Here is a 71,785-nt window from a genome sequence, read left to right as displayed (position 1 = left end):
AGGAATTGAGCTCCGATTCTTCGAAGGAAAAAGACAGGACTAGTTACTTTTGACCACAAAATATTCAGTCATTCCAAGTCAAGCCATTTGTAGGTAAGAGGAGGGATTGTTTGGAACATGTTAACTCCTTCACCCCCTGAAGAGGACAGAGCCGTGTGGTCCCAGCAGGGTCAGCCTGGCACTTGGGAACATGCGCTCACTGGATATGACACCCAACCTGAACTGCCTGTTGAGGAGGGCACAGTGGAACTCAGCCAACCCAGCTGTTTTCATTTGGACAACATCATCTCATCACAAAGAGAGTGAAAACCAGCCCAGAGAGCTTCGCCCTCCTCCTCCTCCTCCAAAACGGAGCCAAGGCTGCACTTCACATTTACACTTCTGGAGGAAACCTTTCTCCATTCAGATTAAGAGTGAAGCCACCGCAAGATATTCGTGTAGCCAGAAATGCTCCCATAAGCTTTTCAGTGTCATAGGTTGAGAATGTATATGCAAATATCAATGCTGGCGTTGGGAAGAGACAGAAAAGGGCCGGAGTATATGGTTTGGATCTCTGAAAGGGAAATGATGGTGTGTTGCTTATAAATAAATGCTCCCTTCCTAAATGCATTTTCTCTGAAAAATGTCCCATTGATTTTGATGGAGTCAACTTTGACGCGAGCATGTTTGGGATGGCAGCTTAATTTTAACTTCCAGTTTATGATTCAGTCATCATTGACATATTTATTTATTCATTAAACTTATATACTGCCCCATAGCTGAAGCTCTCTGGGCGGTGCACAAGTCTATCGAAAGGGCTCAAGCAATCGGGGTGGTGGGTGGGTGAGTGAGATATTTGTCAGAGAGAGTGTTTCTCCCCCCAACCCCTACTCCCCATAATCCATCTCTGGTACCAACTATGCAAATGCTGAATTAGACAAAATATGCAAACACACATAAAGTGAAGGTCTAAGTCATGGTATGATTCTGAAAAATATATGTAGAAATGAATGATGGAAAATATATTCTATGGCTGAGTATGCAATAATGCCCAATTTCTAATGCACATGCAATTTACCGCACAGAGTGTGATGTGAACTGCTAGCTCTGTAGACAAGATGTACATACACTCCCAATGACAACACAGCAATAAATGGCAGAGGTGTGCTAATACAGAAATATAAAATGCAAGGATAAAATGCACAACACATCTCAAACAATTTGCCAAACGCGTTTCGACTTGAAGCAAGTCTTCTTCAGTGGCATCTATTTGGAGAGCTTCTCCAGAGAATCTTCCTCAACCGAAATGCACAACAATATGCGGAATGCAGCAACATTCTTGAAGGAACTGCACTAGGGCTGTCATGAGAACTGGCAAGGACTTCAACTCCAACACATGAGGGCAGGATCCAGGCAGACACCATTCCTGCTCACAGACTGGTGCAAGCAGAGGTGCCCACCTTGATTCTGCAAGCTGCCAGCTTCACCTCTTCCGAGGCCCCAAAGGCAAACACTGGGCAGAGGGAGGGAGGGAGGGAGGGAGGGAGAGGGAGAGAGGACTCTCCCAAGCTCCAACAGAGCAGCAATTCCCACTGTGGAGTTTGGACTACAGCTCCCAGAATTCCTAGTGAGAAACTGACTTTCCACTCCACGCATCATTGGCGCAAATGCCCTTCAACATCTATCAGTTAAGAAAACGTGTCTCCTTACTGAAAGAGGCTCCAATCTCATAATTCTCCTCCATGGCTTCCCTGTGCGGAGTGCTGTGGCCCGGATCCAGCAGACCCACTCCTCCTCCGTGAAATGGACAGCTGCTACCGCCTCCTCCTCCTCCTCAAAGGTCACCGAACCCTGGAAGAAGAAAATGCCCTCTGCTCAAGAGATGGCCTCTTCCGCACAGACTGTTGCATCCAACTGGAAAGGGGAAGGGGCAACAGGGTGTGCTTGAATCATTCACAGCATTCAAAGCACTCCTCCCACGTGTCAAAGTTGGATCCTGAGGTGAGGGTCCAGTAAAGATCTGGCCCGCAGAGCCAGAAAGGGTTCCCACGGCTGGTTTTGAAACTGGAGGGCTGCGAACGCCGTAAGCAGAAAGGGCAATTACCTTGAGCCATTCCCCAAATGAGCAAAACTTTAGGATCAAATCCAGAACTTCTCAACACAGTCATTTAGGTGAAGGATATCTGCCTTGCATGCAAAAAGTCCCGGGTTCAATTCTCAGCAGCATCTCCAAGAAGGGCAAGGAAAGGCTCCCTGCTTGAAACCCAGGACAGCAGCTGCCAGTCAGTGCAGACAATACTGAGCTAGGTGGACCAAGTCAATATAAGGCACCTTCCTATGTTTCCACGAAGCTCACAAAAACACAGCCAATTTTCTATAATATCATCCCTGGCCCCTCTTCCCAATTCCTCAAGTAAATGACTTCCTGATCATTAATTTATAATGAAATGAAAGTGGCCTCTTCTCTAAAGTGAGCAGCTGGGGTGCAAAGTGGGAGGCTGACACCACTCTTGCCCACCTTGTAGGGCTGCAGTTTGGACGACTGAGTTGAGCTTATTTGCTGGCCACACATGTTTATTCAGACCTTCCTCCAAGGGCCCCAGAGTGGGAAATGTAGGTTGATCTCTCCCTCTCCAACCTTCAGCAGCAGCGACGAGGTTGTAAGGTCGGGAAGGCAAGGAGATGATTGTCTGTGTCCGTGTCCGTCCGTGTGTGTGTGTGTGTGAGAGAGAGAGAGAGAGAGAGAGAGAGAGAGAGAGAGAGAATCTACAATGGGGAGGGAGAGGATTGAGGAGATCCCAACAAGAGGCAAAGTGCATTTGGGGGAGAGGGTAAGTACTGAGCTGAGGGTTCGACTGATTGGTCTTACAGGCCCCTTCCAACTCTATGATTCTACAAAAAGTGTGTTTCCTCCCAGGAACTACCACAGTGCAGAAATGGGCTCACAGAAACACACTGTGGACAGAATGAACAATAAAACAGCCCCCGTTTGTATGTGGGGAAAATATTGATTACTTATTCGCTTGCTTACTCTTTTTTTTTTGGTCTGCTTTCTTGTCCAAGGCTTTTAGGGAGGCTCACACAGCAGCCCAGTGAGGTAGGCCGGCTTTCTTAGCCCTGACACCCGGGGGTCTCCTCTGCACCAGGGCGTCTGTTCCCACTCTCACTCCTGGGGGAGAGGGCGATTCAAAGAGGATCGTGCAATGGAAGCGCTGCAGCTGTTCGGCCCCCAATGTTGCCCCTAGGTTGCATGCATGCCACTCCCCCCTCCATGAATTCCCGGGGGAGATGTGGGGGGAGGATCTCCCACTCTTTCCAGCCCCCAAATGCAAACTCCTGACCCTTTCTCACCCTTTTCTTTGTCTTGGATCCTCGCCACGATCCAGCCTCCTTCCTCCTCCTCCTTGGCAATCAATCAAGCCTGTTTGCTTTCCTGCTTCACTATTGTCTCCCTCCCTCCCATTGTCATGACAACATCCTGCCTCTCTAGGAAACAGAGCTCAGTTCCTTCCACCGCTGGAGGACTGAATGCCAGCTGCGCTCTGGGCAAACCTCTTGCAGGCTCTGCCCCTTGTGCAAATCCAGGGCGCAGGCGCGGAGGTTCCTACTGCGCGCTGTCGCCAAAGCGCTTTTTGCAAACAGCGTTTCCATGGTTTCTCCCCTGCATGCATCCTTCGATGTGACCGTAGCAGGGAGAGGCGACTGAAGCTCTTTCCACACTTGAAACAGGATTACTTATATCTGTAAAACACACACACACACACACACACAAATAGGGAAGGTGCCCTCCAACTGTTAAAGTACCTGCGGAGGGTAAATGAACATCTTGCAATAATATACAGTGAAGTGAACGCTGTAAGTCTTTTAAGACAATTTATATTTATTTTTTCTTGATTTTTATTATGCACTTTTATCACTTTCCAACTTTCACATCCATGCATAGAGATTGGGAATACCATGGTCTGAATGATTCCGACTTGGTGTTCAGTGATACATCTTTGCATTTGAGGACCTTTTCTAGTTCTCTCACAGCTGCCCTCCCCAGTCCTTGCCTTCTTCTGATTTCTTGACTATTGTCTCCATTTTGGTTAATGACTGTGCCGAGGTAATTACAATCCTTGACAACTTCAATGTCCTCATTGTCAATTCTAAAGTTGCATAAATCTTCTGTTGTCATTACTTCAGTCTTTTTGACCTTCAGCTGTAGTCCTGCTTTTGTGCTTTCCTCTATAACTTCCATCAGCATTCGTTTCAAATCATTACTGGTTTCTGCTAAGAGTATGGTATCATCTGCATATCTTAAATTATTGATATTTCTCCCTCCAATTTTCACACCTCCTTCACCTTGGTCCAATCCACCTTTCCGTATGATATGTTCTGCGTATAGATTAAATAAATAGGGTGATAAAATACACTCCGGTCTCACACCCATTCTGATAGGGAACCAATCGGTTTCTCCATATTCTGTCCTTACAGTAGCCTCTTCTGAAGAGTATAGGTTGTTCATCAGGAAAATCAGATGCTGTGGCATCCCCATTACTTTTAAAGCATTCCATAGTTTTTCATGATCTACACAATCAAAGGCTTTGCTGTAATCTATAAAGCACAGAGTGATTTCCTTCTGAAATTCCTTTGTCCATTCCATTATCCAACACATTTTTGCAATATGATCTGTGGTACTTCTTCTCTTCCTAAAACCAGCTTGGACATCTGGCATTTCTCTCTCAGTAGAGGGCCAACTTATCCATTAGGCACAGGAGGCACAGTGCCTACAACCCATGATAATTTTAGGGGCCCACGAAAATGTTTTAATTTCTTTTAAAATCACAAGAAAAAAAACTTTTAGGGTCAAAGAAAATGTTTTACTTTTTTTCTCACATCCAAAAAAAATGAAACTTTTAGGGCCCACGAAAATCTATTAAATTTTGCCTAAAACAGAAAAAATAAAATGTTGAAGTATTTAAAGTTATATAAAAATAATTTTTAATATTGATATTATTATGGTGGGAGGGGCCCACGAAAGGAAAAGAGCGTAGTGCTCACGAAAGTCATAATGCGGCCCTGGCTCCATATATGGTAAGAGCCTTTGTTGTAGAATCTTGAGCATTACTTTACTTGCATGGGATATTAAGGCAATAGTTTGATAATTACTGCATTCCCTGGGATCCCCTTTCTTTGGAATTGGGATATATATTGGACACTTCCAATCTGTGGGCCATTGTTTTCTTTTCCATATTTGTTGACAGATTTTTGTCAAAATGTGGACAGATTCAGTCTGCTTGCTTGTAGCAACTCTATTGGCATGCCATCTGCTCCAGGTGATTTGTTTATTCCCAGTATTTTAAGAGCAGCTTTCATCTCACATTCTAAAATTTCTATGCACAGTTTCTGTAGGAAAACATGCATGCATGGGTCACGTGACATGGTTGCTTAAAATACTAACAGGACATGGTCTCAGGGCAGCGGATTCAGCTGCCATGCTGGTGTTTAGCAAGCAATATAGGAAACTACCTTACTCAGTGCTGGCTACACCAGGGGTGTCTAGCCTGTGGCCCTTAGGCTGATGCGGCTGAGCTATGGCATCCATCATCCCTGACCATTGGTCAAGCTGACTGGAACTGGAGTCCTTTAACATCTGCAGGAACACAGGTTTGCCATTCCCTGGTCTGTACTGACCAGTAGTAACTTTCCAGGATTTCAGGAAGGGTCCAGCTTGGGACTTCATGGTCTCCATGACAACCCTGGGGATGTCTCAGTACCCATTTGGATCCATTGAGATGGTCTGCCCTTATGGAATCTGATGGATTCCTCAATACCCTGGGCGATTTCCTGGCTGACATGGCAGGTGCTTCTCTCCAAGCTTTTCTCTCACTGTGGAACAGTGAGATGCATTGAGCCATTGACACGATCGCTTGTGAGTGCCCTCACCATCACTGTGGAGCAGATAGGTTATCTTGGTACTCCAATAACCTGTGTGTGATGAAACAGGAGGGTTGGCGGCTGGAGCTCAGGTGGCATAAATCTTGGTCTGAACCTGACTGAACACGATTAAGGTTGCACCATCATGCCTACCACATGGTAGGTAATTCTAGATGTAAGTGAGGAAACATGGATGCTAAAATAACTCTTTTTCTCAGATGCAGACCATTGCATAAAATGTCTGGAAGACCAGCATCCAAGCAAGGACAGAGATCAATGTGTCCCCAAGATTATCACTCCCCTGTCCTATGAGGAATGTTTGCTGGATCGTCACCTTGCAGTAGTGAGTGGGCTTGCATGTTCCAATGAACCCTGTGAGTGATGCTGTCGGGAGTCATGTACTCCCAGCAAGGTCACCCATGGTGGTAAGGTCAAGGGAGAGCAACCAGACAAAAAATGATCCAAGAAAGTCCTCAATGGCAGAACAGGCAGAGGATAACAAGAGATATTGAATATTATACATGAGAGTCATCTTGGTGTTGAATTATGTAAAAAGGGGGCACGAGAAGCTGTATATTGGCCAGGTATGTGTGCCCAAATTGAAGAATTGGTACTGTCATGTACCACATGTCACACCTTCAGAAATAAAAACCAAAAAGAACCAATGTTACCTCATGAAATTCCAAGAAGACCTTGGCAGAAGCTAGGAATGGACTTGTTTGAATTTCAAAGAAAGGACTATCTACTTTTGGTTGGTTATTATTCAAAATATGTGGAAATATGTTTGCTTGAAGACACTACAAGTAGATCAGTAATTTTACACTGCAAATCTATATTTGCAAGACATGGTATACCTGAAGAGGTTGTCAGTGATAATGGCCCTCAGTTTTGCTCTAGAGACTTTAAAATGTTTCCCAAAGATTGGGACTTTGTTCACACAACATCCAGTCCACAATTTCCTCAATCAAATGGAATGGCAGAAAGAGCGATCCAAACAGTAAAGAGCATTCTTAAGAAATCTAGTCTGAATAACACAGATCTTTATCTTAGTTTATTGGATTACAGAAATACGCCTACAGTAGATACAGCCTCACCTGCACAACGTTTAATGGGGAGACATTTAAGAACCAGGTTGCCTACCTCAGCACCATCGTTACTACCTCAGCAGGTAAAAGGTGACATACAGACACATCTGAAGAGAAGACAAGAAAAACAGAAGCTTCCCTTTGACAAAGGTTCAAAGCCTTTACCACCTTTGCAGGTTGGTGATTCTGTTAATGTTTGGCAAGATGGAGTGTGGAAACCAGTGAGAGTGACTGGACAAAACATGACTCCAAGATCATATTCGGTTCAGACTGATGATTTAGCTGTCTACAGACGGAACAGAAGAGATCTTCAAAGCACTCCAAGTTGTGAACCAAAAATGGATGAGACTACTGAGACTGCAACTGCAGAAGAGGTAGACCTATCAGTGTCTCAAGACAACAAAAGTGGGAACAGCTGTAGCACAAAGTGCCAGAGATATACCAGAAAAGATTTTGGACTCTGAGTTACCTGTAACTACATCAAGAGGCAGAGTGATCAGAAAACCAATTCGATATAGACAGTAGTTTCTATCTTTTTTCTTTAAAAAAGAGAGAGAGAGAGATGTAATGTGAGTAGGAACTCAAGTGAATTAGATACAGTTGTATGGGGGAATCAGTTGGGGATGGGACCAGTTGGAAAATGAAACTAGAGCTCTTGGTTCTGAGCAACAGACTGTTCAATAAAGTTTGTTCCTTCTAAACACTGTTTGGAGTTCATTTCAACTCTTACAAATATTACAAAAGCTGCTCTTAAAATTCTTGGAAGAAACAAATCACCAGGAATAGATGGCATATCAATAGAGTTGCTACAAGCTACTGAGACTGAATCTGTCCAAATTTTGACAAACATCTGTCAAGAAATATGGAAAACTAAACAATGGTCCACAGACTGGAAGCGTTCTATATACATCCCAATTCCAAAGAAAGGGGATCCCAGGGAACGCTGTAATTATCAAACTACAGGCATACCCGGCTTTAATGTACGCAATGGGACCAGAGCATGTATATTAAGTGAAAATGTACTTAACGTGAAGCAATGTACTTAAAGTGTACTGCACTGCAATAGCCACTAGATAGCAGCAGCATCATGCCATGAAAGTGTCCGTTATTGTGAAGTGTGTACGTTAAAGTGGGGTATGGTGGAGTACGGAGCATGTACTTTATAGCAAGGCGACTTTAAGTGAAGCGACTTTAAGGGGGTTATGCCTGTATTGCTTTAATATGCCATGAAAGTAAAGTAATGCTCAAGATTCTACAACAAAGGCTCTTACCATATATGGAGCAACAAATGCCAGACATCCAAGCTGGATTTAGAAACAGAAGAGGCACCAGAGATCATATCACAAACATACGTTGGATAATGGAACGGAGCAAGGAATTTCAGAAGAAAATCACCCTGTTCTTTATAGACTACAGCAAAGCCTTTGACTGTGTAGATTATGAAAAACTATGGAATGCTTTAAAAGAAATGGGGGTGCCACAGCATCTGATTGTCCTGATACACAACCTATACTCCGCAGAAGAGGCTACTGTAAGGACAGAATATGGAGAAACCGATTGGTTCCCCATCGGAAAGGGTGTGAGACAGGGATGTATTTTATCACCCTATTTATTTAATCTATACGCAGAACATATCATATGGAAAGGTGGATTGGACCAATATGAAGGAGGTGTGAAAATTGGAGGGAGAAATATCAATAATATAAGATATGCAGACGATACCATACTACTAGAAGAAACCAGTAATGATTTGAAACAAATGCTGATGAAAGTGAAAGAGGAAAGCACAAAAGCAGGACTACAGCTGAACATCAAAAAGGCTAAAGTAATGACAACAGAAGATTTATGCAACTTTAAAATGCGAGGGGAGGCAGGAAGCCCCTTTCTGGCCGGTGACCCTTTTCCACATTAAAAATAAACATACCATGCACATTTTTAAAGAAAGGTTTTGAGGGAACAGCTTAGGTGAGCCTAAATCCTGTTTCCTTTACCTGTTAGATTTCTCTTTTAATTTCTCTCTTGTAAATGCATATTTTAAATTGTTCTTTGTGAACCACTTAGAGGCTTTCTGTCAAGTAAGCAGTATATAGATTTTGTTAAATAAATAAATAAATACAGGTTGCATACAGAAGCGCAGGGTATATTAATGATAGTGACAGCCACCCTCCTGCCTGTTTTTGCTGCTGGGTTGAGAATGAGATGCTTTTTAACACCTTCTCCAACGACAGACATTCCTAGGAGTCAGTAAGCATGAAACAGGACAATGTTAGCTGCTTAGAAGAGTCTTCTCATTGGCAGAATTAACTCCTTTCACCTTGGCTCCAACAGCAGGAAAGCACAGGGGGCATCAAGACTGCTACGGAGGTGAGAAACTTTACCTTCAAAGTGCCTTGCAAACAATTCACAGTGGGCCTCCAAACGGTCTAAGACTCGAATTCCTGGGGTTGATGTTGGACGGCTGCCCCTTCTGGCTCTGTTGCCTCTTGTGGCTCAGACTCCTCACCTCCCTCTGCAGGTGTATCATTGTTATACCTTCTGTGGTGGAAGAATAACTCAGCTGCTCCTTTCATTTCGCTGTCATCTCTTTGGTGTGGCGCCCCTTCTGGTCGGTGTGCGCACTTTCCTTCCTCAAAGTGGAGAGCTCTGTATACTCCAACTTCACCAGTTTTGAGATCTATTACTCTGTATCCCTTTTGTGTTGAAGAATATCCAATGAATATTACTTCCCTGGCAGTGTTGTCAAGTTTTGACCTCTTTTGTTTCGGGATGTGCACAAAGACCTTACACCTAAATACACAAAGGTGAGACACGCTTGGTGTCCTATCACACCATAGTTCAAATGGTGTTTTGTTGGTTGCAGATACAGGAAGTCGGTTCTGCAGGTAGGTAGCACTAACCGCAGCTTCTCCCCAGTACATCTTTGGTAACTGTGCATCTTCCAACAAGGAATGAATCATTTGTCCAAGGGTCCTGTTCATTCTATCCACAACCCCATTCTGCTCTGGCTTGTAGTCAACTGTAGTCTGGTGCTCTATGCCTTCCTCCCGGAGAAAGTCTTGCATAGCCCTAGACACATATTCCCCTGCATTGTCAGATCTTATGATCTGCGGCTTTCTGCCAAATTTGTTGGACACAATTCTGACATAGTCCTTCAATTTTTGAAGTACTTGAGTTTTGTCCTTTATCAGGTACATTGTAGTATACCTGGAGTAGTTATCTATAAAAGTTTGCATGTATAAATTTCCACCCTGGGATGGCACTTTCATTGGCCCACAAAGATCAGTGTGAATTGTAGAGGCTTTTTGGTTTTCCTCTCACTTTCCTTAGGAAATTTTGGTTTCACACTCTTTGTCTTAATACAGCATTCTGTTACAGTCACCATGACTTGCATTTTATTGTGATCCCTATAGATGGCAGGTTGTACAGGGAAGGAAAGACTTAACAGCAATAGTTAACAAGGCGCCGGTTGCATCAGTTTCACAGCTGCAGGAATTCAGAGTAATTGAGATAAGGCCCATAAAAGAAAGAGGGTGGCTGCAGCAAAGTGTGGGGGATGAAGGAGTCATGTAAGGAAGGTGCTATCGTGTTTGTTTATGATCCTGTGTATCCTGAGAACTTTATTCGTGCATCGCAAGTAAAGCTTCTCCTTAACCAAAGCTGTGGCAGTCTATCTGGTGTCTTATTGCTTCATATTACTGGGTACTGGGCTACTTAAGCTTCCAACAATGGGTTATGGGCCCAGATTCTAAGCATGAAAGCCCAGATTCTAAGCATGAAAGCCCAGGTTCTAAGCGTGAAAGCCCAGATTCCAAGTGTGAAAGCCCAGCTTCTAAGCCTAAAGTGCAGCCAGTCCTGGAGAGCTGCAAGATAAGGCAAGCACTGCAACTCCTTCAAAGTAAGAGGCGAGGATGGCTATGCCAATGTCCTATACATCCGGAATGCCACTTGAGCGTCTCAGTGACTCTAACTATCTTAGTTGGAAAGTAAAGATGCAGATGCTCCTGATCCGTGAGGATTTATGGCATGTTATTGAGGATGAAACGCCGGATGACCCCACAGAGGAATGGCATCGCCAAGATCAAAAGGCAAGAGCCACGATTATACTTGATTATACTTAGCCATACACACGATTATACACGATTATACTTAGCCATTGATAGCCCTGTCCTCCATGAATTTGTCTAATCTTCTTTTAAAGCCATCCAAGCTGGTGGCCATTACTGCGTCTTGTGGGAGCAAATTCCATAGTTGAACTATGTGCTGAGTAAAGAAGTACTTCCTTTTGTCTGTCCTGAATCTTCCAACATTCAGTTTCTTTGAATGTCCACGAGTTAGCAATAGTAATAATAGTAATAATAATAAAGGTTTTAAAAATGTTTCTTAAAGATATCTTTAAAATCTTTTTAAAGATGTTGTTTTAATATATTTTAAAGTATGATTTCATCTGCATATCTTTAATTATTGATATTTCTCCCTCCAGTTTTCATACCTTCATCTTGGTTCTGCATACAGATTAAACAAATAGGGTGATAAAATACACCCCGGTCTCTCACCCTTTCTGATAGGGAATCAGTCGGTTTCTCCATATTCTATCCATGCAGTAGCCTCTTGTCCAGAGTATAGATCGTGTATCAGGACAATCAGATGCTGTGGCATCCCCATTTCTTTTAAAGCATTCCATAGTTTTTCATGATCTACACAGTCAAAGGCTTTGCTGTAATCTATAAAGCACAGGGTGATTTCCCTCTGAAATTCCTTGCTCCATTCCATTATCCAACGTGTGTTTGCGATATGATCTGTGGTACCTCTTCCCTTTCTAAAACCAGCTTGGACTTTAGTGTTCAGTGATACATGTTTACATTTGAGGACCTTTTCTAGTTCTCTCACAGTTGCCCTCCCCAGTCCTAGCCTTCTTCTGATTTCTTGACTATTGTCTCCATTTTGGTTAATGACTGTGCAGAGGTATTGATAATCCTTGACAAGTTCAATGTCCTCATTGTCAACTGTAAAGTTACATAAATCTCCTGTTGTCATTACTTTAGTCTTTTTGACATTCAGCTGTAGTCCTGCTTTTGTGCTTTCCTCTTTAATTTTCATCAGCATTCATTTCAAATCATTACTTGTTTCTGCTAGTAGTATAGTATTGTCTGCATATCTAAAAGTACAGCAATGTCAGCTGGTGGGCCAAGAGTTGCAGGAGTAATTTGGACAGATTCAGTCTCAGTAGCTTGTAGCAACTCTATTGGTATGCCATCTGTTCCTGGTGATTGTTTCTTCCAAGTATTTTAAGGACCAACTTCCACCTCACATTCTAAAATTGCTGGTTCTTCATCCTATGGTTCCCCCATGAATGAATTTGTCAGCCTTGCATCTCTTTTACAGAGTTCATAGAATCATAGAATAGTAGAGATGAAGGAGTCTATAAGGCCATCAAGTCCGACCCCCTGCTCAATGCAGGAATCCAAATCAAAGCATTCCTGACAGATGGCTGTCCAGCTGCCTCTTGAATGCCTCCAGTGTCAGAGAGCCCAAGACCTCTCTAGGCAATTGGTTCCATTGTCGTATGGCTCTAGCAGTTACGAAGTTTTTCCTGATGTCCAGTCAAAACCTGGCTTCCTGCAACTTGAGCCCATTATTCTGTGTCCTGCACTCTGGGACGATCGAGAAGAGATCTTGGCCCTCCTCTATGTGACAACCCTTCATGTGCTTGAAGAGTGCTATCATATCTCCCCTCAGTCTTCTCTTCTCCAGGCTAAACATGCCCAGTTCTTTCAGTCTCTCCTCGTAGGGCGTTCTTTCTGTCCTCTGATCATCCTTGTTGCCCTCCTCTGAACCTGTTCCAGTTTGTCTGCACCCTTCTTACAGTGCGGATAACAGAACTGGGTGCAGTATTCAGATGAGACCTAACCAGTGCTGAATACAGGGGAACTAGTACTTCACGTGATTTGGAAACTATATTCTGTTAATGTAGCCTAATATAGCATTTGCCTTTTTTGCAGCCACATCGCACTTTTGGCTCATATTCAGCTTGTGATCAATGACAATTTCAAGATCCTTATTGCATGTCGTATTGCTGAGCCAAGTATCCCCCATCTTGTAACTGTGCACTTGGTTTCTTTTTCTTAAGTGTAGAACTTTGCATTTATCTCTGTTGAATTTCATTCTGTTGTTTTCAGCCCAATGCTCCAGCCTATCAAGGTCCCTTTGAATTTTCTTTCTGTCTTCCACAGTTCTTCAGTGTATTGCTTCCAACTTCCTTTTAATTTAAATCGGTCAGTCAGGGTGTTCCCCTGTTGATTATTCAACATCCCTACCCTTGTTCTAAATTTCCCTTTAATTTCTTCATGTACTTCTGCATAAAATCTCTCAATTTTCTCTTCTTTTGTGTTTGCCGTTGGAGCATAGATTGAGATGATGGTTATGTTAATAGGTTTCCCGTTTAATCTCATTGATGTCACTCACTCAGACTTGGCATTATAGCTCCTAATTGCTTTTGCTACATCACTTCTCACTATTAGCGCAAGCCCGTTTCTTCTTAATTTCTCATTTCCTGCATAAAATATTATGTAGTTGCCTGAAAATGTCACATTCCCATCCATTTTAATTCACTCATGCCCAGTTTTGTAATGTTGATGCATTCCATTTCCTGCTTCACAATTTCTAACTTTCCCTGGTTCATGCTTCTCACATTCCATGTTCCTTTTGTGTATGTCGCACAACTCCAGACTCTCCTTTCACATCTCTGCGCATCAGCCTCTGGGCTTCCTTTCAGCTTTGACCGAGCTGCGTCATTAGTCACAGCGCTACTCGTACTTGTCCGTTGTTCTTCCCCAGTAGCTCGGTGAATGTCATCTGTCGTGGGGGTCTCATCTTCCAGCAGGTAACAGGGGCTAACATTTTGGGAGGGAGGGAGGGAGGGAGGGCATGGGAGCTGCCCTCTGGGCAGTGGAAAGAGTCATGTTCCTGTTAGACAGGTTGCATCCTAGGTTTGTAAAATCCAGATGTGCGTAAGTACTGCGCTGTCCACGTTCAATGGAGGAACAAGAGAGATTTTTGTTACAATTGTCTTTCTCTGTGTCTCTTTTCACAACCTGTGACCAAGCACCTACTGCTAAAATAACTCCGTACAGGGCCTCAAGCTTTGACAGTTAAACTCTGATATCTGCAGAGCTCCCAGGAATATGTTTTCAAAGTACAAATCATAATATATTCACAGGATTTCTGCACAGCATTTTATCTCCGTTCTTTTTCATTCCATCAGGATACATCTTGGGGGTCAAGTCTGAGGGAGAACCATCTGAAGTATCACTGGAAAAAGCTGAGGAGCAGGTGCAGGAGCAGAAACTGAGGAGTCAAGATGGAGCAGAGACAAGAGGAGAGACAAACTCACACAGGGGACAGGCCACTGTGAGAACAGGATGCTGGACTAGATGGGCCACTGGCCTGATCCAGCAGGCTCTTCTTATGTTCTTATGTTCTTAAGAGGAGAGAGAGACTCACACAGGAGACAAACAAACGCCTGGAGTGTGGAAAGAGCTTCAGTCGGAGTAGCAGCCTTATTTCGCATCAGAAAACTCACACATGAGACAAACCTTATCAATGCTTGGAGTGTGAAAAGAGCTTCAGCCAGAGTAGCAGCCTTATTTCACATCACAGAACTCACACAGGGGACAAACCTTATAAATGCTTTGAGTGTGGAAAAAGCTTCAGGTGGAGTAGCAACCTTATTTCACATCACAGAACTCACACAGGGGACAAACCTTATGAATGCTTCGATTGTGGGAAGAGCTTCAGTGAGAGGAGCACCCTTACTAAACATGAAAGTACTCACACAGGGGAAAAACCTTATCAATGCTTGGAGTGTGGAAAGAGCTTCAGTCATAGTAGCACCCTTACTTCACATCACAGAACTCACACGGCACAAACCTTATAAATGCTTGGAGTGTGGAAAGAGCTTCAGTCGGAGTTGCAAACTTTCTTCGCATCAAAGAACTCACACAGGAGACAAACCTTATAAATGCTTGGAGTGTGGAAAGAGCTTCAGTCAGAGTGGCAACCTTACTTTGCATCACAGAACTCACACAGGGGACAAACCTTATAAATGCTTGGAGTGTGGAAAGGTCTTCAGTCAGAGTAGCCACCTTACTTCGCATCATAGAAGTCACACAGGGGACATACCTTATCAATGCTTGGAGTGTGGAATGAGCTTCAGTCAGAGTGTCCACCTTACTTCGCATCACAAAACTTATACAGGGGACAAACCTTATAAATGCTTGGAGTGTGGAAAGGTCTTCAGTCGGAGTGGAAACCTTACTTTGCATCACAGAACTCACACAGCGGACAAACCTTATAAATGCTTGGAGTGTGGAAAGGTGTTCAGTCGGAGTAGCCACCTTACTTCGCATCAAAGAAGTCACACGGGACAGACCTTATAAATGCTTGGAGTGTGGAAAGAGCTTCAGTGACAATAGCAACCTTACTTCGCATCAAAGAACTCACACAGGGGACAAACCTTATCAATGCTTCGAGTGTGGAAAGAGTTTCAGTCACAGTAGCACCCTTGCTTTGCATCAAAGAAGTCACAGAGGAGACAAATGCTTCGAGTGTGGAAAGAGCTTCAGTCAGAGTAGCACCCTTCGCATCACAGAATGCATACAGGAGACAAACCTTATAAATAAGGAGTGTTGAAAGACCTTTGATCAGAATGGCTACTTTCAGGCACATCCAAGGATCTGTTCAAGGGAAGAGATGTATAAATGCTTTGAGTGTGGAAAAAACGTTAAGCAGAGTTCAACTGTTTCTGTGCATCAAAGGATTCATACATGGAAGCCGGGCTACCAACAGGATTTCTGTGGGGAGTTTCAGACCCCCGACAATGTTGTTCTGTTAGCTTAACCACAGACTCTTTCACTTCCCTTCACCTGCTATTTTGGTGGCCTGTCAGTTTTTCCTGTGCAGAGGGTTTTAATTTCCCAGAGATGGGTGAGCATCCAAGATGGATGCTGAGGCCAAGGTGGCTGCAGAGGCAAAAATAGCTCTCTGTTGCCCAGTTTTCCCCCATGATATCCCCCTCCCTGGCAGTTTGTAGCTACAAAATTCAATATTCAATTAATGACATTTCATCTACTTCCTGTAGATCCTCCCCCTCTGTCATTGCTACCTCCATGTGCATCATTCGAACTTCAGTTTTTGTGATAGACTTAGTCATCTTTGTCACACAGCGTCTAATGCAACATAACACCAACTGGACTACTACATATATGAGCACCAGCAAGCATAATCCCATTGTAACATATTTTAGCAGATTTTTTACTAGGCCTCCTAGCCATCCACCTGGATCCGGTAGCCATCCCCACCAACCACATCGCTACTCCGGTCAACATAAGCTACTTCTGCTATTTTCTCAGCATAAGATATTATGGAGTTGGCATAGGATTCAATCTCTCCAGCTGAACTGTTTGTCAGGGGTCTCCCTCCCTGCCGCTTAGGCCAGGGGCTCCCAATCCCCCCACACACAGACCACTTGAGAATGACTGATGGTCTTGGCAGAGCACTTCGTGATCCCTCAGCCTGTTGTAGCAAGTGTAATGCCCTTATTTGTATGACTTCTTTCATTTCCATAGAATTCAACATGTAATACGATAAAATATAATGAAAAGTCAGTATGAATGTTCAATGTGAACATGCCACAGACTACCTGAATGAAGCTCATGGACCACTGCTGGTCCACAGACCACCGCTTGGGAACCCCTGGCTTAGACCCACTGGGAGATGCTCCCATGCGGAAGATGGGAAAGAGGCTGGTAGCCCTTCTACTCCCAAGTAGACCACTGTAAGGCAGTTTGGGCCCCTGACCCAGGTGGCAAGTAAGCAGGTGGGGACCGGAAGAGAGTGAGGTGACGGTGCACTCACCATCAGCCCCCCCAACGCACCGGGGTGGCACTGAGCCAGGGTGGCACTGGGCACAAGGGACAGGGCTACAACAAGAGAAGTCTGGAGGGAACTTAACAATACAAGGCAAAAGAAATCAAGATTTTTGTAATATGTCACTACATTTAAGCATGTCAGATACAGACCACAGTCAGAGGATTTCTGCAGTTGCTGATTTACATCCTAACTCTGCCAACAACTCTTGCGTGCAACTAATTTTAGGAATTTTCCTCTTATCTTTTATTTCTGTGCAGCCCAATATTTCTCTCACTCACTTTACTCTTTAATCGTTCAATAAATATCTCAAATGAAAAAACATGAGGTTGGATAATGACGTTTGACTTGGGAGGAACTGACCTTTGCTGTCCTAAGGGTTAGTTAACTAACTTGGGTCTATCACTTTCCTCTTTAAAATACAAGAAATTTACCCAGCTTCAGACTGGAAGGTATTAGAATTGGGATGGTGGGGGCACTATTTGTAGGCAAACTATACAAAATCTCCCTGCTTGTAAGGGATATTTCTGTTTGTATACCCTGTGCCAGTCCATTATTTCAGCAAGCAAGTAAAGGCCTATAGCAAGATATTATAGCCTTATGTTCAGCATAGATTCAGTATTTATTTGCTAGTGAGCCTGAAGGCTTGTATTCCCCTTTCAGGCCCCAGCATCCTATAATCATCTGAAAACCTAAGCTAGGAAAGGGCATGATGACCTGCCCAGTATAATGTTGGGGATGTACCTTGTTAGTTAGAGAGGCATCAAAGGAGCCCCAATTAAGCATATAATCTATTATCAGCAAGGTGTTTCATAGTTTGGCTTCAGCCTAAGATATCCCAAAAGGATGGTTAATGAGCAGTTGCTTCCAAGTGGACGAGTCAAAGGACGGTCATGAGAAGGATAGTATAGCACCTGCTTGTTAGTAAAGATAGAAGTGAAGATATAGTAGGCATAGCGTGGCAAGGAAAGGTGCCAGGGTATTTCCATATAGTTTTCTAGCAATTAGTTTGTTTTTGAAGATGTCCGGTGAGAAGGTCAAATAACCAATTATCGGTGTTATGCTGTAATGTTTTAATGCATGAAACATGTCATTTGTGTATGTAACCTTGCCAAATATTGTATGTAATCATGCCAATGCCACATGCTAGCTTCAATACTATAAAAATGTTTCTTGTGCCCAGCATGGGTGTTCAGTCCGACCCAGCTACTGCAGAGCTGTGGACTGTTCCACTTTTATTGGGCTACTTGGCTGTATGCTTGTATGTTACTCAATAAATTTTAACTCTTTGTAAGCAAATCTCTTGTCTGCATCTCATCTCTGGTAACCCAAAACAACCTGAAGTGTTACACTGTTATGTAAATTTGTATATATGCAGAGATTGTTAACGGTGTAAGCTGCATGTGTGCCAGCGTGTGTGTTGGCCTAAGAAAGCAGCCTTTTACCCTGCATTGAGATCACTGAGACTTCAGACTTAGTAAAATAAGAACAGCTTCTTTATTTATAGAAATACTTAGTAGATAGGAAAGGCATACCTACTTCTATCTAACTAAGTTGGAGGCGCAACACCCAGGCTTGGGAGTTGCCCTCCTGGCTCAGGAGAGAGAGCAAAGACAAAGATGTCTCCTCTCTCTTGGACAGTCAGAGAAGAGAAGAGAGGAAAGGCAGAAGGAGGAGAGGCAGGTCAGCTTCCCTGAGCATATCAGTTTACAATGGAAGGAAGTCATGTAGAGAACAGCACAGGTAAAGGTGGGCCAGCCTAGCCAGAACGCTTCCAAATCGCATTTGCTGGGATCTGCAGAAGGAGAGCGTCCTCTTTGCGGTCACGTCCAGCTTGCAGACTCCCCATTGGGGCACCTGGTTGGCCACTGTGAGAACAGGACGCTGGACTACATGAGCCACTGGCCAGATCTGGCAGGACCATCCGGGGGCTCTCACCACTTGCCCAACGGAGCTAATCCCTAAGAATTGACCTGCTCTGGCATCTTTTGGGGACTGGCCTTTGCCTTTTTGGCATGAACAACAAAGTATTTGGCTTCTAGTCTTTCGTGAAATGTGAAGATTGTGTTGTCTTAATTTTTTGTAATTTCATTTTCTGGGGAAGGAATATAGCTCAGTGACAGGACATCTGCGCTTGGCATGCAGACAGTCCCATGTTCAGTGACCAATGGCATCTCTAGGGACTCCCATCTGATATCTGAAAATCTCTGCCAGTCAGTGCAGACAGTATTGAGCTACATTCACCAAGGGTCTGACTCAGCATACGGCTGTGTTCCACGGTTGCTATCCTTTGTGAACTGCTTTGGGGACCTTTTTTGGCACAGAAACAAACACCAGCAGTGGCCTTATGTTCTCTAGGCAGCAGAGCTCTGGGTCCAAATGGAGCCTCTTCATCTGGGACCCCCCCCCGATTTGAATATTGGGAGGTGGTTGATACCGCTAGTTATAAGGAGGAGTTTTTTATAACTCTGAGAGGCCCAGGCTGGATGCTTGTTTAAGGTGGGTGTGTGGGGGGCTTCCCTCACATGGGATTCTTCGTCAGTGCTATTTCTTCCTGCTCAAATGTGCGTTCAGGATGATGGAATCCCCTCCATGGGTGATGCATGGACCAGTTCAGCACCACCCACAAAAGAGCAAACCAAAAAAAGTCTGGGTAAAATGCTCTTTTAAAGAAAGGGTTCCCAGTTCCCCAAAGCAGATGACGACATTCCTACAAAGTGCGAGAAGCAAGGTGTGAGGCGTATATTTCTAGACTGGGGACAATTTACCCCCTTAAATGTTCCAAAGTGCAATGCCATCTCCCTCCGGGACACTGGGCCCTCTCTCTCGCAGTGGGGCCCTCAGAGGGTCTGCTGGGGAGTGGAGGAGAGTCTTTGGGCATGTCCAATTCCCATCCTCCCCCAGCCCTGTCCTCATCACCTTTCTTGTTCTTCATGCAGAGGAAGAGTCCGGGCGCCACAAAGGCCAGCACCAGCCCCACAATCCCTGTCCACATCTTGTTCTGGGCAGAGTCTGACTGCACCTCTGAAGAAAGAAAATGACACAGGAAAGGCCTAGTGGGAGAACAGGCAGGCTTGGGATCAGCCCCTCGCAGTCCCAGGATGCTCCACTCTTCCAGCAGGAGTCTGCCTCCATGCCAGGGCACTGGGAAGATGGATCAGGGCTGGGGAGGTGTGGGAGGAACCCAAATCTCGTACCCCAATGCACGGTGGCGGGGCCCTCGAAGCTGGCGTGCTCCACCTGGCAGGTGTAGACATCTCCACGCTTTGGCTGCGCTTCCAGCATCACCTCAATCTGGAAGGTCCTGTCCCCGTTCCGGGTGGTGTCTGTGGTCCACACTCTGCTCTCCTCCTTCCCGTTCCTGAACCACTTGATCTCAATCTTTGAGGGGTAAAAAGTGGCCACATTGCAAATCAGCAAAGCGTTGAGGGTCACAGAGTCATTCTGTGGGGGTGATCACCACCTTGGGATGGACTGCAAGGGGGACAGAAAAGATTGTGGAGGGGGTCAGAAGGGGAGAGGAGTGGAAGGAAAGTCTTCCAATGAAGGAGGGAGAGAGAGACCCCTAAAACTCCTGCCCGATCCCCACCACCACCACAACAACTAGGTCCTTTTCTGAACCCCCCCATCTCTCTCAAAGGGCCCCCTCACAGAAATCTGTCAACAAATACGGAAAAGAAAACAATGGCCCACAGACTGGAAGCGTTCAATATACATCCCAATTCCACAGAAAGGAGATCCCAGGGAATGCAGTAATTATCAAACTATTGCCTTAATATCCCATGCAAGTAAAGTAATGCTCAAGATTCTACAACAAAGGCTCTTACCATATATGGAACCAGGGCCGCATTATGACTTTCGTGGGCCCCTCCCACCATAACAATATCAATATTAAATATTATTTTTATAAAACTGTAAATACTTGCAACATTTTATTTTCTGTTTTAGGCAAAAATTAATAGATTTTTGTGGGCCCTAAAAGTTTCATTTTTTTCTGATGTGAGAAAAATAGTAAAACATTTTCTTCGACCCTAAAAGTTTATTTTTTTCTTCTGATTTTAAAAGAAATTAAAACATTATTATGGGCCCCTAAATGTATCATGGGCGCTAGGCACTGTGCCTACTGTGCCTAATGGATAAGTTGGCCCTATATGGAGAGAGAAATGCCAGATGTCCAAGCTGGATTTAGAAAGGGAAGAGGTACCACAGATCATATTGCAAACATGTGTTGGATAATGGAACAGACCATTGAACATCAGAAGAAGATCACCCTGTGCTTTATAGATTACAGCAAAGCCTTAGATTGTGTAGATCATGAAAAACGATGGGATGCTTTAAAAGAAATGGGGGTGCCACAGCATCTGATTGTCCTGATGCGCAACCTATACTCTGCACAAGAGGCTACTGTAAGGACAGAATATGGAGAAACCGATTGATTCCCTATCAGAATAATAATAAGAAGAATAAAATTTAATTTTTGTGTCACCTATCTGGCCGAAGCCACTCTAGGCGACGTACAAACTAAAATTCAGTAAAATACAATACAATACAGATAAAATACAATGAAGTCATTAATCACAGCAGCATGAGATCAGTTAGGGCAATCGATAGATAATAAGTATCCCAAAAAAGTTAGCCCTCCCCGGAAATCCTAAAGGCCTGTCCAAAGAGCCAAGTTTTTAAGGCCCGGCGGAATGTATCCAGGGAAGGGGCATGGCGAAGATCGAATGGGAGGGAGTTCCAGAGAGTGGGGGCCACCACTGAAAATGCCCTCTCTCTAGTCCCCACCAACCTAGTTGTTTTCGTTGGTGGGACTGAGAGAAGGCCCTGTGTGGCTGATCTGGTTGGGCGGCTTAATTTGTGGTACTGGAGGCGATCCTTCAGGTAAACTGGGCCGAGACCGTATAGGGATTTAAAGGTTAAGACCAACACCTTGAATTGGGCCCGGAAAACAACTGGAAGCCAATGTAGGTGAAATAATACTGGCGTGATGTGATCACAGCAGCGGCTGTTTGTAAGCAACCGCGCCGCCGCATTCTGCACCAGTTGTAGTTTCTGGACCGTTTTCAAGGGTAACCCCACGTAGAGCGCATTGCAGTAGTCTAATCGAGAAAGCGTGTGAGACAGGGGTGTATTTTATCACCCTATTTATTTAATCTATACGCAGAACATATCATACGGAAAGCAGGATTGGACCAAGGTGAAGGAGGTGTGAAAATTGGAGGGAAAATATCAATAATTTAAGATATGCAGACAATACCATACTACTAGCAGAAACCAGTAATGATCTGAAACGAATGCTGATGAAAGTGAAAGAGGAAAGCACAAAAGCAGGACTACAGCTGAACATCAAAAAGACTAAAATGATGACAACAGAAGATTTATGTAACTTCACAGTTGACAATGAGGACATTGAACTTGTCAAGGATCAATACCTTGGCACAGTCATTAACCAAAATGGAGACAATAGTCAAGAAATCAGAAGGAGGCTAGGACTGGGGAGGGCAGCTGTGAGAGAACTAGAAAAAATGTCCTCAAATGCAAAGATGTATCACTGAACACCAAGTCAGGATCATTCAGACCATGGTATTCCCGACCTCTGTGTGTGGATGTGAAAGTTGGACAGCGAAAAAAGCGCGTAATAAAAACCAAGAAAAATAAATATAAATTGACTCAAATGACTTACAGCGGTCACTTCACTGTATATTACTAAAAGATGTTCATTTACCCTCCGCAGGTGCTTTAAAAGTTGGAGGGCACCTTCCCTCTGTCTCTCTCTCTCTTAAGTTAAGAAAACGTGTCTTCTTACTGAAAGAGGCTCCAATCTCATAATTCTCCTCCATGGCTTCCCTGCGCGGAGCTCTCTGGCCCAGATCCAGCAGACCCGCTCCTCCTCCGTGAAATGGAAAGCTGCTGCCTCCTCCTCCTCCTCAAAGGTCACCGGACCCTGCAAGAAGAAAATGCCCTCTGCTCAAGAGACGGCCTCTTCCACACAGACCATTGCGTCCACCTTGCAAGGGGAAGGGGCAACAGGGTGTGCTTCAATCTCCCCCTCATGTTGTAAGGTCAGGAAGGCAAGGAGGGGGGTGTGGGTGTGTGTGTGTGTGTGTTTACAGATATAAGTAATCCTGTTCCAAGTGTGGAAAGAGCTTCAGTCGCCTCTCCCTGCTACGGTCACATCTAAGGATGCATGCAGGGGAGAAACCATGGAAACGCTGTTTGCAAAAAGCGCTTTGGCGACAGCGCGCAGTAGGAACCTCCGCGCCTGCGCCCTGGATTTGTACAAGGGGCAGAGCCTGCAAGACGTTTGCCCAGAGCGCAGCGGGGATTCAGTCCTCCAGCGGTGGAAGGAACTGAGCTCTGTTTCCTAGAGAGGCAGGATGTTGTCATGACAATGGGAGGGACGGAGACAAGAGTGAGGAGGAAAGCAAACAGGCTTGATTAATTTCCGAGGAGGAGGAAGGAGGCTGGATCGTGGCGAGGACGCAAGACAAAGAGAGAGGTGCAGCAGTGGGGCTGAGAAAGGGTCAGGAGTTTGCATTTGAGGGGTGGAAAGAGGGGGAGATCCTCCCCCTACATTTCCCTTGGGAATTCATGGGGGACAGTCGCATGCATGCAACCTAGGGGCAACATTGGGGGCCGAACAGCTGCAGCGCTTCCATTGCACGATCCTTTTTGAAGCGCCCTCTCCCCCAGGAGTGGGGGTGGGAAGAGACCCCCGGGTGTCAGGGCTAAGAAAGCCGGCCTACCTCACTGGGCTGCTGTGTGAGGACAAAAGGGGAGCAAGAGCAGGTGTTCCCCTCCCCGCAAACGCCTTGGAGAAGAAAGCAGACCAAAAAAAAAAAGAGTAAGCAAGCGAATAAGTGAGCAATATTTTCTCCACATACAAACGGGGGCTGTTTTATTGTTCATTCTGTCCACAGTGTGTTTCTGTGAGCCCATTTCTGCACTGCGGTAGTTCCTGGGAGGAAACACACTTTTTTTAGAATCATAGAGTTGAAGGGGCCTGTAAGACCATCCAGCCGAACCCCCAGCTCAGTCCTTACCCTCTCCCACAAATGCACTTTTCCTCTTATTGGGATCTCCTTAAACCTTACTCCTCCATTGTAGACTCTCTCTCTCTCTCTCTCTCTCTCGCTCGCACGCACGCACGCACGTACGTTAGGACAATCATCTCTTTGCCTTCCTGACTTTACAACATCGTTGCTGCTGCTGAAGGTTGGGGAGGGGGAAAACAACCTACATTTCCCACTCTGGGGCCCTTGGTGGAAAGTCTGAATAAACGTGTGGCCAGCAAATAAGCTCATCTCAGTCATCCAAACTACAGCCCTGCAAGGTAGACAAGAATGGTGTCAGCCTCCCGCTTTGCACCCCAGCTGCTCACTTTAGAGAAGAGGCCAGTTTTATTTCATTATAAAGTAATCATCAGAAAGTCATTTGCTTCAGGAACTGGGAAGAGTGGTCAGGGATGATATTATTGAAAATTGGCTGTGTTTTTGTGAGCTTCGTGGAAACAGAGGAAAGGTGCCTTATGTTGACTTGGTCCACCTAGCTCAGTATTGTCTGCACTGACTGGCAGCTGCTGTCCCGGTTTTCAAGCAGGGAGCCTTTCCTAGCCCTGCCTGGAGATGCTGCTGGCAATTGAACCCAGGACTCTTTGCATGCAAGGCAAATGTCCTTCACCTAAATGGCTGTGTAGAGAAGTTCTGGATTTGAGGCTAAAGTTTTGCTCTTTTGGGGAATGGGTCAAGGTAAATGCCCTTTCTGCTTACGGCGTCCACAGCCCTCAAGTTTCAAAACCAGCCATGGGAAACCTTTCTGGCTGTGCAGGCCGGATCCTTACTGGGCCCTCGCCTCAGGATCCAACTCTGACACGTGGGAGGAGCTCTTTGAATGCTGTGAATGATTCAAGCACACCCTGTTGCCTCTTCCCCTTTCAAGGTGGATGCAATGGTCTGTGTGGAAGAGGCCATCTCTTGAGCAGAGGGCATTTTCTTCTTCCAGGATCCGGTGACCTTTGAGGAGGAGGCGGCAGCAGCTGTGCATTTCACGGAGGAGGAGTGGGTCTGCTGGATCCGGGCCACAGCGCTCCGCGCAGGGAAGCCATGGAGGAGAATTATGAGATTGGAGCCTCTTTCAGTAAGCAGACACGTTTTCATGACTGATAGATGTTGAAGGGCATTTGCGCCAATGATGCGTGGAGTGGAAAGTCAGTTCCCTATCAGGGATTCTGGGAGCTGTAGTCCAAACTCTACAGTGGGAATTGCTGCTCTGTTGGAGCTTGGGAGAGTCCTCTCTCCCTCCCTCCCTCCCTCTGCCCAGTTTATGCCTTTGGGGCCTAGGAAGAGGCGGAGGTGGCAGCTTGCAGAATCAAGTCTGTGAGCAGGACTGGTGCCCGCCTGGATCCTGCCCTCATGCGTTGGAGTTGAAGTCCTTGCCAGTTCTCAAGACAGCCCTAGTGCAGTTCCTTCAAGAATGTTGCTGCATTCCGCATATTGTTGTGCGTTTCGGTTGAGGAAGATTCTGTGGAGAAGCTCTCCAAATAGATGCCACTGAAGAAGACTTGCTTCAAGTCGAAACGCGTTTGGCAAATTATTTGAGATGTGTTGTGCATTTTATCCTTGCATTTTATATTTCTGTATTAGCACACCTCTGCCTTTTATTGCTGTGTTGTCATTGGGAGTGTATGTGCATCATGTCTACAGAGCTAGCAGTTCACATCACACTCTGTGTGGAAAATTGCAGGTGCATTGGAAATTGGACATTATTCTGTACTCAGCCATAGACTATATTTTCCATCATTCCTTTCTACATATATTTTTCAGAATCATACTATGACTTAGACCAGTGGTTCCCAACCTTTATGAGCAGGGGACCCCCTTTATGAGCTGAAAAAAAATTGTGACCCCCTCACCCCACGGAGGCAGGCTGGCTGCCAGGAAGGAAGGGGGAAAGCAGCCTTTCTTTGCAGGCTTGCTTCTTTTTGCTTCACAAAAAGCCCTCTCCTCTCATTCTAAGTAAGGGTGTTGCCAGTAGTGGCAGTCCAAGGAGACAGGAATCAGTGATAGTAATCCCCTCTTCTTCCTGATAGCTCCACCCTCAGCCTCCTTTGGGATCTGCCATGTATTTTATAGGCAGATGCCTGCCCTTAGTGCGCCTGAAAGATGCTCTGGCACTTCAGGAAAAGGCCTCCCCTCTCATTTGGAGCAAGGGGGAGGTGTCGTCTGCAGCGGCAGCAGAAAGCAGACAGTGTCGAGGGAGTGAAGACTTTTTTTTAAAAAAAAAAATTCATTTCTTTACTGTTCACGGCCCCTTGGTTGGGAACCACTGACTTAGACCTTCACTTTATGTGCGTTTGCATATCTTGTCTAATTCAGCATCTGCATGGTTGGTACCAGAGATGGATTATGGGGAGTAGGCGGTGGGGGGAGAAAAATTATCTCTGACAAATTTCTCACTCCACCACCCCGATTGCTGGACCCCTTTGATATGTCAATGATGACTGAATGATAAACTGGAAGTTAAAATTAAGCTGCCATCCCAAACATGCTTGCGTCAAAGTTGACTCCATCAAAATCAATAGGACGTTTTTCAGAGAAAATGCATTTAGGAAAGGAGCATTTATTTATATGCAACACACCATCATTTCCCTTCCAGAGATGCAAACCATATACTCTGGCCCTTTTCTGTCTCTTCCTGAAGCCAGCATTCCTATTTGCATATACATTCTCAAGCCACGGCTCTGAAAAGCTTATGGGAGCATTTCTGGCTACACAAATATCTTGCGGTGGCTTCACTCTTAATCTGCATGGAGAAAGGTTTCCTCCAGAAGTGTAAATGGGAAGCACAGCCTTGGCTCCCTTTTGGAGGAGGAGGAGGGCGAAGCTCCCAGGGCTGGTTTTCACTCTCTTTGTGACGAGATGATGTTGTCCAAATGAAAACAGCTGGGCTGGCTGAGTTCCACCGTGCCCTCCCCATCAGGCAGTTCAGGTTGGGTGTCATATCCAGTGAGCGCATGTTCCCAAGTGCCAGGCTGACCCTGCTGGGACCACACGGCCCTGTCCTCTTCAGGGGGTGCAGGAGTTAACAAACAATCCCTCCTCTTAGCTGCAAATGGCTTGACTTGGAATGTCTGAATATTTTGTGGTCAAAAGTAATTGTCCTGTCTGTTTCCTTGGAAGAATCGGAGCGCAATTCCCGTTTGGAAGACGGAGAGGATCTTCTTATCCAAGTTCCCAAAGAGGAGGAGACCTCAGCAGGTTGGTGCTAAGCTGTGCTGCAGAGCCTCTTTTAGTCTCAGAAATGAAGCATTTTTCCATTCCTGAGTAGTATCATCCGGGGAGAGTCACCCATCAGGCTGTGAGTTCTCCTGGTGGACATCTCGGATGGTTTTAAAAGGGGCTAAGAAAAATGGCTTCATGCCCAGTCTGTGTCTGTTGGAATTACTTTTTAAGATGTTTTTGTTTTAATATATTTTGAAGCCTGTTTTTAATTATGTGTTTCAGAATGTTTTTAGTGTTTTTGTTTGCCACCCTGGGCTCCTACTGGGAGGAAGGGTGGGATATAAATCTAAATAAATAAATGAATAAATGGAAGGGAAAGCTCTCAAGGGGTACCAGTCCTGATGTTTATGGGCCACCTCCGGAATTGGGGACAGCAGCAGGAGATGCACTCTTGCCTTGCTCTCTGCCTTGAGGGCCTCCCATGTGTGTCTAGTTGGCCCCTATGGGCCAGGCTGGCTCCAGGCTTTTTTTGGGTGGTCTTGAGGACAGGGTATCAATGAGGCCCTTATTCCCTCCCTTTCTTCCTCAGACCGCACCCCTCCTCCCCCTTGGCCCCAGCCCTTTAATATAAAATAATATGGTGACCCCCTAAAAAGTGGAGGGGAACCTTTGGCCCTCCAGATGTTGATAAACTGCAAATTTCATCGGCTCCTGCAAGGATAGCCAATGATTATGGGTGATGGGAGTACAATAACATCTGGAGAGCCGCAGGATCCCTACACCTGGTATAATTTAATCTGCAAGCCCAAATGCACTTACCAGGGAGGGTGTCCCATTGGACTCAGTGGACCTTACTTCTGAATGGGTGTGGCATTTATTGGGGTTATTTACATCCACAGTGGCAAGGGATCTCATCCTTTTACCTCGATTCTAAGTGGGGTTCTTCCTGTCCCGCTCCCAGAATTAAAAATCAAAATGTTGAAATTCAAAATTCATCCTCCTCTTAGCTTTAAGTTTGTAGAAATTGTTTGATATGGAATCCCTGACTTTTTATGTTGTGGTTAAAAGTAACTTCTCTTGTCTGTTTCCTTGAAAGAACGAGACCTCGCTTCCTGTAAGGAAGAAGGAGAAAGTCTGTTTATCCAGGTCGTCAAAGAAGAGGAGGAGACCTCAGCAGGTTGGTGCTTAGCTGTGCTGTGGAACCTCTTTTGGTCTGGGGATGGAAGCATTTTTCTGTTCCTGAGTAATGTCATCGAGGGGAGAGTCGCCCATCAGGCGGTGAGTTCTCCTGGTAGACATCTTGGATGGCTTGAATGGGAGCTGGAGAAATGCATGGAAGAGAAGGCTCTCAAGGGCTACAAGTCAGGATGGCTGTGGCCTTCTGTCCTCCTTGTTTTTTTAAGATGTTTTGTTTTAAAAGTGATTTTGGTGCTTCATCATTTATTTGTTCCCCTGGATTCCCTTTGGAAGGAAGGGCAGGATATAAATTGTATTAGTATTATTAGGACTGATTGTGGGATTCCCATACACATCGATTCAGGCCCTGTGGAGATGCTGGACTAGATAGACCTTTGGTTTGATCAAGCACATCTCATGTTGTAAAGAGGAAGGTTGGCCATCAGGTGGAAGTTCCCCTTCCGTCCACTGAGAGATTCCCCAAATTAAAATATCTGCTTGGCTTCCGGATCCTGACAGTCTGAAGGAGACCCAGCTAGTTTTGTAGCCGAAAGTAACTTGTGTGTTTCCTTGAAAGAGCTAGGCCTCATTTCCTGTTGGGAAGGAGGAGAAGAAGATGATCCACTTATCCAGGGTCTCAAAGAAGAGGAGGCGGAGACATCAGCAGGTAGTGCTGTGGGGCCCTTTGTGGAACTGAAGATTCCCCACCCACCCCTCTTGTTCCTGAATAATGTCATCCAGGGCAGACTGACCCATTAGGCTACCAGTTTTTCTCATGGTTTTTCTCTCTCCATTCCTCTGCACCTAAAAATCACACAACATCTCATTCCTCAGAGTTTCTCTTTATCCACAGACCTTCGGTTGCGAAGGATGAAATGGTCCCATCCCTCCAAGGATTCTGGGCAGGGCTGTGGACCATTGATCTTAAGAAGAATTTTGGAATGCAGGAGCCCCAAACATTCAAACCTAAAGCTTCTGTCCCAAACATGTATATTTGTCACTTAATTTCCAAGTTAAAGACTATTAAAATTTGAATAGCTAATAGTTGCAGCAGCACCGGATTCTTCTTCCCATTCTCTGTGGTGTGTGTACTTTGGGTTACTTGCTTGCGTTGTCAGGGACTATTTGTACCACAGACTCCTTTTTCTGTTTGTGGATCCTGTAGACTACTTGATGACTGGTCCTTCCTTTAAGAAAGGGGCCAGACAGTCGAAGAGGGCTTCTTCATACCTCTCCAGCTCTTGGATTTTATTTCCTTGAAGCCCAAAGTAAAAGCGAGGCCATGCATGTTCTGCAAGAGGGTCCCCGTCTCGCAGTCATGCAGCTGAGATCTTGCAAGGCTGCACCTGCCTGAAGCCAAATTCAGCATTAGTTGTAAAAATGAGCCCCTCTGAACAAAAGTGGGTCTTGCTTCTCATTAAGCCCTGCATCAAAGGGAGCTAGAAGCTCATCAGCACAGATATTATCTGGCAAAGCCACACAGCTCAGGTTTTGCACAGGTTTTTATATGAACCCTTTTAAAATCCAAGACACATTCTACAGCATATTTATTGGTTTATTTGAAAATGTATACCTCACTTTTCAAGGAAGGCAATGGTAAACCATCTCTGAATACCGCTTAACATGAAAACCGTATTCATAGGGTTGCCATAAGTGGGGATCGACTTGAAGGCAGTTCATTTCCATTTTCTTTTCGAGGAGCTTCTTCCACACAGCAGCTTACCCCAATAAAAGGGGGTGGAAAAAGGTGGATGTCATTCAATATAACAAGCGGTTGGAGGGAGGTGCCCAGAATGACAAAAGAAAAAGATAAAAAGTCACAATTTTATTCCGTTTATGCAATTAAAATGTGTAAAAAGCCCAACGTGTTTCGGCTAATCAAATCTAGCCTTCATCAGGGGCTGGAAGAGATGGATATACATTGAAATTACTTAACATGCTATTCAGAATTGTAACATACAGTTTTAGTTTTTTTGGGGAGGGAGAACAAACGTTTTTCTGTCATTATGTTGTTATTACTCACATGCTTGTTTCAATTTTTTTCAAAATGATGATAACGTTGGTCTTGTTCAAAGGAATACAAATAGTCAGTAACACGTTCGTCAGGCTGATTCTGGTAAGTGTGTTTATTGAGAGCTGCCGAGAAAAATAGAGTTTATCTCAACTACTTTCAGCTGGAATTCGTGCTTGTGGAGTAATTGCTGACTCTCATTCCTTAGGGATCCTGTTTCAATTGCAGAGTGAAAAATAATGTGTCTTAAATGGTCTCTGATAGAGTTCAAAATCGCTTAATAATTGTAATCGCTTTTAATGTTGGATTTAATATACACGCTTCCTTCCAAAGGAAACTAAAACTCTTAAGTTACAATTTTCATCATTTTGAAAAAAATTGAAACAAGCATGTGAGTAATAACAACATAATGACAGAAAAACGTTTGTTCTCCCTCCCCAAAAAAACTAAAACTGTATGTTACAATTCTGAATAGCATGTTAAGTAATTTCAATGTATATCCATCTCTTCCAGCCCCTGATGAAGGCTAGATTTGATTAGCCGAAACGCATTGGGCTTTTTACACATTTTAATTGCATAAGCGGAATAAAATTGTGACTTTTTATCTTTTTGTTTTGTCATTCTGGGCACCTCCCTCCAACCGTTCGTTTCCAATAAAAGCCAAACTTCACCGGAAAAATAATATATATATAAAAAACAGAATATAAGACCTAATCATGGGGATCATAAAAACAGTAATTAAGATTTTTTTGGGGGGGGGGGGGACAAAAAGCTTTCAACAAACTTGGAAAGCATAACAACGTCTGGGCTTCAAAGGGAACTCCACAGAACTGGCTCCACAGAGCTCAAAGCATGTGGCCCGAGTCATGTGCTGTTGGCAAGGCTTCACCCCTTTGCTCTCGTTCAAAATGTTTTGAGCATTTACATTTGATTTGGAATGCCCAAATATTTTATGGTCAAAAATAACTAATCTTGCCTGATTTCCTTTTTTTAAAAAGAACCAGACCTCATTTTCTGTTGGGAAGAAGGAGAAGATCCGGTGATGCAGGAACCCAAAGAAGAGGAGGAGACCTCAGCAGGTAGATTTACTTATTTATTATTTAATTTATATCCCACCCTTCCTCCCAGCAGGAGCCCACATGCTTAGCTGTGTTGTGGAGCCCTTTGGGGAGCTGAAGCTTCGCTCCCCTCGCCCGCCCCGTTCCTGTGTATTATCATCTGGAACAGGCACGATTTCCTTCCCTTCATCCAACATCTCACAATATTCCCTCCTCGGAAAATAGCTCAGGTTTTGCACAGGTTTTTATATGAACCCTTTTTTACCCAAGACTCATTCTACAGCGTATTCATTGGTTTATTAAAAAAATTATAGCTCCCTTTTCGAGGAGCTTTCTCCTCAGAACAACTTACCATTTCCAATAAAAGCCAAACTTCACTGGAAAAATAAAAAAAATATATAAAAAATATAACTGAATTATAAACCAGCAGTTATATGTATAAAAAAACAGAATATAAGACCTAATAAGGATCATAAAAACAGTAATTAAGAATTCTTTGTTCGGGGGGGGGACAAAAACCTTTCAACAAACTTGGAAAGCGTAATAATGTCTGGGCTTGTTTCACTTCAGAGGGAAGAGAACTCCACAGAACTGGCTCCACAGAGCTCAAAGCACGTGGCCCGAGTTGCGTGCTGTTGGCAAGGCTTCACCCCTTTGCTCTCGTTCAAAATGTTCGCCATAAGTCATAGTCGACTTGGAGGCACATAACAACAACATGCATTTATGATAACCAACTTCAGCATTGTGGGAAAATCTGTGTTTTTTAAGATAATGATAGTTGAATAGTGAGGTTATTCTTTCAATACCATTCTGCCAGCCCTCCCAGTTTCCTTTTCTGTTAGAATTAAGGTCACCATTTAATTTAGGAAAGCAGAAACGTGGCCCTGCCCTCCTTGTTTTAGGGTAGCCCGGCAGACAAACTGTTTAGCGAGTGATGTTCATCCTGAAACAGGTGCAAAGTGGTGGGAGCTACTTCCCTCCCTCTTCCTACACGCCAGGTGTAAGTTCCCTACTAAATCAGAGGGCATTATCCACTTTCTCCACACAGCACACCTTTATGGCACATCCACTTACGCACTCTGAGGGTAAAGTTGCTCTCCATCATAGCAGTCTTGATGCCCCCTCCACATCAACTGTAGTCCCCAATGAGGTGTCCAGTGCAACGTCTGCTGCAACTTCTTCGGAACGGTTTCGGTTGATGCGGCCTGAGGACACAGACAAGGTGCTTGCGATGATGTGGTCAGCAACGTGTCTTCTTGACCCTTGCCCTTCTTGGCTTATTAAAGCTTGCCAAACGGATCTGACCAAGTGGATCCAGGGTGTGGTCAACGCCTCATTGCAGGAGGGAGTCGTTCCAGCCCCCCTGAAAGAGGCGGTGATCTAACTGCTCCTGAAAAAGCCCACCCTGGACCCATTGGTTTATGACAACTACTGGCCAGTGCAAATACCCCCTTTTTAGGGAAGGGGATTGAGAGGGTTGTGGCACAGCAACTGCAAGTACTCTTGGATGAAACAGATTCTCTTGTCCCATCCCAGTCTGGGTTCAGGCCTGGTTATGGGACTGAATCGGCCTTGGTCACCCTGATGGATGATGTTTATCGGGAGAAGGACAGGGGGAGTGCGACCCTGTCATTCTTACTTGATCTCTCAGCAGCTTTTCATACCATTGACCATGGTATCCTTTTGGGCCGACTTGGTGAGATGGGTATTGGAGGCACTGTTTTACAGTGGTTTCAGTCCTATCTCCAGGGTCGCTCTCAGAGAATAGCATTGAGTGACTCTCTTTTAGCCCCCTGGCAGTTGTGCTGTGGGGTGCCGCAGGGTACCATCTTGGCCCCCATGCTGTTTAACATCTATATGAAGCCCTTGGGAGCAGTCATCAGGAGATTTGGGGTGAGGTGTCAGCAGTATGCTGACGATACCCAGCTCTATTTTTCCGTAACATCTGAATCGGGAGAGGCCGTGCAAGCCCTGGACTGCTGCCTGGACTCGGTGGTGGGCTGGATGAGGGCCAGTAAACTGAGTCTAAATCCTAGCAAGGGGGAGGCACTGTGGGTTGGTGGTTCCCGAGTTTGGATAACTGGTCAGTTGCCTGTTTTGGATGGGGTTGTACTCCCTCTGAAAGAGTGGGTCCGTAGTCTGGGGGTGCTCCTGGATCCATCTTTGTCGCTGGAGGCCTAGGTGACTCCCATGGCTAGGAGTGCCTTTTACCACCTTTGGTTGGTGAGACAGCTGTGGCCGTTTCTGGACCGGGATAGCCTGACCACTGTTGTCCTAGAACTGGTAACTTCCAGGCTGGATTACTGTAATGCACTCTATGTGGGGCTGCCCTTGAGATTGGCACGGAAGCTGCAGCTGGTGCAAAATGCAGTGGTGAGACAGCTCACTGGGGCAGGGTATCTCCAACATGTCACCCCGCTGCTGAAAGAATTGCACTGGCTGCCCATTTGCTACCGGGCCAAGTTCAAGGTTCTAGTTTTGGTGTACATATACAGCTGGGGACCAGGATACTTGAAAGACCGCCTTATCCCTTATATAGCCAGTCGATCGCTGCGATCTGCAGGAGAGGGCCTCCTGCAGATACCATCTTATCAGGAGGTTCATTCTGCACAATATAGGAAATGGACCTTTAGTGCGGCGGCACCTCCCTGTGGAATTCCCTCCCCTTAGATATTAGGCAGGCCCCATCTCTGCTATCTTTCCATAAGAACATAAGAAGAGCCTGCTGGATCAGGCCAGTGGCCCATCTAGCCCAGCATCCTGTTCTCACAGTGGCCAACCAGGTACCTGGGGGAAGCCCACAAGCAGGACCCGAGTGCAAGAACACTCTCCCCTCCTGAGGCTTCCGGCAACTGGGTTTCAGAAGCATGCTGCCTCTGACTATGGTGGCAGAGCACAGCCATCATGGCTAGTAGCCATTGATAGCCCTGTCCTCCATGAATTTGTCTAATCTTCTTTTAAAGCCATCCAAGCTGGTGGCCATTACTTCGTCTTGTGGGAGCAAATTCCACAGTCTAACTATGCGCTGAGTAAAGAAGTACTTCCTTTTGTCTGTCCTGAATCTTCCAACATTCAGCTTCTTTGAATGTCCATGAGTTCTAGTATTATGATAGAGGGAGAAAAACTTTTCTCTATCCACTTTCTCAATGCCATGCATAATTTTATACACTTCTATCATGTCTCCTCTGACCCACCATTTCTCTAAACTAAAAAGCCCCAAATGCTGCAACCTTTCCTCGTAAGGGAGTCGCTCCATCCCCTTGATCATTCTGGTTGCCCTCTTCTGAACCTTTTCCAACTCTAGAATATCCTTTTTGAGATGAGGCGACCAGAACTTCCGGGAAGGGTGACTTCGCTTGTGCCTGCTTTTGGGACGGGCTCCCGCCTCAAAAGAAGCTTATTCAGATATAAATCAGTCAGAACATTTTTTTTTTTGACTGATGAAATTTCTCCCGGGCAGGGAGAAACGTAGAGATCAACCTCAAAGCCTGTTTTTGTTGGGAGGACTGGATTTCATTAATTTATGAGATAAGGTCCAGCCAACAATGCCGGACGGACTTCCTAACAAGCTCTATCTGCTTAAGCGATACGTTTATCTTTTCTTGAAAGAGAGAACGGACTAACAGGCAAGCACCCTTCTTTCTATTATTTTTTTTACTTGGTTTAAATTGTTGCAGCAAAAGGAGATTTGTCAGATTGATCGGCTTTGGACAACTTCTGGGTGAGATATAGCTCTTCTCTGTTATTCACGAAATTAACAGCTTATCTCTGTTTCTGTCGCAAAAAGCTGTCCTGGAAGTGCATTCTAAAGATAATAAACAGAAGAGGGATTTCTATTCCTGATTTCTATTCCGAGGAATATTATATTGTCTGGGACTATTCTCTTTTTGGTCTATTTTATTTTGACGAATCTGCTTCTTCACGACGCCACTAACTGTTTTGATGCTGGGAACTAAATTTATTTTGCATTCTTGAACATAGAGAGATAAGGCAGGTTGCTCTGTTTATACTGTGATGTCATCAAGCCTGGAATATTAACCCAATTGTTGCTGAAATAAGAAGTGGTTCTTCTTTATTTTTGTTTTGCTTTGTTTTCGTGGTTTTAAAAATGGCAATCAAGAAAGTGGCTGAGAATCTGGAAGTAATTATGTTTCAGAAAATAATGGATGAGATTGAGATAACGAAACAAACCCTGCGACAGGGTAGTAAGGAGCTGAAAATTGAACTGAGCAAAATGACGCAGGAGTTTAAAGAAATAGGGGACCCTGTGAGAGAGGAGAATGAGATCAGAGATGAGAAAAGAAAAAATAAAGGGAAGATACAAGCCCTGGAGATTGGAACAAATGTGGAATTGGAAAAAGATCTGGAGTTTATGGATTTTAGAAATAAAATCTACTGTTTGGAATTTAACGTTATCTCTGAAGAAATTAATGAAGATATTAGAGATAAAGTTATCAATGGCTTGGATAATCTTCTGGACTGGAATGATGTGATGGAGCTTGATATAGAGAAAATCTATGGAATTAACTGCAGTCATGTGACAATGGAAAAACTCTTAAGAGATGAGCCAGTGCATTTTGTAAAAAAGAAGAACACAGATATGAATTTACAACAATGTTTCAGCAACTTATTCAGAATGGATGGCAAGAAAATATTTGGGATAGAGGAAATTCCCATCAGACTCTTATTATATGACTATGGCTACAACAGCAAGATTATTATGGAATACTGATAATGGAAGATTGGACACTGAAATTACTGGACTTAACAGGACTATTGAAGATGGAAGATGGAACTAATAGGGATAATGGAATAATGGCTATTGAAATTATTGGACCTAACAGATTCTGATGAGATGGATTAATCGAAATGTTTATTTGGACTATGATTATGACAATAAGATTATTATAATTATTAACGAGATGGATTAATTGACATGTTTATTTGGAGAAAAATTGATAGATATATTTCTTAAAGAATTGAAACCTCTCTTTGACTTTTTGTGGAAAGAATAAAGTAATGTTTATGAGATTTGATGATTAATTAAGATAACTACTGGAGGAAAGTGATTTTATAATATGATTTAAGAGACAGGATTGTTATATATTGTAGACCTATAACTGATTTGATATGTGACAAATGGGAAGTCAACATTTTATTTTTTTTGTTTAATCATTTTTGTTTTGTTTTGTTTTTTGTCTTTGAATGTTTTATGATTTTGTTTTCTATGTTTTATGAAAATTTGAATAAAAATTATTGTAAAAAAAAAAAGAGAGAGATGAGGCGACCAGAACTGTACACAGTATTCCAAATGCGGCCGCACCATAGATTTATACAACGGCATTATGATATCGGCTGTTTTATTTTCAGTCCCATTCCTAATTATCGCTAGCATGGAATTTGCCTTTTTCACAGCTGCCGCACACTGGGTCGACATTTTCATCGTGCTGTCCACTACAACCCCGAGGTCTCTCTCCTGGTTGGTCACTGCCAGTTCAGACCCGATGAGCGTATATGTGAAATTCAGATTTTTGGCTCCAATATGCATAATTTTACACTTGTTTATATTGAATTGCATTTGTCATTTTTCCGCCCATTCACTCAGTTTGGAGAGGTCTTTTTGGAGCTCTTTGCAATCTCTCTTTGTTTTAACGACCCTGAACAATTTAGTATCGTCAGGAAACTTGACCACTTCACTGCTCACTCCTAATTCTAGGTCATTAATGAACAAGTTGAAAAGTACAGGTCCCAATACCGATCCTTGAGGGACTCCACTTTCTACAGTCCTCCATTGGGAGAACTGTCCGTTTATTCCTACTCTCTGCTTTCTGCTTCAATCAATCAATCAAAATCTTTATTTGCTTATGGCCATAGGCCGTTGCAACATAAAACAATAAAAACAGTACAATATAACATTTGTTCAGGAGTACATTAGGCATGGGTAGGTAATTCAACAATTTATTTACATTGTGAAGAAACATATATCTCTCTGATCTTTTTAGCGGCCAGAGCAAAATTTACCAACGCAATGGTAATTTGATTATTGCTATCCAACAAAAGAGTGGTTATCAGTGCATTATGGGAAAAACCACTGGTGTAACATGGAAGGGAAGCCAGAAATTTTTCTCTAGGGTGGGTATAAAGAGGACACAGTAGCATGTAATGTACTAGGTCCTCGGGAACCTTACAGCCAAAGATACAAAGGTGATTTGCAAATGGGACTCCCTTGTAACGGCCTTCCAGTACAGCTTTCTGCTTCTTAACCGATTCTTTATCCACAAGAGGTCTCTTATTCCATGACTGCTCAGCTTCCTCAGAAGTCTTTGGTGAGGTACCTTGTCAAACGCTTTTTGAAAGTCTAAGTACACTATGTCCACTGGATCACCTCTATCTATATGCTTGTTGACACTCTCAAAGAATTCTAATAGGTTACTGAGACAGGACTTTCCCTTGCAGAAGCCATGCTGGCTCTGCTTCAGCAAGGCTTGTTCTTCTATGTGCTTAGTTAATCTAGCTTTAATAATACTTTCTACCAGTTTTCCAGGGACAGAAGTTAAGCTAACTGGCCTGTAATTTCCGGGATCCCCCCTGGATCCCTTTTTGAATATTGGCGTTACATTTGCCACTTTCCAGTCCTCAGGCACGGAGGAGGACCTGAGGGACAAGTTACATATTTTAGTTAGCAGATCAGCAATTTCACATTTGAGTTCTTTGAGAACTCTCAGGGGGATGCCATCCAGGCCCGGTGATTTGTCAGTTTTATATTGTCTATTAAGCCTAGAATTTCCTCTCTCGTTACCACTGTTTGTCTCAGTTCCTCAGAATCCCTTCCTGCAAATGTTAATTCAGGTTGAGGGATCTGCCCTATATCTTCCACTGTGAAGACAGATTCAAAAAAATCATTTAGCTTCTCTGCAATCTCCTTATCGTTCTTTAGTACACCTTTGACTCCCTTATCATCCAAGGGTCCAATTGTCTCCCTAGATGGTCTCCTGCTTTGAATGTATTTATAAAAATTTTTGTTGTTGGTTTTTATGTTCTTAGCAATGTGCTCCTCAAATTCTTTTTTAGCATCCCTTATTGTCTTCTTGCATTTCTTTTGCCAGAGTTTGTGTTCTTTTTTATTTTCTTCATTCGGACAAGACTTCCATTTTCTGAAGGAGGACTTTTTGCCTCTAAGAGCTTCCTTGACTTTGCTCGTTAACCATGCTGGCATCTTCTTGGCCCTGGCGGTACCTTTTCTGATCTGCGGTATGCACTCCAGTTGAGCTTCTAATATAGTGTTTTTAAACAACTTCCAAGCATTTTTGAGTGATGTGACCCTCCGGACTTTGTTTTTCAGCTTTCTTTTTACCAATCCCCTCATTTTTGTGAAGTTTCCTGTTTTGAAGTCAAATGTGACCATGTTGGATTTTCTTTCCAATTGGCCATTTACATGTATGTTTAATTTAATAGCACTATGGTCACTGCTCCCAATCGGTTCAACAACACTTACATCTCGCACCAGGTCCCGGTCCCCACTGAGGATTAAGTCCAGGGTTGCCATCCCTCTGGTCGGTTCCATGACCAACTGGTCTAGGGCATTGTCATTTAGAATATCTAGAAATTTTGCTTCTTTGTGATGACTGGAACACATATGTTTGGGTAGTTGAAGTCACCCATTACTACCACATTTCCTAGTTTGGATGCTTCCTCAATTTCATATCTCCAGGTCTCCCTGAGCATTTTGATCAGGGGGACAATAGATTGTTCCCAGTATTAAATCCCTCCTGGGGCATGGTATCACCACCCACAATGATTCTGTGGAGGAGTCTGCCTCTTTTGGGGTTTCGAGCTTGCTGGATTCAATGCCTTCTTTCATGTATAGAGCGACTCCGCCACCAATACGTCCTTCCCTGTCCTTCCGATATAGTTTATATCCAGGGATAACCGTATCCCACTGGTTTTCTCCATTCCACCAGATCTCCGTTATGCTCACTATATCAATGCTCTTCTCTAAGACCAAGCACTCCAGTTCTCCCATCTTGGTCAGAGGCTCCTAGCATTAGCGTACAGGCACTTGTAAGCAGTGTCTCTCTTCAAGTGTCTTTGGCACTTGTGGTTTGGCCTGTGGTAATTTTGCCCTTCTGAATTTATATCCAGGGCCCCTGCTCTCACAATGCCTACTTCTAGGCCTACCCCTTTTAAAATGTCATCATTTCTTTGGTCTTTATCCCAGGGGGGAGGTTTATTCCAAACCGGACCTTCCTTAGCTCCTGTCGGGTTTCCCCCCTCAGTCAGTTTAAAAGCTGCTCTGCCACCTTTTTAAGGTTGCCTATTGAAGACTTTCCTCTTCCAACAAGCCTTTTCAGTTGAGACCTATCCCAGTCTGTGTCTGTGTTAGAAATGCTTTTTAATATTTGTTTTAACAATATGTTTTAACCCTTTTTAAAAGATGTTTTAACACTTTTTTAAAAAATGTTTTTAACGTTATTTTGTTTTAATATAATCTAAGGTCTGTTTTTACGATGTTTTAAAGTGTCTTTAGCATTTTTCCTTGCAGCCCTGGGCTCCTGCTGGGAGGAAGGGGGGTATATAGATCTAATATAAGATAGATAGATAGATAGATAGATAGATAGATAGTTATAAAATACACCCCTGTCGCACACCCTTTTCTATTGGGAACCAATGGGTCTCTCCATATTCTGTCCTTGCAGTAGCCTCTTGTCCAGAGTATAGGTTGCACATCAGGATAGTCAGATGTTGTGGCACCCCCATTTCTTTTAAAGCATTCCATAGTTTTTCATGATCTACACAGTTAAAGGCTTTGCTATCATCTATAAAGCACAGGGTGATTTCCTTCTGAAATTCCTTGCTCTGTTCCATTATCCAATGTATGTTTGCGATACGATATGTGGTACCTCTTCGCTTTCTAATCCAGCTTGGACATCTGGCATTTCTTGCTCCATATACGGTAGTGTTTGTTGTAGAATCTTGAGCATTACTTTACTTGCATGGGATATTATGGTAATCATTCAAAAATTACTGCATTACCTGAGATCCCCTTTCTTTGGAGTTGGTATATATATTGAACGCTTCCAGTCTGTAGGCCATTGTTTTCTTTTCCATATTTCTTGACAGATTTTTCTCAACATTTGGACAGATACCATCTCAGTAGCTTGTAGCAACTCTATTGGTATGCCATCTGTTCCTGGTGATTGTTTCTTCCACGTATTTTAAGAGCAGCTTTTACCTCACATTCTAAAATTTCTGGATCTTCATCATATGGTTCCTCCGTGAATGAATCTGTCATCCTTGCATCTCTTTTATACAGTTCTTCAGTGTATTGCTTCCATCTTCCTTGTATTATACAGCCACGAGAGTGTTGTACTGTAGCCAGTGTGGATTTTTCACCTTCCGCAATGTTAAATTGAAAATACACCCCAAGCCATTCTGATGCTTCCCATAAGCTCATTTCAAAACAAACTTTACAAATCTTATAGTCCTGAACTCAGAAACGCTTGCTTAACAGCACTCCCCATTTTCATGGTGATACATAAAACAGTCAGAGAGAATCAAGAGTTGAAAGGCTAAAGAGAGAGAAAAAAAACCCAGAGCCCTTTTGGACTTTTTTCTCTCAGAGTTCTCAAAATATGTTGAATTTCATGAAAAATCAGCCATGTTCACAGAGTCCCTGTAATCCTAATACTGACCTTGCCCCATACTCTGACCTTCATCTACTGCAGTTGAAATGTTGAAAAAATGCCTGGCTGATTTTTAATTAATTTAATAAATTTTGGCTGGAGCCCTATGATAGTGTCGGGCATGCTTAATAAGAACCAACTGTCAGAGTTCTAAAACCCACAGACTCACAGCTGCTGGGCTTGGCTAATCAGGGGGCCACTCCAGACTTTGATTTCATGTAAGACAGTCATGGCTTCCCCCAGAGGATCCTGGGAAATGTAGTTTTTGAGGGGTGCTGAGAGGAGACTCCAATCCCCTGACAGAGCTCCAGTCTCCTAGCAACTCTCAGCACCCTTTACTAGCTACAATTCCCAGGACTCTGTGAGAGGAGCCATGACTGCCCAAGTGTAATAGAGGCCTGGTGTGGATGTGGCGAGGGACAGCTTTGGTTTAAATTTGGGTGGGAGGTAGGGTTGCCAGGTTCGGGGCCTGAGACTGATCCTGTGTCTTTAGGAGAAGAGAAAGTCAGCCAAGTGCAGGTGTTCTTGCAACAAGAGACCTCTTGGTTAGCCTTCCCTTCTGCCTGGTACCCACCCACCCAATCGCCTCCCCCCCTGCCTGCTCATCCCCCAGGTCAGTGTTGGACTATGACCTGGGAGACCAGGGTTTGAATCCCACACAGCTATGAAGCTCACTGGGTGACCTTGGGCCAGTCACTGCTTCTCAGCCTCAGAGGAATGCAATTGTAAAACCACCTCTGAATACCATTTACCATGAAAACCCTATTCAAAGGGTTGCCATAACTCCAGTTGACTGGAAGACAGTACATTTCCATTTTCAAACATGATTGCACAGAAATAAATCCCACTGAACTCAAAAAGTATGCAAATGACCAAACCCTCCCTCCCTTCTCCCTCCTATCCCCTCCCTCTTACCCCTTCCCTCCCCTTCCTTTGCCCCTCCCTCCCCATCCCCTTCCTCCTCCCCATGGTCAGTTTTACCTATCTTAATATGATTGCACGGAAGTGAATACCATTGAACTCCATAAGCATACAAATGATCAAACCTGCCTTCCACTCCACCTTCCTTTACCCCCCTCCAGTATGCTCCTTCTCTTTCCCCTCCCCCTCCCCAATGGTCAGTTTTATCTATCCTAATCATGATTGCGTAGGAGTAAATCCGATTGAACTCAATAATCATGCAAATGATCAGACCTGCCTTTCCCCTCCTTCCCTTTCCTCTCCCTTCCTCCTCCCCTCCCCTCTTCCTTCTTCCTCCTCCCCTGCCCACTTCAGCCCCCCATCCCTCCCCCCGGTCAGTTTTACCTACCCTAAGCATGATTGCATGGGAGTAAATCGCACTGAACTCAATAAATATGCAAATGATCACATCTGTCCTTCTCCCCTCCCCCTCCTGCCTGCTCCCATCCCAGTCCTCCCCTCTGCCTTTCTTCCCCTCCCTCCTCCCCCTCCCTTCCCCATCCCCTGTGGTCATTTTCACCTATCCTAAGCATAATTGCAGGGGAGTAAATCCCACTGAACTCAATAAGCATGCAAATGATCAATCCATTCTCAGCAAACTTGCACAGGATCCCATTAATTACCTCCCAGATTAAAAAGCAGGGAAATTCACTAATTGGCAAAAAAACCTTGTGGTTTAAGAACGTACCTAGCGCACAGCTATTTCTATCAAACTTTCAAAAGCAGGGAAATTGGGCGGCTACAGTGAATGCAACAAGGGAGCAGGAGACCTGAACTCTTCTCTGAGATATTGGACTGCCCTACAAATTGGTCAAAATGCAAACACCATTTGGGTTGGTCTTTCACAGTCCAATCCACTTCCTGTGTAGCTTGAACGAATTTGGTAACATGTGCCTCTGAGCATATGGGGAGTGGTGGCAACACCTGCAATCAGCCCAAATAATAGAAAGAAGACATGTGCTGTGCTGATCTTGTTTTAGCAGGGAGGAAGCAACATTATTAATTCAATTCATATTGTTCAGATGGTCACTTTAAATATGTCTGATTTACTTTGCGATTTTAGTGAAGTTTCCTATAGGAAATCATTTTCTTTTGCTTTTATTTCCATGAATATGTGAAGTACAGCGACACTGCATAATTTACACTAAAAAACTCCAAACATAATTGTGGAATAATGTCACTGACTTCTGCAGAATAGTCTCCAGGGGACCTCAGAAGTGTCTCAATCTGCACAAGATAAAACAGTGGGAGGTGAAATATATTCTAGCAAAATTCTAGCTGTGCTCTATGTTCGCTCTTATCTCCATTGTTTATTTTAAATCTCCAGCGTTCTATCCTTCTGTTCTGTCCCTGGCTTCCTTGGTTTTTTCAATACAACACTCAACTCTAAAGTTCTCAAGGGGCCCAGAGATTCCTGGTCTAACCGTTCGTAAACTCCCAGAGGCTCCATTTCACCTGGAGAGCCCTAATTCAGCAACTCGGCAGGGAGCCAGACAATCTTCGTAGTTTACAAGCCTTCACTGGTATCTGAAGGGAAGCCAAAGCTACCTCAGGCGAACTGTCAAGAGGGGAGATAAGGGCCTGCCTGCCCCCGGGAAACCAGGTCGCCCGAGTTCAATGTCACAGGGATAAAAGTCTTCAGGCGTTTAAGGCCGTGGCCTACTCCTACTTCCCGTTTTTATCCCTTTTTTTCCTCCCCATTTCTACTTTCCTTTGGGCGAGCTCCCTGTTATCATGGTGCTCACCAGAAAGGGATATAGGGATCGGGGAATTGCTCTGACTGTGGGGGAGGTCCCTTCAAAGCTGCGGGCCCAACAAACAAAAATCACCCAGTTTTTTCCACCCACGGAGGAGGATTCTGAGCTCAAAGAGGCGCCCTTGATTCCACCGCCTTCCTCAAATATTCATCTGGACTGGATTTTGGATCATAAAACCAACTTTACTGGACTAAAGGAGGATTTTGCCTCCGTGGATTTAGCAGCTGAGCTGGCTGCACCTGAAGATTTCTCCTTGCTGCAGCTTGAGAACTAAAGGATTCGATGTACAACCCACTGATAGAGCCAATAGGCAGCTTGGGCTTAGAGAACCAGAGTGACACCCCTGAATCATCCACAGTGACTTGAAGGTTGGATCTTCCTGGTGCTGGAGGACCTCGGACACGTAAAATCCATTCTTTCTGAATGCAACCATCTCCTAAGCACCCTGGTGGAAATCTCGAGAAAGGCAGGCCAGTCCAATGGGGGTGAAAGCTCAGGCCCTGGAGTGAGAAGTGTGGGCTCCCAAACATCCGTGCCCCTCCCACAGACCGGGGTGGTGCGCAGTCAAACATCTAACAATAAAAGCGCCTGTGACTGGAGAGGGCATTCCAAAGAAGAGCGAAAACATCAAAAATCCCAAACCCCCACGATCCAGGAAAATGAGGTTCCACCGACTCTTCAAATTACTCGAAATCTAAGGAGGAAGCCAGGCACAAAGGACCTTAGAGTGCTCCTGTCCCAGCTTGCGCTACCCCATGCACTTCCCCTTTATTGTCTCCCTTACCACAGTCATCTCAGGAGCTGTGCCCAGTCTCGGCAGCCCAAGTCCTTGGGCCCACATTCCCTGTAATAGAGCAGCCCTTACATGAATGTGCAAAAACCTCCAACTGGAATCTAGTACTGAATCGACGCAAGCTGGTTTTAGTGAACTACCCAAAACCTGAAGGGCTTTTTTGCCAATATAAGCACAAACTCTAGAGACAGCTGTCCCTGGCCAGTTACACACAAGAAACATATTTCACATTGACTACCTGTTTCATAACTATTGGAGCGTGTGCATGGTGGTCACCTTCAGGGACTGGAGTCTGGCTACAATGGTGTACATTCATGGAAATGCCTTCCTTGCAAGGGGGATCACAGTCCTAAGGCTTTTTGAGAATGTGGCGCCTCCTCTGGCCTTATTGCCCTTCCCACCTCCCTTCTCCAAAAAACGATCAGGGAAATGAGCCCCATGCCCCTACCAACCTGATAGATTTAGACATTTCCACAGGCCCTGTGCCTCCACCCCAGGATGGACTTAGCCTCCCAATACCCCTTCCGAGTAGGAGCTCTACAAACAAGGAGCCTGCCCTGCTTGACAACGAAGAGATGCGGCTGGTAGAATCCTTTCATGACTTGCCTACAGAAGACCAAAATGAAATCGTGCTGAAGCTGGATCTGTTAAAATCTCACCTGGAAAATCTGCAAGCTAAGCAACTCAGCTGTACTTGCAAAAGGGGGCCCACAGCGGGGCCAGACGTTGGCCGTACCCAACCATCAGACTTCTGAGAAGAGCCCTGGCCGAAAGGGGACACACCTCTCAGCCCAACAGACAGCTGCAGAAAACAATCTATGTTTTTAATTGACTGTGCCCACCTTGCCTTAAATAAAGTGGTTTAAACATAGCAGGCTGAAAACATGCATCCTTTTTTTCCCCAACAGCTAGAGTTATGTAGTTGAAGGAAGCCAGATTTCGACTGGACATCAGGAAAAACATCCTAACTGTTAGAGCCATACGACAATGGAACCAATTTCCTAGAGAGCTAGTGGGCTCTCCAACACTGGAGGCCTTCAAGAGGCAGCTGGACAGCCATCTGTTGGGAATGCTTTGATTTGGATTCCTGCATTGAGCAGGGGGTTGGACTCAATGACCTTATAGGCCCCTTCCAACTCTACTGTTCTATGATTTGATGATTTTTCATCAAACTGCAGTTTCAGATTCAACTGTTAATGCACCGAAAATAGAAATAGAACCTCCAATTTGAAACACAAAAGGCTGTCTTCACCATCATATGACGTTGACCAATAAAAAGACTTTGAAATTAATGAAAATAAATAAATTTGATTTCCAGGGTGAATAATGCGGGAAATAAAATTTTCTAGTTTAGATTCTCTGTAGAAACATTAGAAACACAGGAAAGAAGCAAAGTAAGAACACCACCAACAAACATACAAAAATATAATTCTCCATCTTTGGAGATGGCAGGTGTTGCCACCACTCCCCATATGCTCAGAGGCACATGTTACCAAATTCTTCCAAGCTACACAGGAAGTGGATTGGACTGTGAAAGACCAACCCAAATGGTGTTTGCATTCTGACCAATTTGTAGGGCAGTCCAATATCTCAGAGAGGAGGTCAGGTCTCCTGCTCCCCTGGCGCATTCACTAGAGCTGCCCAATTTCCCTGCTTTTGAAAGTTTGATAGAAATATCTGTGGGCTACAGGTACATTCTTAAACCGCAAGGTTTTTTGCCTATTAGTGAATTTTATCTTGGTCATTCAGCGTGTTTCCCTGTTGATTATTCAACATCCCTACTCTTGGTCTAAATTTCCCTTTAATTTCTTCCTGCACTTCTGTGTAAAATCTCTCAATTTCTTCTTTTGTGTTTGCCATTGGAGCATAGACTGATATTACATTTATATTGATGGTTGTTATGTGCCTTCAAGTCAATCACGACTTATGGCGACCCTATGAATCAGTGATCTCCAGAAGCATCTGTCATGAACCACCCTGTTCAGATCTTGTAAGCTCAGGTCTGTGGCTTCCTTTATGGAATCAAGCCATCTCTTGTTTGGCCTTCCTCTTATTCTACTCCCTGCTGTTTTTCCCAACATTATTGTCTTTTCTAATGAATCATGTCTTCTCATGATGTGTCCAAAGTATGATAACCTGTTTCATCATTTTAGCTTCTAGTGATAGTTCTGGTTTAATTTGTTCTAACACCCAATTATTTGTCTTTTTTGCAGTCCATGGTATCCGCAAAGCTCTCCTCCAACACCACATTTCAAATGAGTTGATTTTTCAGGAATAACATGGTCTGAAAGATCCTGACTTTGGTGTTCAGTGATGCATCTTTGCATTTGAGGACCTTTTCTAGTTCTCTCACAGCTGCCCTCCCCAGTCCTAGCCTTCTTCTCATTTCTTGACTATTGTCTCCATTTTGGTTAATGACTGTGCCAAGGTATTGATCCTTGACAAGTTCAATGTCCTCATTGTCAACTGTAAAGTTACATAAATCTTCTGTTGTCATCATTTTAGTCTTCTTGACGTTCAGCTGTAGTCCTGCTTTTGTGCTTTCCTCTTTCACTTTCATCAGCATTCGTTTCAAATCATTACTGGTTTCTGCTAGTAGTGTGGTATTGTCTGCATATCTTAAATTATTGATATTTCTCCCTCCAATTTTCACACCTCCTTCATCTTGGTCCAATCCCGCTTTCCATATGATATGTTCTGCATACAGATTAAACAAATAGGGTGATAAAATACACCCCTGTCTCACACCCTTTCCGATGGGGAACCCATCGGTTTCTCCATATTCTGTCCTTACAGTAGCCTCTTCTGCAGAGTATAGGTTGCGCATCAGGACAATCAGATGCTGTGGCACCCCCATTTCTTTTAAAGCATTCCATAGTTTTTCATGATCTACACAGTCAAAGGTTTTGCTGTAATCTATAAAGCACAGGGCGATTTCCTTCTGGAATTCCTTGCTCCGTTCCAGTATCCAACGTATGTTTGCTATACGATCTGTGGTACCTCTTCCCTTTCTAAAACTAGCTTGGACATCTGGCCCTTCTCGCTCCATATATGGTAAGAGCCTTCACTTTACTTGCATGGGATATTAAGGCAATAGTTCAAAAATTACTGCATTCCCTGGGATCCCCTTTCTCTGGAGTAGGATATTGAACACTTCCAGTCTGTGGGCTATTGTTTTATTTTCCATATTTGTTGACTAAGTTTTGTCAAAATTTGGACAGATTCAGTCTCAGTAGCTTGTAGCAACTCTATTGGTATGCCATATATTCCTGGTAATTGTTTCTTCAAAGTATTTTAAGAGCAGCTTTCACCTCACATTCTAAAATGTCTGGTTCTTCATCATATGGTTCTTCCATGAATGAATCTGTCATCCTTGCATCTCTTTTACAGAGTTCTTCAGTGTATTGCTTCCATCCTCCCTTTATTTTACCTCAATCAATCAGTGTGTTCCCCTGTTGATTATTCAACATCCCTCCGTCTAAATTTCCTTTTAATTTCTTCCTGTACTTCTGTGTAAAATCTCTCAATTTCCTCTTCTGTGTTTGTCGTTGGAGCATAGACTGAGATGATGGTTATGTTGATGGGTTTCTCACTCTCAGAGTGAGTTTGACCTTGCCCCACACTCACACTCAGGGTTTTCATTATAGCTCCTAAGTGCTTTTCCTACGTCACTTCTCTCTATTAGAGCAATGCCATTTCTTCTTCATTTATGATTTCCTGCATAAAATATTTTGTCCCTTTCCCATTATTTAATTCACTCACACCAACTGTTGTAATGTTGATGCATTCCATTTCTTGCTTGACATCTTCTAACTTTCCCTGGTTCATGCTTCTCACATTCCATGTTCCTATTGTGTACCTTGTACAACTCCGGACTCTCCTTTTGCATCTGTGCGCATCAGCCTCTGGGCTTCCTTTGGGCTTTGACCCAGCTGTGCCATTAGTCACACAGCACTACTCGTACTTGTCCACTTTTCTTCTGCAGAAGCTTGCAGAGTGTCATCTTCCAGCATTGTCTTGTGTTGCAGGTAACGGGGCTAACATTTTGGGAGGGAGGGGATGCAAGCTGCCCTCTGGGCAGTGGAAAGCACCATGTTCCTCTCAGATAGGATCCATCCTAGGTTTGGACATTCTAGCTGTGCATAAGTACTGGGCTGTCCACCTTAAATGGAGGAACAAGAGCACAGATTTTTGTTAAAATTGTCTCTCTCTACATCTCTTCTCACAACCTGTTACCAAGCACTGCTAAAATAACTCCATACAAGGCCTCGACCTTTGACAGTCAAACATGATATCAACAGAGCTCCAAGAGATGTTTTCATAGGACAAATCATGATATATTCACAGGATTTCTCCACAGCATTTTATCTCCTTTTCTTTTCATTCCCTCAGGATACATCTGGGGTGTCAAGGCTGAGGGAGAAACATCTGAAGTATCACTGGAAAAAGCTGAGGGGAAGGTGCAGGAGCAGAAACTGAGGAGTCAAGATGGAGCAAAGAGACAAGAGGAGAGACAAACTCACACAGGGGAGGAACCTTATAAATGCTTGGAGTGTGGAAAGAGCTTCAGTGACAATAGCAACCTTACTTCGCATCAAAGAACTCACACAGGGCATAAACCCTATAAATGCTTCGAGTGCGGAAAGAACTTCAGGTGGAGTAGCGCCCTTACTTCGCATCAAAGAACTCACACAGGGGAGAAACCTTATAAATGCTTGGAGTGTGGAAAAAGCTTCAGGTGGAGAAGCACCCTTCTGGTGCATCAAAGCACTCACACAGGAGACAAACCTTATAAATGCTGGGAGTGTGGAAAGAGCTTCAGTCAGAGTAGCCAGCTTACTTTGCATCACAGAACTCATACAGGGGACAAACCTTATGCATGCTTGGAGTGTGGAAAGAGCTTCAGTCGGAGTGGCAACCTTACTTCACATCAAAGAACTCACACAGGAGACAAACCTTATAAATGCTTGGAATGTGGAAAGAGCTTCAGTCAGAGTAGCAACCTTACTTTCCATCAAAGAACTCACACAGGGGACAAACCTCATAAATGCTGGGAGTGTGGAAAGAGCTTCAGTCAGAGTAGCCAGCTTACTTTGCATCACAGAACTCATACAGGGGACAAACCTTATGCATGCTTGGAGTGTGGAAAGAGCTTCAGTCGGAGTGGCAACCTTACTTCACATCAAAGAACTCACATGGGGGACAAACCTTATAAATGCTTCGAGTGTGGAAAAAGCTTCAGTGAGAGATTCTCCCTTACGGTGCATCAAAGAGTTCACACAGGGGACAAACCTTATAAATGCTTGGAGTGTGGAAAGAGCTTTAGGTGCAGTAGCCACCTTACTTCACATCAAAGAACTCACATGGGGGACAAACCTTATAAATGCTTCAAGTGTGGAAAAAGCTTCAGTGAGAGATTCTCCTTTACGGTGCATCAAAGAGTTCACACAGGGGAAAAACCTTATAAATGCTTGGAGTGTGGAAAGAGCTTCAGTCAGAGCAGCAACCTTACTTCACACCACAGAACTCATACAGGGGACAAACCATATAAATGCTTGGAGTGTGGAAAAAGCTTCAGGTGGAGAAGCACCCTTCTGGTGCATCAAAGCACTCACACAGGAGACAAACCTTATAAATGCTGGGAGTGTGGAAAGAGCTTCAGGTGGAGAAGCAACCTTACTTCGCATCACAGAACTCACACAGGGGACAAACCTTATAAATGCTGGGAGTGTGGAAAGAGCTTCAGTCAGAGTAGCCAGCTTACTTCGCATCACAGAACTCATACAGGGGACAAACCTTATGCATGCTTGGAGTGTGGAAAGAGCTTCAGTCGGAGTAGCCAGCTTACTTCGCATCACAGAACTCATACAGGGGACAAACCTTATGCATGCTTGGAGTGTGGAAAGAGCTTCAGTCGGAGTGGCAACCTTACTTCACATCAAAGAACTCACACGGGACAAACCTTATAAATGTTTGAAGTGTGGAAGGAGCTTCAGTGACAGTAGCACCCTTACTTCTCATCACAAAACTCATACAGGTGACAAACCTGATAAATGCTTGGAGTGTGGAAAGAGATTTAATCAGAGTAGCAACCTTACTTCACATGAAAGATGTCACAGTGGAGACAGACCTTATCAATGCCTGGAGTTTGGAAAGAGCTTCAGTAAGAGTAGCTCCCTTACTTCTCATCAAAGAGGTCGCACACCGGACTAACTTTATAAATGCTTTGAGTACGAAAGAGCTTCAGGTGGAGTAGCAACCTTACTTTGCATCTAAGATGACACACAGGGGACAAACCTTATCAATGCTTGGAGTGTGGAAAGAGCTTTGGGTAGAGTAGTGCCTTTACTCAACATCAAATAACTCACACAGGGCACAAACCTTATAAATGCTTGGAGTGTGGAAAGAGCTTCAGTCAGAGTAGCCACCTTACTTTGCATCACAGAATGCATACAGGGGACAAACCTTATGCATGCTTGGAGTGTGGAAAGACCTTTCGTCAGAATGGCTCCCTTCATGCATATCAAAGGATCTGTTCAAGGGAAGAGATGTATAAATGCTTGGAATGTGGAAAAAGCTTTAAACAGAGTTCAACTCTTTGTTTGCATCAGAGTATCCATACGGGGAAGCTGGGCTACCAACAGGATCTTTATGGGGAGGCTTCTCTTAGCTTAACCACACACTGTTCCACTTCCCTTCACCTGCTATCTTGGTGGCCTGTCAGTTTTTCCTTTGCAGAGACAGAGGCATTTTTGCTTTTACAGAGTTGGGTGAGCACCCAAGATGGATGCTGAGTCCAAGGTGGCTGCAGAAGCCAAAATGGCCTCTCAGTTGTCCACTTTTTCCCCATCATATCTCCCTCTCTGGCAGTTTCTAGCTGCCAGATTCAATATTCAATTAAGGACATTTCATGTATTACTTTATCTACTTCCTCTAGATCCTCTGTCATTGTTACCTCCATGTGCATCATTCGAACATCAGTTTTTGTGATGGACTTAGTAGTCTTTGCCACACAGCGTCTAATACAACGTAAAACCAACTGGATTATTACATATATGAGCACAAGCAAACATTATCCCATTATAACATATTTTAGCAGATTTTTTCCTAGGCCTCCTAGCCATCCACCTGGATTTGGTAGCCATCCCCACCAATCAAAATCGCTACTCCGGTCAAAATAAGCTACTGCTGCTATTTCCTCAGCATGATCTATTATGGAGTTGGCATGGGATTCAATCTCTCCAGCTGAACTGTTTATGTAGGAACAACATTCACTCCCAATGATGGTGCAAGTCATTCCATCCGTAGCGAGCAGAGTCCAGTGCCATCCTGTTTTGGAGAACCGTTTTCCTTACTTGGGTTTGGGTTGCCAGAGGGGTCTTTATAGCCATAGAGGCCACAGGAAGAGCTTCTTTGATCTCATTTGCAAGAATTTCCACCACAGATTGAAGTCTCAATACTCCAGAACCTATGGCGGCCGTGCCAGCCAAGGGCAGGAAAGACCACTCTATTACTCAGCCCATCTTTAAGTGCCTGCGGTTTTCTATGTTCCATTGTGCAGAGTGGTGAGCAGGGTTTGATTTCCCTCTTTTTTCTCTGATTGGTGAGGCTCTCTTGTTCCTGATTCTACCACCTGGGGGGTACCTGAGTGACCCTGACAGCTGGTATAAGCCAGGCAACATAGCAGGAGCCAATCCAATATTTTGGCAATACTTCATAGGCTTTATTTCCACAGACCCAATCATGTCCTACTAGAGCTTCCCATGGGCCTTTGTTGAAGGGGGAAAGACTATGTTTTCGATGGTTGAACTTATGGAACCTTTGGTAGTAGGGACCAGCCATTTCCTGCCAAGGAACACCACCACCTGGATCATGAGGGTTGCTAGTTCTGTTCCGAAAACAGGCTCCCCAATCATTCAGGTATTTCCAATCCCATACCTGATGACCAGCAGAATTGGCAAAGGCAAAACAATAGATCATGTCATCAATGGAATAGTTACAGGAAGCATGAAAATCATGATAATGTTGGCAGAAAGTGGGATTCTGGGTGAGGTTATAATGGAGAATTTTATATATCCACACATATAAACATAGAAGGCATATGTTTATGAAATATAATCAAATCACAAGGAACTAAGCAAAAAGGCCCACAGTCCTATGAGACCCTAAAATCTAGTCTCATAGAGAAGCAAGTTCAGCTTGAACTTCTCAACTCATGAAATGAAGCAAACAGGCCTGTGTGTGTGATTAACTTTAATTAATGAGTATATTGTTCAGAAGCAAATGAGCATGTAACCCATGATTGATATTTTAAACTGTTTGATGCTGGGAAATTAATTGTTAGTGAAATAGTTGCCAATCATAAAAGGTAAAAGAGAGAGAGAGACAAGCATTTCAGACCGCTGTTAAACTCTGCTTTATTATTTAGATACAAAGTTATTCTACATAACAAGAAGCAGTTGTTGTTGTTATGTGCCTTCAAGTCAATCAGTTTCTCCATATTCTGTCCTTACAGTAGCCTCTTGTCCAGAGTATAGGTTGCGCATCAGGACAACGAGATGGCTTTTACCCTGCATTTAGATCACTGGGACTTCAGACTTAGTAAAATAAGAAAAGCTACTTTATTTTTAGAAATACATAGTAGATAGGAAAGGCATACCTACTTCTAACTAACCAAGTTGGAGGCGCAACGCCCAGATGTGGGAGCTGCCCTCGTGGCTCAGGAGGGAGAGAGGCACGTCTCTGCTCTTCCAGATAGTTGGAGAAGAAAGGGAGGAAGGAGGAGGGGCAGATAAGCTTCCCTGAGACAAATCAGTCGCAACGGAAGGAAGACGAGCACAGCACAGGTGAAAGTAGCCAAGCCTAGCCACCTGGAGGACCCTCACTCTATCTCCCTTATATTAACAGAAGCATAAGAACAACTCATCAGTGGCTCTTGCCACACTCCCAACACTGCTAACTGTGAGCATGGATTGTCTCCAGAAGAGATTTTGAGGCATGGCCCACGTGCATGCCCTTTTCACCACCTTTTCTCTCTCATCCTTCCACGTTAAAGTTAGCGGATGGAGCCTTGTTGAAGTACTGCTATGTATTAATGGATGCTGTTAGAACATTGCATTCATAGGTCAAAGAGGCCTTTTCAGAGCCCCTCACGGAGCCTGGTCATCCCACTCTTGGTGGCAAAGTCCATATCTAGTGACTCTGATGGCCCGTTCTGCCATCAAGGTGCACACAATTGGACATGTGTCACAGCGCAAGAAAGTTGGAGCTGAACCCAGAGGCCTACCTTCTGAACCTCTACCGACTGATTCGGTACCTGATGCAAGTGAAACAAAGTAGGTATGGCTTTCCTATCTACTATGTATTTCTATAAATAAAGTACCTTTTCTTATTTCTCCTACCTCCCCTTAGGGAAGGTAAGGGAAGGGGGCTTCTACATCTGCCAAGTGGAGCACTGGGGCCTCCCCAAGGGGAGCACGGAGAAGATCTGGCGTAAGCGCACAGGAGCCTCTTTGGGCTTCTCTCTGGATGTAAAAAAAAATAAAAAAAATCAGAGTAATTTATGGAAATTAAGGACCCTTGCACTTTTCCTGCCAGCTGTGGGGCACGGTAAGGTGCTCAGCCCCCTTCTGGGGTTTCAGGAGGTAGATAGTGCCTCTCGTTTGAATTTTCCTAGTGTTTCTGAAGGCTTAGAAACTTGTAATTTTTTTGTTTTTTAAAAAATAACATCGGATTTGCTTATGGGCAGCTTTTGGGATGCCTTTCTTTGGCAGGAACTTGAGTAATGAATGGCGCTTTGGGATTGGTGGGACAACCACCCCTCAGCTGGGGATCAGGTGGTGGGGAGATGCACAGAGCCCATCCTTCCCCCTCTCCTGTCTCTTTGTACCGCCACCCACCCCCAGATTCCAAGGCGCCATCTCCCATCCCTGAGATGATGGAGAATGTGCTCTGTGCCCTGGGCTTGGCCGTTGGCATTCTGGGCATCATCGCGGGCACCATCTGTTTGGTTTCAGTGGAATAGGAACGGTTTGTAGTCCTATTTCTTAGCAAAGTGTAGACGCAGGAGCGGAACTGAGAATAGCCAGGCCCACCTTCCTCTTATGTACACTAGTTAAATAAACAACAGACAGTCTTCTTAGGTAAAAAGTATAAAGGAGGTTTATGGATCACTGAGACTTAAGACTCAGTAAAACAAGAAAGGCTCCTTTATTTCTAGAAATACGTAGTAGATAGGAAAGGCATACCTAGTTCTAACTAAGTTGGAGGCGCAACGCCCAGACTTGGGAGTTGCCCTCGTGGCTCAGGAGAGAGAGACCAGAGACAAAGGCGTCTCCTCTCTCTCAGACAGTCGAAGAAGAAGACGGAGGGACAGGTCAGCTTCCCTGAGCATATTAGTTTGCCATGGAAGGAAGTCAGGCAGAGAACAGCACAGGTAAAAGTAGGCAAGCCTAGCTGGCTGTGGGACCCTCACTCTCTCTAGCTCCTTGCGCAGAGGGATGGATTGTTAAACCTGTTGGAAGTGGGGCAAGAGCAACTCCAGTTCGGGGTCTTTTGTTTGTATTCCAGAAGGAACCCAAACTGGCGTTGCTCTTGATGGAGGACCCCTCAAGCATCCTGGTCCCAAGCAATTTGGGCCCTGGAGAGTGAGGAGGGAAAATGGATTTTTATATATTCACACATATAAACATTGATGTGAAAGGTACAGCTTTATGAAATATAATAAGATCACAAGGAGCTAAGGAATCAAACAAAGAAGGCCACAGGCTTTCCGATCACAGAAAAGGAATTCAGTTGCACTGGCCAAATCATGACAGCGAAGGAAGTATGTGCGTACGATTAATGTCATATTGTTGATGAGCAAGTGAGGAAAGTGACTAGTGCTGGGGGAGCTGATTAGCTCTTCCCATGGTAAAAATGAGGGGTTTAGTTAAGATTATGGAGAATTCACATATCCTTTTTGTTTATACGTTTGCTTTTATGTAGATATATAAAATTAAGAAAATATATCCAGAGGATCATAACATCCTAGAATCCTGTGGGTGAAACCTGGTTATCAGGCAAGGGTCACGTTCACCTCACTGTGAGTGACTACCCTTAATGAGTATTTTGTGTGTATAATCTTTTCATTAATGTATTTTTCACTATTTGGTCTTGGGAAAACAGATTATTAGAGATTCCTGGTTTGGAATGCTGGAGAGATATGGCAAGTCTTCATAACAGAATCAAAGTGGAAGGGACATAAAATCTGGGTTTGATACTGATTTTTAGAATAGCATGATGTGTGTAATTTTACTTCATCGATGTAACTGTGTTCTCGAGGTGAGAGGTATTCTGGGGTGGTCTGCCTTTCTTCATCCCTCTGTGTTTGATGGAGAGTGGCTGGCTCAGAATTACCCTTTCCCTAACTGTGGTCCCTAATCACTGTCTATACTGTGTGGCTTTCACCAATATGGTGATTTAAAAGTAACCTTTTCTCTATAGCAGTGTACTTATAAGTGGAATTTCATACAGAACTTCCAGTCACTCTAAGGGGAACCAAACTTGGCCTCGCATCATGGTGATAGTTAAAGGAACGTGTTGTCACATCCTGGGATGTCCCTGGCCAGCTTGGCTGATCAGGAGCCACGATGGACTGGAATGTATGGTACAAAGCCACCAGTTACGTATGACAGTAGAATAGTGGGAATATCTGTCAAGGGGACAGAGTTGTTATTAAATATAATAAATAACAGAATACAAGAAACACAACTATACTATTTATTTTAAAATCTTTATTTTATTTATTTATTGCATATTTTAAGATGTTTTCATTTATTTTATCGTTCTTTAAAATGTATTCTCTGATATATTTATTTATTTATTTTAATTTATTGTACTTTTAATTAATTTTAAGATAAAATAAAATAAGACCAGCTTTCGAATCCCCACCCAGCCATGAAGCTCCCTGGGTGACCTTGGGCCAGTCACTGCCTCTCAGCCTGAGAGGGAGGCAATGGTGAACCCCCTCTGAACACCGCTTGCCAGGAAAACCCTATTTGTAGCATCACCAGAAGTCGGAATCAACTTGAAGGCAGTCCATTTCATTTTTCATTTCATACATCTTTATTTTAAAGTAAGAAATGGAAAAGTTATAATGTTTTACAAAAGATCTCCAAGTGTATTTATCATTGTGACAGTGCTAGAATATGACAGATTTATTATTTATTTAACCCATTAAATAAGCAGATGTAAAAATGGACCTGAAAGTAGGTCATCATGACATGACCTGCCCACTAGTCTAGAGCCCCGCCACCTTGAAAACAGTTCCAGGCTCACTGATGTCCACTATCCATCTTCTTCCACAGTCGCTCCTTCATCAACAGTGGTGTGCCCTAGAAATCCGGTGGAACTGGGGGACCCCAACATCCTCATCTGCTCCGTGGACCGGTTCTCTCCCCCGGTGCTGAACATCACCTGGCTGAAGAACAATGAGGTGGTCTCGCAGGGCATGGAGGAGATGGAGTTCTACCCCAGCTTGGACAACACCTTCCACAAGTTCTCCTACCTCACCTTTGTCCTGGAGCAGGGGGACTTCTACGTCTGCCGGGTAGAGCACTGGGGCCTCCCCGAGAGGAGGACGGAGAAGATCTGGCGTAAGCTAGATCTGACCTTCTCCCTGCTTTAAAAATCAGAAATCTAGATTCTGAACTCATAAGAAATACATTCTTAAGATCTGAGCAACTTCAACATGTTTCCTCTTTTGCACAATTTACTCTGTTTTTGCCAGCTGTAGGGGGAGGAAGGAGCTTGCCTGTCTCCTGGGGTTTCATGACATATTGCTACTCATTTCAATTTTCAGGACTAGAGTGTAGTAACTTGTATTTTTTTATAAAGCAAAGATGGTAGTCTCAGAGGGTGATGAATTCTGTGCCCCCAAATGTCCTTGTGTGTTTTTGCTCACACAGTCCCGTCCTGGATAAGGTAAGCAACATGTAGGCTGTGGGCACCTTTTGGGGCGACTGAGAGAACATGGCAAGAGGGCCTTTCTTGGGCAGGAAGGTGGCGACGTGGATGCAGCTCAGCTTGGGATTCAGGGGGCAGGTGGAGGGAGGATGGCTCTCTCCTCTGCGAGTGATGGAGGACACACAGGCAAGCTCTCATGCATGGTCCGTTCTTCCTCTCCACCAGATTCCAAGGAGCTGGCTCTCATTCCCGAGACGGCCCAGAATGTGCTCTGCGGCCTGAGCATTCTGAGCATTGGCATTCTGGGCATCATCGCTGGCCCCATCATCTTCATCAAAGCCATGAGGATGAAGGAGGACAGCAACCACCGCAGGGGCCCCATGTGAGTCAGAAAGAGAGATCCCACCCAAGCGAAGTTGCCACAGCATGGAGATGGCAGCCGGCAAAAGAGAGGGAGCAGCTGGGGGTCCAGGGAGTTGCCAAAGGGGGCTGCCATGCTCTGTGTCAGTGGAAGCATCCGGTAGAGGATGAATGGCTCTCTGCAGCCACAGGGGCTCCCTCACCCAAGAGAAGACCTTCCTCCAGGCCTGCAACCTTCAGCGTTTGGGGACCCACATCTCCAAGGAGCCACACTTACTTTGCATCTAGAATACTTCCTTCCCAGTGAATGGGAATCACCCTCCAAAGGGCTTTGCCATAGTGTGGGGGGATGGGGATGGGCGTCATCCTGCCCAGAGGGTGCTCAGATCTCAGCACTGGCCTTTCAGTCTCCTGGGTCACATGTTGAAGGTCACTGAGGGAGCACTTCTCTTGTTTCCAAAGGGAAACAGCCAACAGAGCTCTGTGCCCGATGCTGGCTGTGTGTCACAACAGGGACCACACCTGGCACGGCCAGATTTCAGTGTGTTACACTCTTACACGTGCAGAGTTTGTCTGCTTTAATCATCCTCTTGCCATATTCACCTCTGACTTCTTCAGTGCTGAGTCCCAAGGACTCCTCTCCTGTTGAAGCTAATCAGGATGTGATGAAATATCAGGTTTCACTGAAGGTGCCCACAAGTGAGAGCAGTGTGTGGGGTGTGGCATGTATGGGCCCTGTGTCCCTAACCTTCACTCCCAAACCTAAATCCTGCAACAATATTTATGTGCCAAGGAAACCCACATTTTGCTACAAAGACTTTACTTTTTTTACAAACCTTTTTCTGCTTCAAAGAACTTTGCTTTTTCAGACGTGCCATGTGACTGAAAAGGGAGATTTTATACAGAGATAGTCAGTGGTGGAGGGATGTCTATCCACTAGAAAGACAGGGTGGGGAATGTTAGCCATAAAAACTGGAGGAGAAAAGGGATCTCTGCAGCCACAAGGTCTAGAAACTTATCTTAAACATTGTTTTTTTTAAAAAAGAGAGAGACATATTCTATTCTGGGTGCCACATGCTACACCAGACACCTGATTCCACTAGAGCAAGACTGCAGAGGGGCACCCAGAGGAGGAAATGGCTCCCAGCTAACCAGCCCCTCTCGTTCCCTTCCAGATAACCAAGAAGGAGACAGGTAGCCCTTTCCTGACGGTTTCTCTATAGTGCCCTGAAATGCATCTCCCAAGACTTTGTTTCTTCAGTCAGCTGGAAGGACCTGCTACTTGCTTGCCCATGTGCTCACCTGGCCTGCTCTGCCCTCCCCAAAGCACCCCACTGGCATCAAAAGAGCAACAGAGAGTCGAAGGCTGATGTGGCATCAGTGCATCTGGGGAACTCCACGCTGGTGTATTCCAGCATCAGCCAAAGAACTCAGATATGTCATACTTTTAAAAAGATGGTTTCTGCTTGCCATAGGACAGGATGAGGACCTCTTGGGGGGCATTGTACTGTTCCCATTCACAACCCCCCCTGCAACGTCTCAGATTTTAGTGGGCACTTCCACTTTTTAAAGCCTCATGCCACATTTATTAGAGCAGAAATGTATTAGTTTCTACAACCGAAGATTAAACGTTTTAGGATGCTATCTTGTCTATGCAATATCAGGTACAGAATGCACACCCCTGTGAGGACCCTGACCCAGGAGGGGTTAATTCCCGCTCTTTCCATCTGCAGGACGATGCAAGCGAGACCCTCTGCTCGGGTGATGAGGCTGCACAGTGTCCAGGGCAGATTCCTTGGCTTGGACTTGGGGTGCTAACACTCCCCAGTCATGGGCTCTCCCCATCTGATGCCCAGGGGTGCAGGTCTCCTCCTGGCCCTGTCAGAGACGGGTATGTCATATTCTGGAGAGTTGGAGGGGAGGGGGCTTCTTGCCTTGCATTGAGGGCATCTGCAGGGCACAAGGAGACCCTGTGCCAACAGCCACATTTGCAACAAAGCGTGGCAATTCATCCACACCACAATCACCCCCATCTCTAGTTTTTGGAGAGAGGCTTGCTCAGTTCTGTGCTCTGCACTGCAGTGACCTCAGGTGCTTGATCCATCGCTGTCTACAGGCCCCAATATCATATTCATCCAGGTACAGAAATGTCTGTCTGAAGAGAAGGCTCTCTTTTCTCCTGCAAAATATTCCAGGTGGCATCTGCACAATCCAAACTCTGTTGTTCATAGACATGCGCCATGTTTCCAAAAGCAATGATTAAAATTCAGATTTTGAGGATGTGTCTTCAGTGGTTTTAATCTTCTGTGAAGCTCTGAATACATATTGCACATTATAAAGGTAAACCGTTCAGGGAGGAAGCCTGCCTTGCAAACCATGCAAGTTCCTGAACCAAACGGAGGTTTCCAGGCTGGACTCATATCACACATGACAAAGCAAGAACATTTGGGACAATTTGAATCAGTCAGGGTAAGGCTGAGAGAGAATGGGTATAAAACTGAGGCAGGGGAGCGGGTCAATGGGTGCCAGCAAGGTGCATGTCATGTGTCCGTATCATGCATCAAGTGTGGCTTCCCAGGGATTGCTCCTGGGTCTGGTGCTGTTCAATATCCTCTTTCAACTTCAGGAGAACAAAAGGAGAGGAAACTTTGCAAAGGACACAGACTTGCAAGGGGCTGCGTAGCGGTGAGGGAACAAGATTGACACTGAGATGGCCTCCCTCCAAAGTGGTGAGATGGGGGAGGGCCATATCATGGCATTAAGTGGGGGCTGGGGGTGGGTGTTAGAGATCCTTGCTACGATGACCCCAGCAACTTCTCCCTGGAACTCCACAGCAGATGGGTTGGTCCTCAGAAGTTGGAAGTTTGACAAGTGATGATCCAGAGGAAAAGGGTGAAGGAGAAAATTGGGGTGGCGTAAGCTTTACAAGACTGTTTGCACCTTTGATCTCCCTCTTCCCTGGAGAAATGCCCCTCCTAGCCTGAAGCAGCCTGGGACGTTCTATGACAATCACAAGTCTTCAGTTTTGCAAAAGCGAAACCTTTTGTTGCCTGTGAGCATATGGTGATTGGTGGCAACACCTGCAATCAGCCCAAATAAAAGAAACAAGGCATGTGCTGTGCTCATCTTGTTTTAGCAGGGAGGAAGCAACAATATTAAGACAAAAGAGGAACACCAAACAAGAGATGGATTGATTCCATAAAGGAAGCCACAGACCTGAACTTACAAGTTCTGAACAGGGTGGTTCACGACAGATGCTCTTGAAGGTCGCTGATTCATAGGGTGGCCATAAGTTGTAGTCGACTTGAAGGCACGTAACAACAATTTTCAAGAGGTTTTTAGTGTTTTATAATTTTTTTGCTGCCCTGGGCTCTCTTTGAGAAGAAGGGTGAGATATAGATTTAACAAATACTAATTAAATAAAGAGAATGAGACAAAATTCATGGAGAATAAGGCTATCAGTGGCTACTAGCCATAATGGCTCTGTTCTGCCTCTGTAGGCAAGGCAGTATGCTTCCCAATACCAGTTGTTGGAAACTGCAGAAGGGGAGAGTGGTCTAGCCTTCCGGTCCTGCTTGTGGGCTTCCCATTGAGGCCTCTGGTGGCCTCTGTGAGACCAGGATGCTGCACTAGAAGGGCCACTGGCCTGTTCTAGCAGGGCTCTCATGTACTTACGTTCTGATATTTGTTTAACCTGTTAGGTCCAAACCCAACACGCGAGCCGCCACTGTCTCCTCAGCTTGCAAACATCCGGGTAAGGTGCGGAGTTGAGTGCAAGATCCACTACCAGAGGCTAAATAACACACACGCACAATATTTACCTTTGCAAAGGGGTCCCAGTACCTTCAAGCAAGGTGCTATTCAGAAGTGGGAGCCCCGTTTATTGAAAGAGCAGAGAGTTATATAGTTTCCCCAAAGATAACAGAACTGGGGAGTTCATGCGTCACTACATTCAAGAAAATGGCTAGTCATAGTAATATCAAAACATAAGAAATGGGGTGCTTGAGATAAGAATGCTCTCAGACATTCGGTCTTCTACTAGACAAAGTATCAATGTAGATAGCAGGAAAGGGGTGCTTTTAGAATGACAAAGAAAGGCACATCTTGGTTTCTTTTCAGCTAGGGGTCTACATAGGTATGCGGCCTTGAGATAAGCGGTGCAGTCAGAGGAGAACAGAGAAACAGATATGGGGGAGGAATAGCTACAGGCAGGGCCATTAAATCACTTTTACATTTAGAGAAAGATAGGGAAGGAAATGAAATCCAGCTAGAACAGGCTTTTATTAATCATGAGCCACTGGAAGGTTACAGGTCAGGTCACAGGGAAATAAACCGATATTAAAATCATATCAAGTCCAAATACATTGCCATCCTAACAAACCTGAGTATATACATTTACTTAAATCACCCAATTTCAATGAGTAATAATGGACAGTGGTCTTAGTGGGAAGAGGATAGCTGCACAAAGCTATAAAATCATGCTAGAAGCCCAAATGGGGTCCCCGTGTGTGACTACAAGACTTTGGGGGGATGATCTACAGATACAAATAGAGGATTAGCAATGGGGTGCCCTTTGGTCTGCTAAACCTCTTAAGTCAGTGTCAGTGGCTTTACAGGAGACTTCCCCCCTCCCGCCTAAATTTGTTATAGGTGCTATTGTATTCCAGTACAGCTCTGTTGAACGGTATCAACATTTAGCTCACACTGTCAGAGGGGATGCTGACTTAAGGGTGCCTCTTTCCACCTTTGGAGGACGTGACCACGCATTGAGTCTTTCAGGATGATGGTCCACAAGGAATTGGCTGGGGTAACAGGAGAAAGTGTTGCATTTTCAGGGGAATTGTTTTGGTTATCGTTATACGAGGGGTGAAATCGGACTGTTACCTTTAAGGACTTAGTATCCTTATTACTGATTGCTGCGAGGCAAACAGTTGTTCAAAGATGGAGAGACCTGGAAGGGTTAGACTTTGCAAGCTGGCTAAGGAATATCCACACTGTTGCTCTGATGAAGAAGAATACCCACAACCTGCGTTTTCTACAAGGAGGAGAGCAGGCAGAGACATCCAGTGCCATTTGGTGCAAATGTATAGAATCATAGAATAGTAGAGTTGGAAGGGGCCTCTAAGGCCATCAAGTCCAACCCCCTGCTCAATGCAGGAATCCAAATCAAAGTATTCCCAAAAGATGGCTGTCCAACTGCCTCTTGAAGGCCTCCAGGGTAGGAGAGCCCACTACCTCTCTAGGTCATTGGTTCCATTGTCATATGGCTCTAATGGTTAGGACGTTTTTTCTGATGTCCAGTCGAAATCTGGCTTCCTGCAACTTGAGCCCATTATTCCGTGTCCTGCACTCTGGGATGATCGAGAAGAGATCCCGGCCCTCCTCGGTGTAACAACCTTTCATGTACTTGAAGAGTGCTATCATATCTCCCCTCAGTCTTCTCTTCTCCAGGCTGAACATGTCCAGTTCTTTCAGTGTCTCCTCATAGGCCTTTGTTTCCAGTCCCCTCATCATGTTTGTTGCCCTGCTCTGAACCCGTTCCAGTTTGTCTGCTTCCTTCTTGAAGTGCAGAGACCAGAACTGGACACAGCACCCAAGATGAGACCTAACCAGTGCTGAATAGAGGAGAACTAATACTTCATGCGATTTGGAAACTATACTTCTGTTAATGCAGCCTAAAATAGCATTTGCCTTTTTTGCAGCGACATTGCACTGTTGGCTCATATTCAGCTTGTGATCAACGACAGTTCCAAGATCCTTCTCACATGTATTGCGTATGCTTCAGAAAATGATTTACACTGTTAATTGTCAGCAGCAGCTCAACAGATAATGGTTTCCTTGAAATTGTTTAATTGATTTCTCTTGAATATATTTGATGGTTGAAATTCTAGTATAATGCAGAGGGAGGGAGTTGGGGCAATGGTTGTCTGGGGTATTTCTGTATTTCTTATCTCTTCCATTCTTTTTTGTTTTCTTTTATTTTCTGTACTGCTTTGTTTGTTGATTCATAATAAAAACCAAGAAAAATAAATATAAATTGACTTAAATGACTTACAGCATTCACTTCACTGTATATTATTGCAAGATGTTCATTTACCCTCCGCAGGTACTTTAAGAGTTGGAGGGCACCTTCCCTATTCGTGTGCGTGTGTGTGTGTGTGTTACAAATGTAAGTAATCCTTTGGCGACAGGGCGTAGTAGGAACCTCTGCGCCTGCGCCCTGGATTTGCACAAGGGGCAGAGCCTGCAAGACGTTTGCCCAGAGCGCAGCTGGTATTCAGTCCTCCAGCGGTGGAAGGAACTGAGCTCTGTTTCCTAGAGAGGCAGGATGTTGTCATGAAAATGGGAGGGAGGCAAGAGTGAAACAAGGAAGCAAACAGGCTTGATTGATTGCCAAGGAGGAGGAGGAGGAGGAAGGAGGCTGGATCGTGATAGCTGATAGGGCTGGCGCTCCTGTCGAAACCCTGGTTGAACTGTGGAATGCACAAATGACCCGGGCAGTTGACATGATCGCTCCTGTGCGCCCTCTCCTATGCAGAGCTCATGCAGCTCCATGGTTTACTCTGGAGCTGAGAGCGATGGAGCAACATAGGAGACGGCTTGAGTGCAACTGGAGGCTTACTCCTGACGGATGCAATTATACACTGGTAAGTGCCTATACCAAGTTGTATTTAGGGGCAGTGAGAGCAGCAAAAAAGCAGTATTTTGCTGACACTATTAGAACATCTATTTGCCGTCCAGCGGAGCTTTTTAAAATTGTCCGAGGACTATTACATTCTGGCCCTAGGGACATGGTAGCACCATCAGAGGCCCGCTGCAATGCTTTTGCTCGACACTTCCAAGAAAAAATCTTTTGCATCCGTCGGGACTTAGACTCCAACATTATAACGGTTGAATCAAATGAGGTATCCGGAACACAGCCTTGTCCTGATTTGTTGGATGAATTTCAGTTGGTGCAGCTTGAGGATGTTGACAAGGTGCTTGGACAGGTTTGTGCAACCACTTCTGTGCTGGATCCTTGCCCTTCTTGGCTAATAAAAGCTAGCAGGGATGGAACAGTCAGCTGGGCCAGGGAAGTGATTAATGCCTCTCTGGAGGGGGTTGCTCCCTGGCTGCCTGAAAGAGGCAGTGATGACACCACTCCTGAAGAGACCTTCCCTGGACCCAGAAAACTATAACAATTACAGGCCGGTAGCAAATATCCCATTTCTGGGCAAGGTCCTGGAACGAGTGGTTGCGGATCAGCTCCAGACACTCTTGGATGAGACTGATTACCTGGATCCATTTCAATCGGGTTTCAGGCCCGGTTTTGGCACTGAGACAGCCTTGGTCGCCCTGTATGATGACCTTTGTCGGGAGAAAGACAGGGGGAGTGTAACCCTGTTGATTCTCCTTGATTTATCAGCGGCTTTTGATACCATCGACCATGGTATCCTTCTGGGGAGACTCTCTGATTTGGGAGTTGGAGGTACTGCTTGGCAGTGGTTCCACTCCTACTTGGCGGGTCGTCGCCAGAAGGTAGTGCATGGGGAGTACTGCTCGACACCCTGGGTCCTCCAGTATGGAGTTCCGCAGGGGTCAGTTCTATGCCCCATGCTTTTCAACATCTACATGAAGCCACTGGGTACGGTCATTAGGAGTTTTGGAGTGCGTTGTCACCAGTATGCTGATGACACGCAGCTCTACTTCTCCTTTTCATCTTTTTCAGGTGAGGCTGTCGATGTGCTGAATCGGTGCCTGGTTGCGACAATGGACTGGATAAGAGCTAATAAACTGAGGCTCAATCCAGACAAGACTGAAATGCTGTTAGTGGGTGGTTCTTCTGACCAGATGATGGATGTGCGACCGGTTCTGGATGGGGTTGCACTCCCCCTGCAAGAGCAGATTCGTAGCTTGGGCATTCTTTTCGAACCATCCTTGTCACTTGAGGCTCAGGTAGCCTCGGTGGCACGGAATGCTTTTTACCAACTTCGGTTGGTGGCCCAGCTATGCCCCTATCTGGACAGAGACAACCTTGCTTCAGTCATTCACGCTCTGGTAACTTCTAAATTGGATTACTGTAATGCACTCTACGTGGGGCTACCTCTGAAGACGGTTCGGAAACTGCAGCTCGTGCAAAATGCAGCGGCCAGATTGTTAACTGCGACCAGGAGGTCCGAACATATAACACCGATTCTGGCCCGCTTGCACTGGCTGCCTATTTGTTTCTGGGCCCAATTCAAGGTGTTGGTTTTAACCTATAAAGCCTTACACAGCATGGGACCACAATACCTGCTGGAACGCCTCTCCCGATATGAACCTACCCATACACTCCGATCAATATCGAAGGCCCTCCTCCGGGCACCTACTCAGAGAGAAGCTCGGAGGGTAGCGACAAGAAAAAGGGCCTTCTCAGTGGTGGCCCCCGAGTTATGGAATAATCTCCCCCTTGAAGTACGCCTGGCGCCAACGTTAATAATCTTTCGGCGCCAGGTTAAAACGTTTCTCTTCTCCCAGGCATTTTAAATTTTAAATTTAAATTTTGAAATTAAAATCTTAAATTTAATTTAATTATGTAACCATTTTTAATCATTTAATCATTCTACACCATTGCATTTGTATTTACACTCTATTTTTAGCATTTAGTATATTAGTATTTTAATGTTTAGTATTTTCTGAGTTTCTAAATTGTATCTTGATGTTTTATTCTGTTGTGAACCGCCCAGAGAGCTTCGGCTATGGGGCGGTATAGAAATCTAATCATAATTAAAAATAATAAATAAATCGTGGCGAGTACTCAAGACAAAGAAAGAGGTGCAGCAGTGGGGCTGAGAAAGGGTCAGGAGTTTGCATTTGGGGGGTGAAAAGAGGGGGAGATCCTTCCCCCACATCTCCCCCGGGAATTCATGGGGGGGAGTCGCATGCATGCAACCCAGCTGCAACATTGGGGGCCGAACAGCTGCAGCGCTTCCATTGTTCGATCCTCTTTGAAGCGCCCCAGGTGTTGGGGCTAAGAAAGCTGGCCTACCTCACTGGGCTGCTGTGTGAGAACAGAAGGGGAGCAGGAGCAGGTGTCCCCCTCCCCAAACGGCTTGGACAAGAAAGCAAACCCCTCAAAAGAGAGTAAGCAAGCAAATAAGTGAGCAATATTTTCTCCAGGTACAAACGGGGCTGTTTTATTGTCCATTCTGTCCACAGTATGTTTCTGTGAGCCCATTTCTGCACTGCGGTAGTTCCTGGGAGGAAACACACTTTTTTTAGAATCATAGAGTTGAAGGGGCCTGTAAGACCATCCAGCCGAACCCCCAGCTCAGTGCTTACCCTCTCCCCCAAATGTACTTGGCCTCTTCTTCTGGTCTCCTCAAACCTCCCCCACATTGTAGATTCTCTCTCTCTCTCACTCACTCACTAGGACAATTATTTCCCTGCTTTCCTGACCTTACAACCTCGTTGCTGCTGCTGAAGGTTGGGGAGGGTGAGATCAGCCTCCATTTCCCACTCTGGGGCCCTTGGAGGACGGTCTGAATAAACATGTGTGGCCAGCAAATAAGCTCAACTCAGTCGTCCAAACTGCAGCCCTGTGAGGTAGGCAAGAGTGGTGTCAGCCTCCTGCTTTGCGCCCGAACTGCTCACTTTAGAGAAGAAGCCAGTTTTATTTCTTTCATTATAAATTAATGATCAGGAAGTCATTTACTTGAAGAATTGGGAAGAGTGGCCATGGATGACATTATTGAAAATTGGCTGCATTTTTGTGAGCTTTGTGGAAACAGAGAAAGGTGCCTTATGTTGACTTGGTCCACCTAGCTCAGAATTGTCTGCACTGAGTGGCAGCTGCTGTCCCGGGTTTCAAGCAGGGAGCCTTTCCCAGTCCTGCCTGGAGATGCTGCTGAGAATTGAACCCAGGACTTTTTGCATGCAAGGCAGATGCCCTTCACCTAAATGGCCCTGTTGAGAAGTTCTGGATTTGATCCTAAAGTTTGCTCTTTTGGGGAATGGCTCAAGGTAATTGCCCTTTCTGCTTGTGGCGTCCACAGCCCTCCAGTTTCAAAACCAGCCGTGGGAAACCTTTCTGGCTGTGCAGGCCGGATCCTTACTGGACCCTCACCTCAGGATCCAACTTTGACGCATGGGAGGAGCTCTTTGAATGCTGTGAGTGATTGAAGCACACCCTGTTGCCCTTCGCCTTTCGAGCTGGACGCAATGGTCTGTGCGGAAGAGGCCGTCTCTTGAGCAGAGGGCATGTTCTTCTTCCAGGGTCTGGTGAACTTTGAGGAGGAGGAGGAGGAGGAGGAGGCAGCAGCTGTGCATTTCACAGAGGAGGAGTGGATCTCCTGGATCCGGGCCAAAGCGCTCCACACAGGGAAGCCATGGAGGAGAATTATGAGATTGGAGCCTCTTTCAGTAAGGAGACACATTTTCATGACTGATAGATGTTGAAGGCCATTTGCGCCAGTGATGCGTGGAGTGGAAAGTTAGTTTCCTATCAGGGATTCTGGGAGCTGTAGTCCAAACTCTACTTCCTCCAGAAGTGTAAATGTGAAGCGCAGCCCTGCTCCCTTTTCGAGGAGGAGGGCGAAGCTCTCAGGGCTGGTTTTCACTCTCTTTGTGACGAGATGATGTTGTCCAAATGAAAACAGCTGGGTTGGCTGAGTTCCACCGTGCCGTCCCCAACAGATAGTTCAGGTTGGGCATCATATCCAGTGAGCACATGTTCTCAAGTGCCAGGCTGGATGCGCAGTGCTTTGACTCGTCTTCCGGTAGGACACACTTTTTACACAGCTCTTACTCTCAGTGTTTAAAGCTCTAAAAGTCAAAACTTAAAAGCGAAAACTCTAATCAACTAGGGAAGTTCGACTCCCAAACTGCTGGGTATAAATTAGAGACAAACATGGGGGTTCTATCTGCTAAAAGTGACTGTAAATCAAGGCGTCACTCCAGCTCTAATAACAAAGCACGCCAGTTGAGACCTCAACCTTAAGATATAAACGGCTGAACTAGCAATAATAAATCAAAACTATTATTAACATACCACCAGAGAGTTTGGAGACCTACTGGAGGCACATAGGACTTTGGAACGGAAACTAGCTCCAACAGTTGTAAACAACTTATCCTTTTAACTTACATTGTATATTTATTTATTTATTTATTTCATTTCATTTCTAGACCGCCCATAGCTACTAGCTCTCTGGGCGGTGTACAAAACGAGATTAAAATACAATATAGAATAAAATCAGTAACAAAGGAACACATTAAACTGAAAACATTAAACATAAAGCATTAAACATTAAAATGCCTGGGAGTATAGCCAGGTCTTAACCTGGCGCCTAAAAGAAAGAACCGTAGGCGCCAGGCGTATTTCCTCCGGTAAGCTGTTCCATAATTCGGGGGCCACCACAGAAAAGGCCCTAGATCTAGTAACAGTCCTCCGGGCATCCTGGTGAGTTGGTACCCGGAGGAGGGCCTTAGATACTGAACGAAGTGAACGGGTAGGTTCATAGCGGGAGAGGCGTTCCACAAGGTATTGCGGTCCCACACCGTGTAAGGCTTTATAGGTCAACACCAGCACCTTGAATCTAGCTCGGAAACAAATAGGTAGCCAGTGCAAGCAAGCCAGGACAGGTGTTATATGCGCAGACCGATTGGTCCTCGTCAACAGCCTGGCTGCCGCATTTTGCACTAGCTGAAGTTTCCGAACAGTCTTCAAGGGCAGCCCTACGTAGAGCGCGTTACAGTAATCCACTCTAGAAGTTACAGAGCGTGTTAATGATCTTAATTTGATGACCAAACAGGAGCTAGGAACAGTCATGGGGGAGGATAAAACACAAGCCAAAATAATGAGCTACTTTTTACCAGTGCATGACTCAGCTCATTTGCTACAACATCTCTCCAAACCACAAGAAATTAACTCCTCTATCCCAAGGGCATATGAATGGACATTAGATCACCCTTTTTCAGTAAAAGCATTTGTTGATAACAGGGCTGCTAAGAGCCTGGCAGAGGAGCTCCAAGATGCTGGTTTTAACTGCAATGACAACTGTGTTAATAACACAATGGACGACGGAATGCCCTCTGAGATCATCACTGTAGATTCATGCCATGACTCCAAGAGTTGTTCACAGTTCTCACAAGAGATGAGCTGCGAGTCCTATTTCTTATCTTCTGCAGCTCACTCCGTTCCTAAACCTACAAGTTGGCAATGACTTCTACATGAAGAATTGAGCATGATCAAAGCATATATTACTGAGACCAACAACCTTCTCACCACTCTGGTCAAATCAATTGGATCTCATCTTGAACAAAATTCTACAGGAGCTAAAACTATCACAACTCCATTGAACACCACTGCCACACAGGAGCCAAATACAGGACGATCTAAGAAGAACAAGAATAAGAGTTTGAACAAATCTGTGAAAACGAACTTCTCAGCACAAGGGAGGAAAAAAGAAACTCAAGAATCTAAGAAACCAAAAAACATCAAAAATAGTAAACCTTCCAATGACAGAAAAATGAACTATAAACCACTGTTTAAATTACTGGAAGCTACCACAAAGGATCAATGTCCTGCTAAAACTAATCCTACTTTCTCCAGAAAGAAAGTCATGCCACCAAACAATGGGGGCACTTCCTCTAGTCATGCCCCACCAAGCAGGGAGCGGGAACTAAGGCACTCGACACTCGCCTCCCAAATGTTTGCACGGACAACTGTGGACAAGTTCCAACAGAGCCCATGGAAATTGATACTACAACCGGACAAACTGGTATTAACTTACAACAAATGTGCATATGGACATTGGCCCACTTTTCCAAGCATTCCGTTCTTGGATAAATGCTTTGCACAATCCCTCTTCCCTTCACATAGGATGAATTATATCAAATCCTTGACCAATATATCTTCTGGATCGGATTACTGCCGCTTGATCGTCACTCTGCACTCCACTGCCATGGCCAATCAAATATATCGCATACGAAATAATCTTAAGGAAAGAGGTATATCAATTCAACGTTATTACAAAAACTCATCAATGCCATCTCCACTATGGCCCAACATTCCACACATATCCAGATTATCCATCTCGGAAACAGAGCTGTCTACAATAGATGAGCTCCATACGACTAACTCACAAGTTAGTTCTTTAATATCAACACAACCCAAGACTCCTTCCAGCGGCATTCAAGAGCTATCCAACCTGATGCATGAATTGGAGCCAGAAGAACTACAACTTGCAGAGCTATACTCACGACTTCCAGAAACCGAACGTATGATGGTTATTAACAAGCTCCAACATCTGATAGAACACCTAGAAAAAACCAAGTCCATCAGGAATCCGGGAAAAGATATTTCCTCCGCACCCTTGTCGGACCCTGTATCTCCTCCCTCCAACTCAACCTATCCGAATATAAAAATTGCAGCTCGTACTAAGTCATCTGGAGCCATTTTCATGGATACAACAAACTCCCTTAACCAAATCAGCGTTGAACACTGAGTTCTTCCTCCCAACTCAGCAGCTTTTCCTTTATTATCTCTTCCCACCCACCCCAAAACAACCCAGGAAAACCAACCGCTACACATCCTATCGTGGAATATTGCGGGCTGGAATGCCAAAGAAAGCAACATAGAACTATGTAATTATCTGAAACATCATGATATAATCCTTCTTCAGGAGACATGAGGTACTACTAGATGAATTTGTTTCTTTTACATTACCAGCAGCTCTGCCCCAAGACAAACGGAAAGGCAGAGCCAAAGGCGGCATGACAGTACTTATTTCCACAACGCTAACAGCTCAGTATACAAAACTTCATTCATGTAATAACCTTGCAATGACGGTCTTGTTAGAATTCAATACTGTTTCCTTTATACTGATTAATGTCTATTTACCACCTACTTCAGTAAGAGCTCACTTAGAGCAAATATGGGAGGAGTTGGAATCAT

At 44.7% G+C, this 71,785-nt stretch overlaps 3 protein-coding genes across 9 annotated transcripts in view; 2 read left to right on the top strand and 1 right to left on the bottom strand.

The window, feature by feature from the left end:
- Nucleotides 1–3,455, bottom strand: part of LOC133381848 (zinc finger protein 501-like) — an 18,228-nt gene extending 14,773 nt beyond the window's left edge. The window contains exons 1-4 of one of the 7 annotated variants that reach the window (XM_061621381.1): nt 3,331–3,455; nt 3,011–3,148; nt 2,498–2,669; nt 1,690–1,830 (exon numbers count right to left, since the gene is read on the bottom strand). In XM_061621381.1, the coding sequence (XP_061477365.1) occupies nt 1,690–1,723 (34 nt within the window). In that variant the 5' untranslated portion in view covers nt 1,724–1,830; nt 2,498–2,669; nt 3,011–3,148; nt 3,331–3,455. Of the gene's footprint in view, nt 1–1,689; nt 1,831–2,497; nt 2,746–3,010; nt 3,149–3,330 lie in introns of all 7 variants that reach the window. The other 6 variants (XM_061621385.1, XM_061621383.1, XM_061621384.1 and 3 more) reach the window with 6 other exon arrangements.
- Nucleotides 3,456–45,143: 41,688 nt separating this feature from the next.
- Nucleotides 45,144–56,995, top strand: LOC133379102 (zinc finger protein 135-like). Its single transcript, XM_061613712.1, has 5 exons — nt 45,144–45,152; nt 49,206–52,133; nt 55,555–55,651; nt 56,465–56,683; nt 56,916–56,995. Exons 1-2 carry the CDS (start codon nt 45,144–45,146, stop codon nt 50,535–50,537), a joined length of 1,341 nt encoding a protein of 446 aa, XP_061469696.1. The 3' UTR covers nt 50,538–52,133; nt 55,555–55,651; nt 56,465–56,683; nt 56,916–56,995.
- Nucleotides 56,996–57,244: 249 nt separating this feature from the next.
- LOC133381879 (HLA class II histocompatibility antigen, DR alpha chain-like) lies at nt 57,245–60,151 on the top strand. The gene is made up of 2 exons (XM_061621445.1): nt 57,245–57,895; nt 59,049–60,151. The coding sequence occupies exons 1-2, from the start codon at nt 57,663–57,665 to the stop codon at nt 59,050–59,052; spliced, it is 237 nt and encodes a 78-aa protein (XP_061477429.1). The 5' UTR covers nt 57,245–57,662; the 3' UTR covers nt 59,053–60,151.
- Nucleotides 60,152–71,785: the final 11,634 nt, after the last annotated feature.

This window comes from Rhineura floridana, chromosome 3 (assembly GCF_030035675.1).
Source record: "Rhineura floridana isolate rRhiFlo1 chromosome 3, rRhiFlo1.hap2, whole genome shotgun sequence".
NCBI classification, from domain to species: domain Eukaryota; kingdom Metazoa; phylum Chordata; class Lepidosauria; order Squamata; family Rhineuridae; genus Rhineura; species Rhineura floridana.
Note: the sequence above shows the minus strand (reverse complement) of the source record. Positions and strands in the feature narration are given on the sequence as shown.

Bases quoted from the DNA above. Each gene is read 5' to 3' on its own strand.
- LOC133381879 (XM_061621445.1), top strand. From the start codon at position 57,663: ATGGCTCTCTCCTCTGCGAGTGATGGAGGACACACAGGCAAGCTCTCA.